General features: G+C 34.4%; 9 protein-coding genes and 1 long non-coding RNA gene across 17 annotated transcripts in view; 3 read left to right on the top strand and 7 right to left on the bottom strand.

The window, feature by feature from the left end:
- GSL8 (glucan synthase-like 8) overlaps positions 1 to 16,672 on the bottom strand; it is a 94,119-nt gene extending 77,447 nt beyond the window's left edge. For 3 of the 4 annotated variants that reach the window (XM_088211462.1, XM_088211465.1, XM_088211464.1), the window contains exons 1-9: positions 16,067 to 16,672; positions 15,821 to 15,918; positions 14,858 to 15,021; positions 11,832 to 11,943; positions 11,262 to 11,372; positions 11,014 to 11,139; positions 10,836 to 10,925; positions 10,498 to 10,595; positions 10,291 to 10,408 (exon numbers count right to left, since the gene is read on the bottom strand). In XM_088211462.1, the coding sequence (XP_088067588.1) occupies positions 10,291 to 10,408; positions 10,498 to 10,595; positions 10,836 to 10,925; positions 11,014 to 11,139; positions 11,262 to 11,372; positions 11,832 to 11,943; positions 14,858 to 15,021; positions 15,821 to 15,918; positions 16,067 to 16,271 (1,122 nt within the window). In that variant the 5' untranslated portion in view covers positions 16,272 to 16,672. The remainder of the gene's footprint in view (positions 1 to 10,290; positions 10,409 to 10,497; positions 10,596 to 10,835; positions 10,926 to 11,013; positions 11,140 to 11,261; positions 11,373 to 11,831; positions 11,944 to 14,857; positions 15,022 to 15,820; positions 15,919 to 16,066) is intronic. The other variant, XM_088211463.1, reaches the window with a different exon arrangement.
- A 12,715-nt stretch (positions 16,673 to 29,387) lies between these two features.
- On the top strand, positions 29,388 to 33,329 carry LOC110823003 (phosphopantothenoylcysteine decarboxylase HAL3a-like). Its single transcript, XM_022053259.2, has 3 exons — positions 29,388 to 29,632; positions 31,562 to 31,909; positions 32,780 to 33,329. The coding sequence occupies exons 2-3, from the start codon at positions 31,565 to 31,567 to the stop codon at positions 33,071 to 33,073; spliced, it is 639 nt and encodes a 212-aa protein (XP_021908951.2). The 5' UTR covers positions 29,388 to 29,632; positions 31,562 to 31,564; the 3' UTR covers positions 33,074 to 33,329.
- A 1,124-nt stretch (positions 33,330 to 34,453) lies between these two features.
- Positions 34,454 to 36,076, top strand: LOC110822993 (GDSL-like Lipase/Acylhydrolase superfamily protein). Its single transcript, XM_022053238.2, has 2 exons — positions 34,454 to 35,389; positions 35,472 to 36,076. Exons 1-2 carry the CDS (start codon positions 34,760 to 34,762, stop codon positions 35,976 to 35,978), a joined length of 1,137 nt encoding a protein of 378 aa, XP_021908930.2. The 5' UTR covers positions 34,454 to 34,759; the 3' UTR covers positions 35,979 to 36,076.
- Positions 36,077 to 37,152: 1,076 nt separating this feature from the next.
- LOC110822991 (E3 ubiquitin-protein ligase AIRP2-like) lies at positions 37,153 to 39,573 on the bottom strand. The gene is made up of 5 exons (XM_022053237.2): positions 39,240 to 39,573; positions 38,894 to 39,050; positions 38,749 to 38,815; positions 37,786 to 38,017; positions 37,153 to 37,681 (listed from the first exon to the last, which is right to left on the bottom strand). Exons 1-5 carry the CDS (start codon positions 39,323 to 39,325, stop codon positions 37,471 to 37,473), a joined length of 753 nt encoding a protein of 250 aa, XP_021908929.1. The 5' UTR covers positions 39,326 to 39,573; the 3' UTR covers positions 37,153 to 37,470.
- Positions 39,574 to 42,738: 3,165 nt separating this feature from the next.
- AZG2 (Xanthine/uracil permease family protein) lies at positions 42,739 to 44,856 on the bottom strand. The gene has a single exon (XM_022053159.2). The coding sequence runs from the start codon at positions 44,627 to 44,629 to the stop codon at positions 43,019 to 43,021; it is 1,611 nt and encodes a 536-aa protein (XP_021908851.2). The 5' UTR covers positions 44,630 to 44,856; the 3' UTR covers positions 42,739 to 43,018.
- Positions 44,857 to 48,459: 3,603 nt separating this feature from the next.
- Positions 48,460 to 49,735, top strand: LOC148239801 (uncharacterized). The gene has a single exon (XM_088212058.1). The coding sequence runs from the start codon at positions 48,460 to 48,462 to the stop codon at positions 49,432 to 49,434; it is 975 nt and encodes a 324-aa protein (XP_088068184.1). The 3' UTR covers positions 49,435 to 49,735.
- Positions 49,736 to 50,496: 761 nt separating this feature from the next.
- On the bottom strand, positions 50,497 to 51,128 carry LOC110823037 (uncharacterized). The gene is made up of 3 exons (XR_002541329.2): positions 50,916 to 51,128; positions 50,784 to 50,827; positions 50,497 to 50,673 (listed from the first exon to the last, which is right to left on the bottom strand). It is a non-coding gene; the product is annotated as an uncharacterized LOC110823037 (long non-coding RNA).
- Positions 51,129 to 51,658: 530 nt separating this feature from the next.
- On the bottom strand, positions 51,659 to 56,599 carry ELO3 (radical SAM domain-containing protein / GCN5-related N-acetyltransferase (GNAT) family protein). Its single transcript, XM_022053310.2, has 9 exons — positions 55,917 to 56,599; positions 54,983 to 55,052; positions 54,707 to 54,879; positions 54,270 to 54,444; positions 53,209 to 53,375; positions 52,827 to 53,046; positions 52,643 to 52,747; positions 52,234 to 52,386; positions 51,659 to 52,011 (listed from the first exon to the last, which is right to left on the bottom strand). Exons 1-9 carry the CDS (start codon positions 56,387 to 56,389, stop codon positions 51,853 to 51,855), a joined length of 1,695 nt encoding a protein of 564 aa, XP_021909002.1. The 5' UTR covers positions 56,390 to 56,599; the 3' UTR covers positions 51,659 to 51,852.
- Positions 56,600 to 60,815: 4,216 nt separating this feature from the next.
- Positions 60,816 to 65,132, bottom strand: LOC110823045 (C2H2-like zinc finger protein). Its single transcript, XM_022053312.2, has 11 exons — positions 64,739 to 65,132; positions 64,364 to 64,478; positions 64,020 to 64,045; positions 63,750 to 63,834; positions 63,443 to 63,652; positions 62,619 to 62,741; positions 62,473 to 62,530; positions 62,256 to 62,329; positions 61,778 to 61,866; positions 61,626 to 61,695; positions 60,816 to 61,432 (listed from the first exon to the last, which is right to left on the bottom strand). Exons 2-10 carry the CDS (start codon positions 64,433 to 64,435, stop codon positions 61,626 to 61,628), a joined length of 807 nt encoding a protein of 268 aa, XP_021909004.1. The 5' UTR covers positions 64,436 to 64,478; positions 64,739 to 65,132; the 3' UTR covers positions 60,816 to 61,432.
- A 5,197-nt stretch (positions 65,133 to 70,329) lies between these two features.
- Positions 70,330 to 70,778, bottom strand: part of LOC110822964 (Cysteine proteinases superfamily protein) — a 10,744-nt gene continuing 10,295 nt past the window's right edge. For all 5 annotated transcript variants that reach the window (XM_022053191.2, XM_022053189.2, XM_022053190.2 and 2 more), the window contains one exon: positions 70,330 to 70,681. In XM_022053191.2, the coding sequence (XP_021908883.1) occupies positions 70,601 to 70,681 (81 nt within the window). In that variant the 3' untranslated portion in view covers positions 70,330 to 70,600. The remainder of the gene's footprint in view (positions 70,682 to 70,778) is intronic.

Genomic DNA, 70,778 nt, shown 5'->3' with positions numbered 1-70,778 from the left:
CCAAGTCCACCTGCTTCAATTGGGCGTTTCACATCATCTCATTTAACGAGGTGAAATCACCTTCCATCTTCATCCCCCCCAAAGGAATCTACACTGAATCATTTCTACTTTCTTGGTCACCTTAGCTGGACCGGTAAGCACAAATAAATAATATATCGGGAGGTTAGACAGGGTGCTTTTAATGAGTGTCAATCTGCCTCCTTTTGAAAGGAATTTCCTCTTCCCGACAGTCAATCTTCTCTTAAACATATCAATTACTGAATCCCAGCTTCTTCCATCTTTGTGTTTCGCACCAAGGAGAATACCTAAATATTTAATACGTAGTTGGGTGGCTTTACAACCCATTACCCTTGCAAGAGAGGACCCCAAACAATTAGCCCCAATCTCAACAAACTCAAATTTGTTCAAATTAAATTTAAGACCCGAAACAGCCTAAAAACAAAGTAGGATACATTGCAGATTAAGAAGCATGCCTACCTCGGGTTGACAGAAAATCAATGTGTCATCGGTAAAAAGATGTGTGATTTCAAGTTGCTTTCTATCCTTTCCCACCACAATACCCCTCAAAAGCTTCAATTCTTTGGCTTGCTCAATTAATCTATTAAAAGTTTCCATGACAATAATAAACAATAGTGGAGAGAGAAGATCACCTTACCTCAAACCCTTGGATGCCATGAAAAAAGAAGATGGCCCCCCCATTGACCATAACAGCGAAACTAGTAGTAGAAATGTAAGTTCGGATCCACTTCCTCCATTTTAAACCAAAGTCAAACTTCTCTAACATTTAATCAACAAAGTCCCAACAAACATAGTCAAAAGCCTTTACCATATCCAGTTTACAAAGGATCCTGCTCCCCTTGCTTCTAACCAAGTCGTCCAGCACTTCATTTGCTATCATAATGGCATCTGTGATTTGTCTCCCTTCCATAAAAACTTGTTGGCAATCCCCAATAATTCTCTTTAACGCCTTTGATAACTTTTTAGATGGGACTTTAGAGAGAAGCATGTAAACACAACCCACCAAATTAACAGGCCTAAAATCACTGATACTTTTGACGCATTCCTTTTGGGAATCATCAATAAGAAGATGGAGTTAATTGATTTCAACAAAGGAGTCATACATATGGAAACTTTTGAAGAAATCAAGTACATCATCTCTAATCACAAACCAAAAATCCTGAAGAAATCTCATATTATATCCCCATCAGGGCCCAGGACTTTGTCCCAATTGCATTCTTTGATATAGGCCATGATCTCTTCCTCAGTAAATTCTGTTTCTAAATGTGCACTCTCCGTCTCCCAATACTATTGAAATGAAAGTTGTCAAGTCTGGGTCTTTGAGTGAATTCTTCTTTATAAAGATTTTGAAAGTGAGTTCTAGCTCCTTCCCTCGTAGCCTCATTACCATTTATACAGCCACCGTAATGAACAATTCCCCCACATAATTGCATATTCTTCTGTGGTTTGCCAAGCAATGAAAATATTTGGAATTTTTATCACTATCTTTGAGCCATTTTTCTATTCCTTTTTTTGTTTCCAAGAAATTGCTTCCATGTGTAATCTGTTGGCTAAGTCAGTTTTCAAATCGTTCCTTTTGTCTGTCCCCCAAATCCAGACCTAAGTCTCCATCCTGTTTATCAAGATCTGTCAGTTCATTCATGATATCAGTAATGCGCACCTCTTCTTTTAAACCCACCTCCTTGGTCCATTTTTTAATCTAACATTTCAACAATTTGAGCTTCGTAGCAATTCTGAAGCTAGCGGTGCCACTAACGAAAGAGTTATTCCACACACCTTTCACCAAAGATCTAAAACTGTCAACTTTATGTCATTTGTTGTCCAGGTGAAAAGGGATGTCCCCCCATCAAATGTCATCTGAAATTAAATAAATAGGACAACGATCGGAGACAGGACAGGATAGTACCTTTTGGCTTAAATTCAGGAGAGCAAGGAGTAGATCTGTAGAGATCAAGAACCTGTGAATTCTAGAAAAAGAAGGGATGTCTCTCTGGTTGCTCCAAGTCCATCTGCCTCCTGTCAAGGGTAGATCCACCAAATTCTATCTAATGGGGATTATCGGTTATTCAATAACGAGATCCTCTAAGATTTTCTCCCAAATTCTATCCTTATCTTACCAATTAAGGACAAAAAGTTAAGGTTTCTTGGTTTAATGCTTCTCCTATATATTGCTGTATTGTTTTTCATCATAAAACAATAAAATAATTCCGAGAAGTAATTCTCAAAAAAAATTTGCATGGTATCAGAGCAGGGCACTCCAGAAAATTGCCTTCTCTGAAACCTGAACCAAATTTCATGACCAAGTACAGGCATAAACACCTCTTCTTCCGAGGTTACCTCCAATCCTAGAAGAGTAACGATCGAGAATGCACATGGAAGACCAGAAGGATAATCTATCCTTCTCACTAGCCACAAACTTAATGGCCAAAACTACCTTCAATAGCCTCAATCCGTGATTATGTATATCTGCAAAAAATGAAAAGACGGGCACCTTACAAGCGAAGTAACAATCGTAAAAAAAATCATCCCAACTTCAGGGTCTGGAAAACGGAAAATCACATGGTCATGTCATGGCTAACCGACTCTATGAACGATGAGATAGGAGAAAACTTTCTCCTGTTTCAGACAGCCAAGGAAATATGGAATGTTGTTAAAGATACTTACTCAAGTTCTGAAAATATTTCATGAGTATTTTGAAACGAAAGTGACTTGTGTCAAGCCTACCTCGCTGTTACTCAATGCCTCAATGTTCTTACCAGGTATTGGCAACAACTGAACATGTTCGAGACTCACACCTGAAAGTGTCCTAAAGACACAAACTTGTACGAGAAGATAGAGGAGAAAAAGCGGAACTTCAACTTCTTACTTGGTCTCAATGAGAACTTAGATGAAGTGAGAGGAAGAGCAATGGGAACCAAGCCTCTTCCCAATCTTGGAGAAACATTCATCAAAGTGCGTCGAGAAGAGAGCAAGAAAAAGTTAATGATGGGAACTCAAGATCTCGCACCCGTAGGAAGGATCAGCCTTGATGACCTAAGGATCCCAAAGAAAACATATGAAAATCGAAAGAAGGGAAATTGTCTTTGGTGTGATCACTGCAAAAAACCAAGACACTCGAAAACTGCTAGAAAATTCAAGGTAAACCCATTGATTGGAAGCATACACACGCGACAAAGACAACCAGACCTATCCTACTTCTGTGGAAGAAAAAAAAAACCTGAACAAAGTCACTTCAGTAAAGAGCAGCTATAGGCACTCCAAAAACTCCTCAGAGAAAACACCCTCCATCAGTCTCCTGCTCTCTCTCTCGGGATTGGATTGATAGCCAGAAAGGTAACAATTCAACTACCTTATTTGCTAACACAAAACATTCTCATACTTGGATTATAGACTCCAGTGCTTAAGATCACATGACTAAAATTGTCAAACTATTCTATAAATATAATCCCCCTAACAAGGAAAACTACAATGTTAGAATTGCTTATGGTTCCCTCTCCAAGGTTGAAGGCTCGGGAACAGTTAAAATTGCCAAGGATTTGACTCTAAACTTGGTTTTATATGCTCCTAATTTGGATAACAATCTTCTATCCATTAGTAAGTTGACCAATGACCACAACTGTGAAGCAAAATTCTTTCCTTTCGTGTGTGAATTTCAAGAATTGGAATCGAGAAAGAAAAATGGCTATGCTGAAATGTGTTTTGGACTCTACCTCTTCAAAGAAGATCCTTCTCTCATAAACCAAACCCAAAATACTAGTATGTCCTGTAAAGCTAGTTAGACTTATCTTCCAATAAGGATAGTAAGGTTATGTTGGAACTACATACTAGGTCATCTGAATTCTACATACCTAGAAAAACTATATCCATACTTACTCATCAATAAAAATTCAAAGTTTTTCAATTGTAAAATATGCCAACTCTCCAAACACACACGTACCAATTATCCTAATCTCCAATACAAACCTTCTCACTCCTTTGCCTTAATTCATAGTCATTTGTGGGGTCCCTCAAGAGTAAAAAAATAACATGTGCAAGAAAGTTTGTCATTATTGACGATCATACTAGGTTAACTTTGGCTAGTTCTTATAAAAGAAAACCTGAGGTTGGCCAAATCTTCCAAAACTTCAATACTATAATATAAATTCAATTCCAAACCAAGATTTAAGCCCTCAAAACTAATAATACCAAATAATAACAGCAACAAAACCGAGTTGCTAAAAGAAAAGCACCTCTTAGAAGTAGTCCAATTTCTCATTTTCACCTCTTTTGTTCCGAAACATTTTCAGGGAGAGGCCGTTCTTGCAATCAAAGATCTCATCAATAGAATGTCTTCAAGAACTTTACAATTCCAAACACATCTCAGCATATTTCTAGATTACTCTCTAAACCAAAAGGCTACAACTATTATTCTCCAACCACCAGAAAATTCTACGCTTCAATATAAATGACATTCTTTGAAAATCAGACATATTACCCCAAACCTCAAATTACGGGGAAAAACATGAGGGGACATCAGCTTTGGGAGAATGACCAACATTCAAGAGACTCTACATGGTTGTCTTTATTTTAATCAAGCTCAATAAAGACTTCTAATCACCTCCATGCCAACCACAACCCGAAAGCATTGGTCTACAAAAACTTACAGCAAACACAACCTCTTAATGATCAACCTACTCCCAACCTACCAAAGAGTAACATGCAAACAAACATACTTAAACATTCAAAGATTGCACACGTAAGAAAATTTTTTGTCTTCCCACCATACCTAGAATAGATAACTTAAACATTCTAATTTCTCTAAGAAAAAGAGTAAGAACTTGTACAAACTATCCCATCAACAAATACATTTCTTATAACCTATTTTTCCATCCAACTAAGCTTTTATATCCACCCTTGACAATGTGCAGATTCCTAATTCTATCTAGGAGACACCCAAGGATCCTGAACGGAAACAAGCAATTAGAGATGAAATTAGAGCACTTAAGAAGAATGGCACATAGGTGATTTCCACTCTTTCCCCTGGACAGAAATCTATTGGTTGTAAATGAATTTTTTACAATAAAGCAAAAGGCGGATGGAAGCACTGAGACACTAAAAGTCAAACTAGTTGCAAATGGATTAACTCAGTCATATGGAATAAATTATCAAGAAACTTTTGCTCCACTGGCCAAGCTCAATACTTTTTTTTAAAACAAAAAGTATGGTGTAATTAACTAATTCACAAGTACTAACGGGTTGCTACCCATATACAAAAATATTTACATGTCAATTAGGATATTAATAAGATCCCTAAAATCCTCTACAAAATAAAGAGGGTGACTCAACCAAAAAACTCAAGGTCTAAAATCATCTGTCTCTAACTCCAATAAAAACATCTTCCATCCCCTTAAAAGCCCTCTTTTTTCTCTCTCTACACACCACCCAGAATATAACAAGAGGAATAAAACCCACCTATTTTTTCCCACTACTAATAACCTTCCAGGCCTAAATCTCATCCCTTACCAAGCCAGCTATTACCCGATTAATCTCGAATAACTCATAAACCATAATCCATAACTTATACAAGAACATGCACCAAAATAGGATATGATTACAAGACTCCACCTATCTTTTGGATAGAAAACAATCATTCACCTTCTTTTCCCTTCTCATCTATTTATCAATAGGCAAGACACACTCAAACCCAAACCTTCCATGCAAAAAGGCAACCTTAGATAGAGCATTCACCTTCCATATTTGTTGAAACAAGAACAAGGTTATGTGGTATCATTCTTAACCGAATAATTATAATACGACTTGACCGTGGAGGACTTAGTGGCATTGACATCCCATAATGGTTAGTCATTGCTCCCATAATCATTCTTAACCAAATTCAATATTTACAACCCAACTTGAGAGGGAATGTAGAATCCTATATTAGGAAAGTGATGATGATATGGGATTTTATATAATCCTAAATTTAGTCAACTCCTATATAATGGAGATTCTCAGTTATTTAATAACCAGATCCTCCAAGATTTCCTCCCAAATTCTATCCTTATCTTGTCGAATTAATTTTTTTTTTTTTTTGAAATATTATCTTACACAAATTAATGATAGAAAGTTAGGATTTCTTGGTGTAATCCTCCTCCTATACATTGTTGTCTTATTCTTCGTTATAATATAATAGAATAGTTCTAAAAAATAATCTCAGAACATTTACAAAAGCCATTACTACAACTCCTCTTCTTAAATAGATTTCTCTTTCTATCCCAAAAAGATACAAAAAAAATCATTATAACAATTGTAGTTCAACCACAACCACTGAGAAAAAAATATTGCAGCTATTGGGAGTGTTGCATTTGCCCCTCCATTGTTAGAGGCTTTTTCCCTGAACAAAGGGGAGTATAGGGCTTTACAGAGAGATTCACTCTTTTATATGTGTTTGGTTTCATGGTTAAAACATAGTGTCAAGATCTCTAACCATAGGTCGGGGATTTCTGTTAACTCTATCAACTCAACTTTTTAGTGCTTATTCCAAAGTTGGTTGGTGCTAAAGAAATAAAAGATTTTAAACCAATTAGCTTGGTAAGAAGTATTTATAAACTGATTTCCAATATGCTTACAAAAAGATTATATAGAGTTCTTGGGGAAGTGATTGGCGAAAATCAAAATATTTTTGTTGAAGGGAGACAAATCTCAATGAGGTGATAATTGCCAATGAAGTGGTGGATGATTTGGTGGACAGAAAAAACAGGACCTTATATGCAAATTTGATATGGAGAAGACATATGATCATGTTTGTTGGAATTTTATGGAGTATATGCTTGGTAAGATGGGATTTGGGTGTGAATAGAGAAAGTGGATTAGAAAATGTATTTCTTCTACTTCCTTTGCGGTCATAGTTAATGGGGGACCATCAACTTTTTTCAAGGATCCTAGAGGTCTTCGTCAAGAGGATCCTTTATCACCATTACTTTTCCTTACCATTATGGTGGCTTTTAGTAGATTGATGGAGAGGGCGGGGAAATTGAACTTGTTGAAGGGAGTGGATATTGGGAGAGGGAAGGAAAGAGTAAGAGTTTCTCACTTATTTTCCGCAGATGATGCTTTAATCTTTTGTGACCCGAATGTTAATGTCATTTTACACTTGAGATGTATCCTACTTTGCTTTTAAATGGTATCCGGTCTTAGAATCAACTTGAGAAAGACAGAAATGATACGGATTGGGGGGATAAAAGAGATGAAGCTAGCTTGGTCATGGTATCGGGTTGCAAACTTACTACTCTACCTATAAAGTACCTTGGTCTTCCACTTGGCCAAATATAAAGATGTGAAAACTTGGGAGTCTATTATTGAAATGTTTGAAAATAGGTTGGCGGGGTGGAAGAGAAATTTCCTATCTAAAAGGGGTAAATTTACTTTGATTAAGAGTACACTTGTTAATTTACCGATATACTATCTTTCCATTTTAACAATTCCGGCCAGCATTGCAAAAAGACTTGAAAATATTCAATATAAATTCCTTTGGGGTGATGAAAAAGGTAATAGGAAATACCATTTGATTAAGTTGGAGTAGGTAAAAAAACGGGTTATGGAAGGGGGGCTCGGTTTAAAATCAATAGTGGAGTTAAATCGTGTCTTCCATGGGAAATGGTTGTGGAGGTCTGTTGGGGAGGAAGAGAAATTGTGGTGGAAGGTGATGCATGCTAGATGGGGTGATTGGGAAAGAGAGAGTGGAAGAAAGGTAAATTCAAGTCTCATGGGTTGAGCCTTTTGGAGGAAAATTCGGGATGACAGCCATTTTATTAGGGGTTGTGTGGGTTGGCTGGTCAGTATAGGTGACGGTGCTAGTTTTTGGCTTGAAGAATGGATGGGAAACTTCAGCTTAAAGGAAAGATTTAAAAGAATTTTTGATATTACTAGCACTAAGGATGCCAAAGTGGAGGAGATGTATGAGAATGTGGGGGAAGGAAGGGTGTGGAATGTGAAGGTGAAGAGAAATCTATAAGATTGGGAAATAAATGAGTATAGCATTCTGCTTTTGTGCCTTAATGAAATGAAATTGAATAATGATGGTTATAAAAGGCTTTGGAAGCTTGATGAGAAGAAAGGTTTCTCAGTGAAATCTTTGTATAGCTTTCTCACTAAGAGTGACAACAGTAGCAGCAAGTCAGCTTATAAGCAGATTTGAAAGTCTAAAGCCTCTCCTAAAAAGGTTTTTTTTCTTGGGAAGCGGTCAACGAATGTATTTTGACTATTGACATGCTAAAAAGGAAGAGGGATTTTCTGGTTAACAAATGTTATTTATGTCATGCTGATGAGAAAACATGCAACCATTTATTATTATTTTGTCCAGTGACATACAGCATATGGATCTCTGTTTTTGAGTTGTTAGGGTTAAATTGGATTATGCCTGGTAGTGTGAGAAATAAGCTATGGGCATAGGCAGGTTTTTGTAAAAAGAAAAATCATTTATTTTTTTATTTCACTCACTATTTTTTGGGTAGTGTAGAATGAAAAAAATTGGAGAGCTTTTGAGGTTATAGAGATTAACTTTACAAGAATTTGAGATAGATAGATTCACACTTCTGACTCTATTTTGTTGAGTCATGACACTAAAAATTGGGAAGACTTTAGTGTTGTCATGAGTCACTTGATTGGCATATAACTATTTTATATATGGGTGGTACTCTCTTGGTACCTTGTGCGTAATATTACTTTCTTTTTATTTCAAAAAAAAAAAATCTCTAACCATCTAGTTCAGCCTCAAATTTCATTGGACATCTGGATGGCTCATTGTAGGCCAAGTCACATGGTTTCATCCAAGGGTTTTATCATTCACAAATTTACATTGGTTTTTTCCCCCTTTTCTTTGCTCGTTTTGCTACTAGGAATGCTGGGTTGTGGCTCATTTTCAGAGAGATTATGGTTCAAAAAAAGTGTCGGGGCATAGGCATAATAGTAAATTACCATATAAGAATTACATTACTTAGGTTATACTTCTAAATTTGTTTATGTTTTGTTCTCCTATCTTTATCAGGAATAGTAATTTTAATCTCATTAAACTTTATATTTTTTATTCTAATACTATTCATGAAACAATTATTTTATATTTGACCATCTATAATTTTTTTTGAAATAAGAAGATCTATAAATACATTTACAATCTCACTTAAGATTATTATCCAATTATTCAATATAATACCTCTAGAATTTTTCAATATCTGATTGCGTCATTCAACCAAATTTTTAGCATGATATTAAAGAAACCTAGATATGATATCTAGGTTTTCCCTCATGTAAGCAAATTGATCTTAATTTGTCGTATATCAAAATCTCTAAGTAAAGGAGTTGGAGTTTGGCATGATATTTCTCAGACAAAGCAGTCCTTTCCACTTACAAGGGTAATCTTGTTTTCTCCTTCCACTATATGAAAAGGAAAAACGACAAAAACATAGAATTTGTAATATTCATATCCTCAATAGTCAAAACCTTTGCCACATCACTTCATGGAAAAGACATGTCATCATAACACGCTAGGATTCCACGAGTTCTCTTCTCACTTTCAGTCAAAAGTGTGTATTCGGGAATTTTCTTTACGAGAATACATTTAGTTTCTTTTAATTTCTTTCTTAACACAATCTTTTCTTATCAAAGAAAAATTTTAAAAAAAAATCTCATAGAGGCAAAGATATAATCAAGGGCAAGAAAAGATATAAAACAGTTCTAACAAAAAATTGCCTACAAAAAAAATTAAAAAAAAGGTAGATGATGAACCAAAGTGAAAGCATTAGGACAAAATCATAGTCATGCACAGTAAGACCAAATATTCAGATCATGACATTTTCTTACGAAACTTTGAATTCCTGAGTCATGGATTATGATGTGTAGAACCAAGAAACAAATAGCTTGCATACCCTTGGCTCAAGTGGTAGATCAAATGTAAAAGGAAATTTGTAATCTAATGTTAAGGGTATCAGTCATCGATCCTCTCCAGTTATCAAATGTTACAAGAGTAAAACCTTTGGCTTTACACGTGCCCCCATATAATCACAGCTAAAGGATGTTAGAAATTGGCCAGAGCCAAAATGACTTAATGGCAACCCCCTAATCTTTAAAATGTGGGTGAGATTCAGATAATCCAACATTATGAAGGAGCTGTATCTCCTAGGAAAAGAAAAAAGATGGAGAGAGAGAGGGACAGGATCCATCAAAAATTATAATTGAACAATGAGCATAAAGAAAAGAATGATGATGAATGGAAAAGCAAAATTAAGATTTTAATCTTACATGGTGAAATATATAGCAGATACACTCAGGAAGAAACCGGACGTTAGCAGCTTCACCCCATATTAGAAAGTACAACGAAATCAAAAAGAGCTTCCTATCCCTAGTAATTGCTTCTAAACTGCAACAAGCAAATTCAAATATAAGATTCAAAGGAGAGCGTAAAAGGTACCATGATTGTTGAAAATAAATGCAAGTTCCAGAATTTACCTATTCCATACAAGGCGTATCCGCAAGTACTTGCACCACCTAATGTAGTTATCCAGCACCTTGAGGAAAACCTCATTGATTGCTTTCTCATCTATCTTCTATCAAGTTAAATGAATCCCATCCATTCCCCCATAATAAATAGAAAGGGAAACGAAAAGGTGACAGAGATTAGTTTATCAACCAAGTGTAGATCCACATTCACAATTATCATATAAGTAAACATCTTATGCAAAACCAAAATTTCCAATTACTTTCAACTCCAATCAGAAACCATAAAAAATCAAAACCTGAGATTACTTTATGTGAAAGTAGCATGTTATACTGTCAGCAGCACTTACTGGGTCATCATGGCCAGGTATACTAAGCCGAGATTGTGCATTTGCTACTGTAAGAACAACATTCTCTCGCTGATTCCTTACGTTATCTTTCTGCAACAATGAGATAGAAGTAAGTGAAAAAAGAAAAGAAACTTAGGGTAAGAAACCATATGTAAGTTGTCAAGAAATATATGCAAACCTGAAAACCAAACACATACTCCAGAAGATCAAACATATCTGCATCCCGTTGTCCAGAAATCTCAAAGTCAGCAGGAAGTCTAGGAAAATGTTCAGTATATCTAATTGCCAATATTGCAGCCCGCACCTGATCAAGTATTCCACAACCATGTTGTGAGTCATAAATGCAATTAACCAAACAGAACAAGAGAAACATACTGCAAGCAGACACTGCAAAACTTCAATGTTATTTTTCAAGGTTTGAATTACCTCCGGAAAAACTCCAATAGCATTGGTCACTGATTGTGCTTCAAGAGGGACAATGTTATAAGGTGTAAGCTCCCCTGACAATGTCACATCAGCCTTCTTAATCCTTCGCAACTGAAGGTAGACAAAATAGACATTGCATCAAACACTCACGGATGAGAAGTCAATAGCATAGTTTTCCATCAAAAATGTGGGGAAAAAAGAACTATTCCTGTTCTTCCATTCAAAAATAAATAAATAAATAAGAAGCATGACAGACACTTTGAATGCAGCTAGCATCCACTATAAAGAAGAAAAGCTTAATAATGAATTTTCAGAAACCAACGCCCTTCACTGCCACTACTTATCATCCAAGGTCTACTTGAAGTGAACAGCGATTAAAGTTCATTTTTAGCACCCTTTAATAAAAAGTTCATTTTTTTTAGGAGAAACAGCTTTAGAGTGCCACAATTTGAATAGCGCAATTTCTAAAAAATCAAACTACGAACTGCTAATACAGATATCTAAATATATGTAGAAGCACCAAAGTTGCTCCTTAAAAGTCTTATGCAATAATAGAGACAAGACTAATACCTCCTCTTTAATAAGCCTTCCAACTCGATCAGGATCTGCATCTTTACTAAGGGCCTCCATGACCTCAACTAAGGCCCTCAAAGTAGTGAATACCTTCCTCATCTCTAAGATCCTATAACAGAACAAACATAAAATTTTCACAACAAAGGAACTATACCGAAAATATTGGCAAAACATGAATAGAGAAGCTGACATCTCTCTCATATTTTGCCCTTATCATCACATCTAATGCTGAAATTTTTAAAGAAGGGAAGGTATGATTACATAGACGAAGAATAAGACTCCTCCTAGAGTCTTATAATAGAAAACTCAAAACACTCAATAGTGACAAAAAAAACCCACTAAAAATCAAGATTACTATTATTATTTTCAGTATTAATATTTATTTTAGACTGCATTCCTATGTAGGTTAGTAATTTAATATTATTTGATTACATTCCTAATTAGTTAAGATTTTGATTCTTGATTGGTTAAGATTGTAACCATGTTTTGCTTTAATGTTCGGTGGTGAATCAGCTTTTGGCTATTGTTAGGCATCATTTGGGTGATGGCAGGATTGGTGAGAGACGAGATTTGGGCATGGAGGGCATTAAGTGATGTGGAACCCAGGACCAACACATGCAATCCAAAATCCCACATACAACATTAGTATGTAAAAACTTAAATCTCTAAATAAACTCTCCCTACTTAACCCACAAATAACTTGTGATTAAGAATTAAGGTAATTAGGATAAATGAATTGATTAGAAAGCCACAATAAATATCTTGATAAGTTCAAATTAATTCAAAAAAAGAAATTAATGAAAATACCACAAATTACCTAATAAGTAGATATCAATTCTCCATTCAACAAGAAGATTGAAGAAACCTCCTTAAGAATCAACTTAGTCAACACTAACCAAAACTAAAAGTTTAATTTTATTTATTTCAAATTTTAATGTCTTTACAACCAAAGGAGTAAGGCCTTTATATAGGTATAAGCCTTGATAATTGTACTAGAACTCAAAGGCTAAATTCTACAAAAATTTTAATTACATTCTTATCTAGGAATATAATAAAAATATTAACTTAAAGAAGAAAAAACATAATGAAAAGAGAAGTCTTCTCTCTTAAAGAAAGGTAGTGTTGCAGCCGAATTCTCCATGTTTTATTTGACTTAGATTTGGTCTTCAATATTTAATTAATTTCTGTGGTAAAAGTTGAATTGAATATGCTTTAAAAGCTTCCAAATTGAGGTAGAAACATGAGAAAATCAAGGAGAAAATTTTAGGAGAAAATCTAAGAAAATATAGGAAGAATCCAAGATTGTCTACCATGAAATAAAAAAAAGTAGAATCCGACCAAAACTAGTAATAATAGGATTCTTCCTCTCTTATCTTGATAAGGACTCTGAATTGATGGAGACTCTTAGTTTTGATGATGTAGGACTCTTGAAACCATACTTGATAGAATAAGGATTCTTGAATCCTTATAAGATTTAATTGTAGTTGAAAACCATTCATGAGAAGAGTTGTGTTTGATTGTGGAAGAATGAATAATTAAGTGTCCAAAATCTTAAGAACTCGTATTATTCATATGATTAATGTGCCATAAAGGAGATCAGTGTCCAGTTATGACTCTCCCAACAAGAGTAGACAAGTCCCTCATGTGAAATAATTGAGAGTTCATGATTGGGAGAACTTTTTTAACCATTTTCTCGTAATCATCTTTGTCATGGGATCTTAGTGTGAGTTGTCCTCCCTTTGCTCGCATCATCAAGGATAGGAAAAAGCAAGCAGACTTAATACCGGTTACAATAATGTGGGTAGTGTGGAAGGAAAGAAATAAAACAGTTTTTGAACGGGTGGATGATGTGAATGGATTTAAAATACTTAAACAACTATTCAAACATGACGGACATGGTATGAGATTCCAAGATAGGCACTTTTGGAAGGTAAAAGTGTCTCCTCATGTACCATTTTTTGCGCGAGAGGCAAACAAAGAATGTATCTTAACTATTCATAACATAAAGAAAATTGACAATGCTTGCTATTTTTGTAAGAGGGCATAGGAGAATTGTAACCATGTTTTGTTTTCGTATCCAGTGGTGTATCAACTTTAGGCAATGGCTTACGAGCTGTTAGGCATTAGTTGGGTGATGGCAGGATCAGTGAGAGATGAGATTTAGGCGTGAGGAGGCATCAGGGGTAGGAGAAAGCAAGTGGATTTAATACCTCTTACAATAATGTAGGTGGTGTGGAAGGAAAGTAACAAAAGGGTTTTGAAGGGCTGAATGATGTGAATGAATTTTAACATACTTAAGAACAGATGGTTCCACACCCTTGATTTTTTGTTATTAGGTCATTCTCCATACCCGATGGAGGATTTAAGGAACCTAGTTAACAAATTGATTGACTTGTAAATATTTTCATACATGGGTTGGCACCCCATTGGTGCTCATATTAATATCACAATTTACACTTTCATTTCAAAAAGTAAAAGTAACTTCATAAATAACATAGTTGCTGCTATGCACCATCAGAATGATTGAGGAATTTTAATATTTTGCTCAAAGGCAAACCCATTAGAGATGGGATTGATATTGTAACTTTTTGTATTTTGACTGTATCATCTTGGTGCTTCATCAATATGTCTTTTCTTCTCTCAAAACTAGTCTTTAGATGTTATATTTCTCTTTCCCTATATGAAAGTGTTCCAATACGGTCCCAATACATCATCATTTATAATTCCAAAATATCTACCCAAATTCCTTATGATTTTAAGCTGCAAAAGTTGAGTTACATGTCATGGTCCTAAAGCCCTTTATACAAAATAAGTCATTAAGACCCACCCAGAGCTTCAAACAGTGCATATCAAGAAGTTTCAAGGGAGAAAGACAACATCTCAGCAACCAATAATATTGCCTCTAATTTGCCATCAAATAAAGCGGAAAGAAAGTTGGGTCACAAATAAATAAGCAGATAACGAGTTCTTTAAAAACAAGTGTATATCAAGTAAAACTCCGATGTTAGCATCACTGCACATACTGTTCAATATTTGCAGAAAAGGCTCCAGATTCCCTTAATCTCTGCTCGTATTGTTGGATATCATCCACTTTATGGCGTTTTTTATAAGCTAGATAGAAGTCCCAAAGACGTTCAATATCACGATTGCGATCTATCGGGGCCCCATCTCTTTTAGCAAGTTTTTGCTGCAGCAAATAATCAACACCAGAAAAAAACACTTCAATAGCTTTGATTTTTGGTACATCAGTGGCATCCTCTTGAAAAGAAATTAACCTTTTAATGTAATATACAACATGTACACAAAAATTGTACATATATATATATAGAGAGATAGAGAGACCAAGAAATGATCACTATAACAACATTATTTTAAATAAATAAAGAAAAAGATAATTTGGTTGATAAAATCTGCATATTCTTATTGAAATGCTCTAAAGATAAGATGCATAACGAAAAATTAAATAAGCTACCAATTGCGCGAGTTGCTAACTAAATAAGAAAAATTGATAAACTATCACTAATTTCAAATGCCAATGACAATTATTAGAAGATGTTAGAACACTTTAAGCTTTTACAAGAATAAGACAGGTAACTAATGGCAGATGAAATATATGAAGTGCAAGTTTAGTGAGAGATCGAAACACCAAAACCATCCAGAAGAAAATAACACAATTTTGAGACTAAACAATGTTCCTGGAACTATATGATATGTTGTCACCACCAAACTCATTTTAAGGATACAATACCAATAACATGACAATATTTCCAATCTATCATCAGAGTATAAGTGTCAGTATTGTATCAATATCATGAGGCATCACTCTGGTATATCATTGAGATTGAAAATTTGATACGTCAACTGAAATATCACCAACTGTGATAGCAGCAAGGAGAATGACAATGCCACACTTTAATCAATAACCACTCAATATTCTTTGTGATCGAAAATTCGATAACCAGCCAATACTAAAAGTGAAGTAATACCTTAATTACAGACATCAAACCAGTCTTGAACTGAAGGACTCCTCTGCCATCACTATTTGGATCCAAATCTTGTGCCATGCTATACGCCTGCTCACATACTAAAATGGATTGGAGAAATAACTATCAATACCGGCATGCTCAATTTCTACCTTAAATAATTATTTTCAAATTATAAAAACTATTAGAGATGCATGAATAAAGAGCTGATTTGTAAAAGAAATAACTTATAAAAAGTAGAAAACTTACATATCCGTGCAACATTTGGATTTTCGTCTTGAATCTCATCAGCAGCCTGAAGGATGGCGTTGATATTGGCCCGACCAAGTGAGGGCGGGACCGCACCGGCAAGGCCGCTCGACACGCGCTCGTGCCCTTGACCAGCATTTCGTATCTGTTCTCTCTTCAAGGTGGCTCGCACCAGCCTCTCCCAGTTGTCGTAAACCCTCGCCATCTGATCTCAGCAATCAGCGCTCAATTTGAAAAAACGAAACCCTAGATATTTCAATCAAAAGGAAGGAAGAAAAGGCCCTGAATCGGGCCAGTGGAACTATAATGGTTCAACTCGGTAGTGGGGAGCACCACCTATGACCGATTCATAGAGGAAGTTCTTCTCAAGTTTAGAAATGAGGTTTAGAATCAAACAAAGGTGATGAGTCGCAGAAACACGGACAAAGCGGGAAGAGGGAAGAGGTGATGACAATTTATATGTCGAACTACAATTTTGGCTTCAAATACGAACCATGCGATCAGGTTCAGACATTTGGCTCCATAGTTGGACTAATTTATCTGCGTGTTAATCTTTCAAGAAAGCCGACTTTTCTTATGCGCGTTAAGTTTCTTCTGTGACAAAATGAATGCTTTTTTGCGCATGAAGTAACATTTATTGACCATCCAAATTTTAAAATCTTTAAAAGAAAATTTTGACTAAATTTTAGGCAAAATACTAAAATTCCTGTTCCACTATTGAACAAATTTTTCTTCCAACTTTTCCTTTTTTAAAATTTTTAAATGAATAAAAAATAATAATAATCTATGTTAAAACTCAAAAATTCATTTGTGTTCTAGTTGATTTACGATGATATATTCATAAACTATAATTTTCAATCTAATAAAGTATATATGAATGGTGTACTTGGTGCTAGTTCAACAATCATTTTTAGAATCACCATAAGCACTTAATATTCTCCCATCATCTTCTTCCTGTTATAAAACCAAAATATTCTTTTCCTTCTTACAACAATCTTCTTAGCATTATTTTCTTTTTGCCTTAATTGATGTCGTCATCCTCTTTTTACTGTTGCCTCCTTCTATATTTGATCTTATAAGCTTCAATAATTGTTGTTCTATGATCATTTCTTCTTTATTATATTGATAATGCACATCTTCAATTGTAACTATATAATTACTTGTCATATAATTTTATATTTTTTAAATTAAGAAAAATAAAGAGATGATATTGAGTGTGAAGGTGAAATTATTTCTGAACTAAGTCATTTATATGTATATATATATATATAGAGAGAGAGAGAGAGAGAGAGATGCTAAAGTAGTGAAAAAATTGTTCACATGAATAAGCAAGTAATGCAACTGTGTATGATGAGTCGGCTGGATTTAAAGTTCATTACACACATATATATTGGTATGTATTTATGACATTATATAAATGTACTAATTTATTTTGTTGTTCTTTTTGTATTTAAATATATATATATATTATGTATACAGTGTAAATAAGTGCAAATAATACATTTGTATGCTAACAATATTATGTTGATAGTTGATACCTCCAATTATTTTTATTACACTTTTGAACTGCATAAATTTATATGGGACCATTAAACTTGAAAATTTACACTGTAAAATGACTGAGAAAGAAATATGACAAGTATTTTGTACAAGACATGTATTAATAAGGCTAAAAAAAATTAATAAAAAAGGGGTATTGAGTGCGCGTGATAATTTTTTAAAAAATAATGACGCGACTAACATCATATTGATGTAGCTTTTATATATAATTTTTTTAATTAAAGACTAAAATATTTGGTCACGTTGGTATGAAATTAATTAGGTACCAACAATAATAGTTATGAGTTTTAAAAATATAAAAAAATAATAATAATTTAACAAAAATTTAAATACTTTCCAATAATAAAAGGAGGTTTTGGTATTATGACATTAAATTTTATTATAAAAATTATAAATTGAATTTAAAGTAAATTCGATCCGAAACCAAACAAACTAAACTTATTTAGTTAATTTGATTTCGAATCAAAAAATGAAACATAAAAATTTATCGCTCCAAACCTTTTTTTTTTCAAAGTTCAATCTCATTAAGTTTCTAACTAGTTTATTCATTTTCTCTTCCTCTTAATTCGTCCTAAAAGATTCTTATAAGTTCATTTATTTATTTTGTAAATTAACATCTCTAAAGTAATAAAGTACCCTCCTTGTAAATTTTTACTTCACTGTCGAACTTGTATAGTCATGGTATTAGGTTGACTATGCACCCCTTCTAACAACCCTTTGATTGGAATAAAATTTGAGAGAGAATGATAGAGGCTTAGATGATATGGGCTTCAAGTTTGGAATAAATCAATTTGAGGCCCACTTTAAACTCTAGGAGGCATGGGAATGCTGTTTGGACTTTTCAATTACATCAGGTTGGGCCATCCCATCTCTTTTTCTAAATTTTCCTTTTTTTTTTCTTTTGTTTGTGTAATACCTAAACTCGAAATTTGGTCCGGAATTAATTTAAAAATAAAAAATAATAATAAATATATAAAAATATAATTTTTAAATTTATAAATTTTATTTAATGTAAAATTAAGAAAAAAATAGGGAGATGATAAAATTGAAATTTTTTTTGAAAAAAATAGGTGAAAATTTTGGTTTAGTAGATATTTTTGAAAGAAAATTCGAAAACTGGGAGTCAAAACGTAATTAAAAAAATTGTGTCATGTAGGACCGTCCAGTTAATAGCCCCAACGAACTAGAGCGCGTCGTGTGGCAATGCACACTGACTCGGTGCCACGCTGTCAATCCGTGTGCCCACGATCGGACAGCCCAGATGTGTTCCAACGCTCGTGGACAGTCCAGATCATTTTCCTCATGAGGCATAATCAGACGGTTGCGATTAAACGGGATAAACAGCACAGATTCGTTTTCTCTTTAAACGCGATCATACGGTCCAAATCAAATCGCGATAAATAGTCTAGATTCATTTTTTTCTTTAAACGCGATTAGACGGTCGAGATCAAATGTGATGAACGACCTATATTTAAGAGAGATTGATATAAATATCTCACTTCACATCGAAACCAAACCTTAGCTGCCAGCCCCCCGCCGGAAAAGAAAAACTAGTCACTGGAGAAGGGAGCCGATCGCCGCCCACTGCCGTGCCAAAACCACCTCTGACTGCCAAAAAAGGTAAAAATTTTCATATTCGCTCGAAAATTGATTTTGAACACTCCATGGTAAAATCAAAGCAAAAGAAATTAGTGGATGAGTCAGAAACTGTGGGTATTATCCAATACCACCACAGGGTCATCCGGTCCATCCACAGCACAATCCAGTCCCTTTTTCATGGGACCCAATTCCTCTCATGATGGATCCAACCTACATTGAGAGGTATAAAAGACTAAACTTATCTATTTTTGTAGGGGCATTTTCCTTTGAAGAGGCTGAGCACTGGTTAGCTGAGATAGAGAAAGCTTTTACGACTCTTGGGGTGATTTTCGAACAGAGAGTCATACTTACTACCTACATGCTAGTGGAAAAGGCACGCCGCTGGTGGGAAAGACACGCCGCTGGTGGTATATAACGACCCCTTGGGTGTTAGATGGTAACTCAAGCAGCCCACCCTGCCCGTTCCAGTTATTTGGGAACAATTCTTGATGACATTCAATGCATAATACCTCCTAGAGTATCTCCGACATCTGAAGAAAATGGAGTTTGCACACTTGGTTCAGGGTGATATGACTGTATCAGAATATGCCCGAAAGTTTCTAAAATTATGCCGGTATTCCCCTGAGAGCATGATAGATGTAGGTAAAAAGGCAAGAAAGTTCGAGTGGGGCCTCCGTCCTAAGATTAGACAACAGTTGTATGTGTTCGAGCTCAGTACTTACTCAGTCGTTCTGGCTAATACACAGTTAGTGAAGAGAAACCTTCGCATTTTTCCTCCAACAGTAGGGAACCTCAAGCCCTCGATTTCACACCGCAGACCAGCACCCACTGCACCTATTCAGCAGAACAAGAGACTTAGACTAGTGACTCAAGTTCCTCCTCAGATTCCGACAACAGGACATGATAAGATTTGTCAACACTGCAATAAGGATCATAGGGACCGACCTTATTATCACCTCAACAATACTTGCCGTATATGTGGGAGTGTCCAGCATTACGCGAGAGAATGTATGAGGAATTAGAATCAGGACAGACCTCCTATGCAGGATAGAGCTTACAACCTCACTCAGCAAGATGCAAAAACCAACCCAGACATGTTACAAGGTACGTACACTATCTGTAATCATCTTGCACATATTTTAATTTATACTGGTGCCTCATATTTATTTGTTTCACATGCTTTTACACAAATTTTGAATGTACTACTTGAAAGTCTTGATTCTGTGTTGTTTGTGTCTACTCTTGGGAGTATGACACTACTGGGGGGATGTTATATACAGACCCTGTATTATAGATATAACAGATAGAAAATTGAGTATGGACCTTATAGAGATTGACATGGGGGATCGAAGTAATCCTAGGAATAACGTAGGTAGCAATGTATCACGCCACCGTAGAATGTTTTCACAAAAAATTTGTATTTAACCCTTTCAATGAAAAGCCATTTATAAATTAATAAAATTATTTAAATGTTATTCCCTTATGGCAACTTTTCGATTACTAAGTGCTTTAACTCGACTGGTTTTTCTAATTAGGTAAACTTAAGAAAGAAATTTGTATTTGAGAGATTCTAGGAGTCTGAGATTTCTCGGACGTGTTCCCGGATGAACTATCCAGACTGCCAGTGGACAGAGAAATTGAATTCAAAATAGATCTTCAGTCACCCAGCCTATTTCGGTTGTCCGTTACTACATGAGTCGTGTTGAGGTGGAGTAGCTGAGAAAACAGATCAATGAATTGCAAGATAATGGATTCATCCGACATAGTGTACCCCATTGGGATGCTGGACTTACATTTTATAAGGAAAAGGGATGGGACCTTAAAGTTATGTATTAACTACAGAGGACTTAACATGGTCACGATCAAGAATAAGTACCTCATCCCCATAATCGATGACATTTTTGATCAGTTGTAGGGTGTTCAAGTTTTCTCTAAAATATACCTACGTTCAGGTTACCATCAGGTAAAGATCAAGGCAGAAGACATTCCCAAAAAAGCTTTTCGAACTAGGTACAAACACTATGAGTTCTTGGTCATGCCATTTAGACTAACCAACGCACCAGCCATCTTCATGGATTTAATGAATAGAGTTTTCAAAGAATTCCTGAATTAATTTGTCATTATATTTATCGATGATATCTTGTTCTATTCAAAAAGTAGAGAGGAACACGTTCACCATCTAACTCAGGTTTTGCAGGTTCTCAGAGAAAAAAAGTTGTATGTAAAGTTGAGTAAGTATGGGTTTTAGCTCGAGTAAACTACCTTCCTATGGCACATCATATCAAGGGATGGAGTGTTAATGAACTCTGAAAAAATTGAAGTAGTGTTTGACTAGGAAAAATTGACCTCGGTCAAGGATATTCGTAGTTTTCTTGGGATTATAGGTTATTACCGTCAGTTTTTGGAAGGATTTTCTACCCTGGCTGCTCCTTTGACTCAACTCATAAAGAAGAACGTAAAGTTTGAGTGGAATGAGGACTGTGAAAGGAGTTTTTCAATACTAAAGAAGCAGTTTACTACTGCACTTATGTTGGTCTTGCCGAACGGGACAAGTGGATAAACAGTTTATTGTGATGCCTCATATCTAGGGTTGAGTTGTGTTCTAATGTAGTATGGGAATGTCTTAGCCTATGGGTCCAGGAAATTGAAAAGTCATGAGAAAAACTACTCGAACATGACTTGGAACTTGCTGTGATTACCCACGCCTTAAAGACTTGGCGCCATTACTTGTATGGGGAGACTTTTTAGATCTATATCAACCATAAGAGCTTGAAACACATATTCACTTAAAAGAATCTCAACATGCAGTAGAGAAGATTGATAGAATTCCTCAAAACTATTATTGCAATATCTTGTATCACTCGGGTAAGGGCAACGTGGTAGCTGACGCACTCAGTAGAAAAAGTATAGGTATATTAGCTCATCTGATGGTTTCAGAATGCAGGGTAATATGGGCCGCACAATAGGTACAACTTCAAGACCTAAAGAGAGTTAAATATTTGGATCACCTCACTGTTCAACCTGAGTTGATCCAGAGAATAAAGGAAGCTTAATCCGCCAATTTCACCCTAACAGCCCTCAAGAAGGATGCAGAACACGGAGTAAATTTAGAATTTCGAGTCTCTAGCGATAGGTTGCTTAGATTTCAGGATAGAGTGTATGTCACATGTGATAGTGAGCTGAAAAAGGACATCATAAGAGAGGCTCATAACTCAAAGTTTGTCATGCATCCTAGAAGCACTAAGATGTATCAAAGTATGTGACCTCGATTTTGGAGGAACATGATGAAAAAAGAGGTGGCTGACTTTATTTTCAAGTGTTTGGTATGTCAACAAGTCAAGACAGAGCATTAACGCCCAAGCGGGCTATTTAAGTCATTACCAATTCTAGAGTAGAAGTGGGAACACATCACAATAGATTTCGTGATAGGATTGCCTAGGGCACGATCGGGACATGATGTCATTTGGGTAATTGTTGACCGACTCACAAAGTCTTTCCACTTATTGGCCATCAAGATAACCGATCCCTTAGACAAGTTAACAAGAATGTATATTTGAGAGATAGTTAGGTTACATGGAGTGCAAGTGACAGTAGTATTCGACAATGATCCTAGGTCCACTTTTCAGTTTTGGTCGAGTTTTCAGCAAGTCATGGGAACAAAACTGTCCTTTAGTACCGCATTTCACCCTCGGACCGATGGACAATAAGAAAGAATGATCTGCACACTAGAGGATATGTTCTGAGCTTATGTTCTTGACTTCGGGGGCTATTGGAATGATCATTTGCCCTTAATAGAGTTCGCCTACAATAACAGCTACCAAATAAATATCAGCATGGCTCCGTAGAATGCGTTATATGACCGCCCATGCAGATCACCGATCTGTTAGAAAGAGGTGGATGATAGAAAATTATTCGACCCAGATCTTATGGAGGAGACTACAGCTAAAATAGTTAAGATCAGGAAGAACATCTAGATGATTCATAGTAGGCAGAAGAGTTATGCTGACACTTGGAGGAAAGATTTGAAATTTAAAAAAGGTGATCGAGTATTCCTTAAGGTCACTCATTTCAAGGGAATCAGTAGGTTTTGCAAGAGGGAAAAACTAAATCCCTATTTTATTGGGCTATTTGAAATCTTAAACAGAATTGACACTGCTGCCTACAGACTGCACTACCTCCAGAACTATACAGGGTCCATAATATGTTTCATGTGCCCATGCTACGCAAGTACAACTTGAACCTCTCTCACATCTTGGCCCACGAGCCCCTTTCACTTCAGGAGGATCTGTCCTATGAGAAGGTGTCGGTGGGTATTTTGAACCGAAAGAGCAGAGTACTTCGCAACCAGAAAATTCTCTTTGTTGAGGTCCTATGGTATAATCACACACAAAGAGAGGCCACATGGGAGCTAGAATAAGACTTTAGAGCTCAGTATGCCAACTGTTTAATTGAGTTAGAGAGAAACAAATTTGAGGGATCAAATTTCTTTCAAGAGGGGAGAGTTGTAATACCCGGGTAGAAAATTTGGCCCGGGATCAATTTTAGGATAATAAAAAATATAATAGCAATAAATATATAAAAATATAATTTTTAAATTCATAAATTTTTATTTAATATAAAATTAAGAAAAAAATAGATTGATAATGAAATTAAAAATAATTTTGAAAAAAATAGATAAAAATTTGGGTTCGAGAGGTATTTTTGAAAGAAAAATCGAAAACTAGAGGTCAAAATATAATTATAAAAAATTGTGCTACGTATGACCACCCAGTCAGTAGCCTCGACGAACTGGACCGCATCGCGTGGTAAGGCACACTGACTCGGTGCTACGCAGGAGGCCACGTTAGCAATCCGCATGCTAGTGATCGGATGGCTCGGATGCGTTCCTGCATGCTTGGACAGTTCGGATCCGTTCCCTCCTCAAGCACGATCAGACAGTTGCAATTAAACGCGATGAACCGTCCAGATTCGTTCATTCTTTAAACGCAATTGTACAGTTCAGATCAAATCGCGATTAATAATCCAGATTCATTTTATCTTTGAATGCCATCAGACAGTCAAGATCAAATGCGATGAATGACCCAGATTTAAGGGAGATGGGTATAAATATCTTACTTCACACTGAACTCAAACCCTAGTCATCAGCCCCTGCCGGAGAAGAAGAACCAGTCACTGGAGAAAGAAGTCGACCGCCACCTGCTGCCGTTTTGGAGCCACCTATGAATGCCAAAAAAGGTAAAAATTCTTTTATTCGTTAAAAATTTGATTTTGAACACCTTAACGGCCAAATCAGAACAAAAGGAACGATAGATGAGCTGAAAACAGCGAGTAAAGCCCGACAGCACTACCACGGGAAAAATAAAAAATCGCCTCCGATGAGCCCTTTCTCGTTTCCCATTTCGTGCAATTTTTTCATCATTGTGTTCACTATTCTATTTTCTAGAGGTTGACTAAAGAAAAACGCCCAGCCGTGAAGGTGAGTCAGCGAAGCCGCCGTATCGAACCACCAGTAAGTTTTTCTTTTTTAATTTTTTTCGAACAACTGAGGACTCTTAACGTGTTTTCTCGCATGGATGAGTATAAAATCGGCCAAGACTAGCCAAACCTGGACGAAAATAGCTAAGCCGAGACAAACAGCCGCCGAAGCATGGCGACAACACCATGCCAGAATTTCAAAATTGGTCGAAAATATTTTTAACATCGATTTCAGAATTTTTAGAGTGTTTTTAAGTACATAAAACATGTTTTAATCTCTGTAGAAAAATTCAGGAAACCCAGGGACCGCTAGTAGGTGCAGCTGAAAGTTTAGTGTTACGAACACTGATTCGGGTAAAAATCTATCACCTTATTTTTCTGTTATGGAATTGAAGTCTAATTATCAATAGTACGGTATTTTGCATAATTTAGAAAGTTTTGAGAGTTAATTACATATTACTAATGTAGTCAGAACTGATTATTTATTATTATTGTCTTGTTTAATCGATTGTTTGATTTTACAACTTTAAATGCATTATAATATATTAAAATTAGTAAAATAATTCAGTTGTGTTTCCTTGATGCATGTATTTTTTGTCTTATGTTGATTTACTGTTAAATTGTCAAACTGAAAATTAAGTGTAAGCAGAAAATTGATTGATTAAGTGAATAAATGAATGATACTCTTACTGGATATCCTAAGAGATTATGGACGGACCGGGTACATAAGGAATCCTACCGTAAACGTTACCTCATACCGGACGTGGTATCGAGAATTGGTATTTTTGGTACTCATACTAGGCGGAGTATGAGGATGGCCTGTTTCACCCTCATACTAGACGGAGTATTGAGGGATGGTATTTTTGGTACTCATACCGAATGGAGCATGGGACGACTAGTTAATTGACAAGGTTGGATGTTGGTTTACGCGGAGTAGGACATCCCTATGAACCCCAATGGATGCCAATAGGCAAATAAAAATAAAAAGTTGTTAGTCTTGTTTACTTGAACATGAGATTATAATATTGTTGAACTATTATATCTATAAGTCACTTTTGAAAATCTCGCAACGGTAAGTATGTAATAAATGGTTTTACTTATGATAAATGAATTTACTTAAATAAAGAGCTTTATTTGTTGTTTTTATGATTTTTACCAATATTTAGTTTCTATATCGGTGAGTAATATGATATTCTTACTGGGGTAGTGTAGTTAACCATTTCATTAACTATTTCAGATTAAGAGGACCAAGATCCAGATTTCGATTAACAAAGGGGTGGTGAATAGCTTACCACTTGAACTCCTTCAAAAGCTAGTGAAGGTCGTCATAAGATGCTCAGTTGTTTATTTTTCGTTTATTTCTATGATTTTAATTTGTTCTTTTAGAAGGGATATTCTTGTACCCTTATTGGGTATTTTAAACTATTGTGTAAGGAATGTAAACTCTAACTCTATTATTCTGCTTTCGCATTCAATTTTATGATTTTACATTCTTTTAAGTTCCGGACCATTACAGCTGGTCTTCTCCTTTAACATTTCTCTTCATTTTTCTTTTTTCATGTCTTTTTTTTTCAATTTACATTGTTTCTTTTGATTTCTAACTCTTGTTTCCTTTTAATTTTATTTTATTTTTCTTTCCTTTTTTCTTTTTCATTATGCATTCCCTTTTTGTTCGTTTGTTTTTAACATGATTATAACAATATTAATAAGAATAATAACAATGAGTGGATTAAATAAAATACTCTAGTTTAACCAAGTACATTTATTAATTTTATATATGATAGACAAATTTGAGATATGATAATATCATAAAATAATTATTTTTTTGTCGATTCAGTTATAAATTTTATAATTGAAAATTAAAACAAGAAACTAAAATATTTTTTACTCAAAACCTTGTAAATTGAACAAATTATTTCGAGATGTTTTAATTAATCAACTCAGTTATTTAGATTTGTTTGATTTATAATGAATTTTGTACATCTTAATTTTTATTTTATTTAACTATACTATAATATAATGTTTTTTCTCTCTCTAATATAACATTTATAATTTTATCTTATTTAACCATACTATAATATAACGTTTATTCACTCTCTCCCCCCTCCCTCGTAATCGAACATTTTTGCCATTTTTTCCCCTTCCTCCCTTTATTATAATAAAAGACACTACCTTTAAGAATAATTTCAACGAATAGTTTAACAAAATAAATAATTTATAAAGTAAATATAGAATAATGAATTGAGATGTGTGGTAAAATTGTCTATAGCACATCAAAAGGTTAGAGAACTGACCTCAAATGTTAAAAAAAACCTCTTAACACATTTTTCAAATATAAATCTTATGAGATTTCTCACTTGACTGTATTTTCTAAGAAAAAATAATAAAAGAGAATTGAAAAAAGGAGTTGATGTAAGAAAGGGATATTAGAGAGAGACATGGTGAAAATACAAGTAAACAAACACTCCTAAAAGAGTGTACAACTATATATTAACATATTTACATCAGTTGCTCTATTTTTTTAATTATATCTATAATTAGTATATAAATAAATTTTTTATCTGAAACACTGATACACAATATTAATGCTGAGCACCTATGCTTTAAGTAAACAAGAGAGATACTAATTCCTGAGAGAATTGATTATTCATGGGCTATTTTCTAAAATAAGTAGAAAAATAGTAAAATAAGAAAACAAACTATTATAAAATAAAGTGACAAAATATAATAATAAATAGTGAATAAAATTAAATATAAAAATAAGATAGTTCATAAAATAGTTTACCTCTTACAATCGTATATTATCTCTTGTTAATAATAAAAAATATTTCTTTGAAGAGAGTTCAAAATTACCTAAAAATTTGTTAATGGATTGTTTTAAAAAAGATTTACATACTTTAACTCTTAAAATTTATAAAACTATAGTTTAAATTAACTAAAAAAATATAATATAAATAAAAAAATTTCAGTAAACTATCAATATCTTAAGAATGTCTCTACTTAAAAGATATCAAGGTATAACAAATAATTAATTTATCGTTTAAAATTATAGATAAATTTATCATTCATTATGCTAATGAGAACAAATTTCTAACGTTGACTGTATACTTTTTGAAAATATTTATTTAAAAATATTTTAAATTTCAATCATTAACGAATATGACATTATCTTACAGAGTTATTTTGGTATATTAAATATCATATTATACATATTATTAACTGGGGAATTCATGTAAAAAAATAGTTCTAAATACCATAAACAACTTATAATAAATGTGAGTGACACCACGATATTTGGCAATTGCTAGCATGCAATCCCATACAATAAAAAGACTCTTATTAACTAGCTACCCGTGCTTGTCACATGGCTTGGTATGTCACATGCCTTTTGTTAGATGTCCCAAGCTTATTTGAGCTTGAAATTAGGTATACCCAATCTCATTAGAGTAATATATTATAAGCTAACATATTTGTAGGTTTCTCTAAACAAATTGAACATATATGTAAAGTCAAATTTCGTGATAAAAAGAGTTTGAGGAGAACAAATGATATAATAAAAGAATATCAATTTAGAATTTACTAGTGATAGGGACACACCTATTTAGTATGCATGCATCTATCACCTAATAAACATATACTGGATACACCTCTAACAATTATAGTTAATTTTAGATTACCCAAGTAAAATTTTTGAAAGTTAAATTTAGTGGTTCATATGAAAAGATGCCTATAAGAAATTTCAATAATTAAAGACAAATCATAAATGACTAAGACAATCATTATTATAAGAGCAACATAAGAAATAAAGATCTAGAATCAATGAATAGATAAAACACTAACACAATCATACAAATATAAGCAAAAAACCGACAACACATGAAGTAGAAGCCAACATAATATTAAACTAAAGAAAATATCTAACTAATAATAGATCGTCAAATAGTCAAATGCACAGAGAAGAATGGTGATAATATTAATGACAATGTGGACAAAGAAAACCAACAATATTGAACACATGAACTTGTTGAAAATTATGTTAGTTAAGATTGTTGATGATTGAACAAACAAAAACGTGTGTCATAATGTCAAAATTTTACTTTGACATAAAGCTAAAGTAAATAAAACAAAATATGAAAACTCTATAATTAATCTCCAAATGTTCATTTGCATGTTTTTTTCGTTCTATAAATATCATTATGTTACATGAAGCCAATGGTCGAAGATGTCAATCATCCTAATTATAATATTTTTATATTTTACTTGAGAGTTGAACCTGCTGTCATTTTCAGAAAGGATCAAATTAGAATTCTCAAAATTGTGTAATAAAGTAAAATTAAAAAATAAAGAAAAAATGAGAAAGGAGGCTGATGCTTATTTATTTTTTTTATTTATTACTTACCCATTAATTTCATGTAATCTCCTCATTTATTTAAAATTATTACATACGAAATAGTATAAAATAAACCTAATCTTTTAAATTAAATGAGTTATTTGGTAACTCGATCATATTACATTATCTAAATTTTTACAGTTAGAAATATACAGTGTAGTTTGAAGGTAAATGCGAATTTAAGCGAAGTTCTAAATGTTAGGCTTTAATTACAAGAGAATTAAAAAAACAAAAATATCATGACCCAAAAATAAATTTAAGCCCATTATTCCCGCTCCAAGAAGTTACCAATACCAGGGATAAAAAAAGACGGAAACGTTACATTTTATCGTGAAGAAGACGGCGGGACTTTGGGGGGAACTGAACAGACCATCAAATCTGGATGCAGCGCTGCTCTTCACAAGTTTTCGAGAGAGAGGAACGAGGAAGATGAACCATTTCTTGGGTTCCATCCTCCCTTCCTGCATCTAACCACTATCTTCTCCCAAAAGCAGAGCCCTAAGACGATTCAAATCATTTGCACGCGCTCCATCACGAAAGAAGTAAGTGTCCGATAACTTTCTCTCTTTACTGCAACTTCTAGGTTTTTTTGTTATGGTTATTAAAACGTAAGGCTACAAGATGTCATGACGTAGAAATATGAAGTGCATTGTTGTTGTGTATACGAAAATTGACTTTTTCGGGCCGTTTGGTTGTGGAGAACAAGCGAATAGTTATGGGAAATGGAAGCAGAAAATTGAGGTTTTATGTCCTCGGTCCACTGAGTTTTCCAGGGCTGAAAAGTTCAAGGAAGGCATCCTTTTTCAGACTTGAATCGTACAAAAACACATATGTACCTCCATGTACACGTCGATGCATACCTAATGTATGGCTTGAGATGGAGTCTTCTTATTATTTTTGTTCTTTCTCTCCGAATTTTCTGGACTAGCAGAGGAAATGTTGAAGCATGATTCTTGATTCGGGGCTTCTTTTGTCTAGATATGGCAAATCTTAGCAATATCGTATAATATGTATTCATACATACATATATACACACATATATAATCTTTTGACAAAACCAACTTATTCTCACCTTAACAAGATTTTGTAGCAGGTTTTGATGTAAAAAATTGTGATTAGCGCTGCTATTGTATTCCTGAAACTTGGTCTTGTAGTAATTGGGCTATATGGCTGACATTTGTGCATGGTTCTGCTTATTCTAATGAGAATTAGGAATTTTTGATAGGATATTATTAGAGATAATATTGATCCTCTGGGCTAATACTTGTTGGTGATTGTGTTTCTCTCCTAAATTTGTCATTTTAAAATGGTTATTTTGTAATGAATGATACTGCAAGCCCCTATATTCTCTTCCTTTTCTTACGGTTATGCTAGGACTTGAAAAATGATATATGCATTTTCTTCATCATGGATTATATGATGAGTCGGAAATATCCAAGTTTTTTTTGTGTGTTTAGAGTATGTTTCTTTCATGGAATTATCACAGTCATCTTATGTATTTTTGTGCAGTAACTGGATTAAATATTCAGCGCACTTTAAATAATATGTTTATTTAATGATGTTCAGCGTGCATTTTTTTTTGGGTGCTTAAAGTATGTTTTTTACATGGATTTATCACATCTTACATGCATTTTTTTGTCTCAGTTGATCTTGAAGATGCTCAGCATGCTTTATGAGTATTATTTATTCCTTTTCATTTTTTAAGAAGCTTAGTTGAGACCTTAAATATCTTATGAGATGTCTAGATGACATGGATAAATGTTTTCCCATAAAACGGAAAGTAACAACTCCTCAGCAGTTAGCTTGGTGTGTTAAAGAAGTTAATTTCATCTCAAATGAACTGAATTATGAGTACAACTGTACATCTTGTTCAACAAAATAAGCCATTAGAATAGAGTTTCTAGTTTGGATTGGTATATAACTTCTGAGACAATAAATAGGTGGATCTTGTATCGACACAGAACTGTGGTTTGTGACGTCATTTTGATATTTTTTTGAGATATCAAACCAGTTTAATGCTGAATTGCTTAAAGTATACCCAAAGCAGTCAAATATGTAAACTAGTTCAAGAAAAGGAGCGAGGTTTAATGAACATGGTGATGTCAATAATATCTGAACGTATTGATAGTGGACCACTAAGATAACTCCTGAGACCTGACGGAGGCTTATGCGCATCACACATATTTCAAAGATGTGGAGGAAAGAAAATCCTGTAGTAAAGAGTGCACAAGTTGTGCAGATAATTTTCATTTAGGCTTTTATTATTGTAAGTATTTTTCCTTGTTGACATAAATGGCCTTTTTATGTCTGTCACTACTTAAAAGAGTGTAATCACTCTTAACTGCTGTTTCAAGAATTGTTAACGTGCATTAGATGATCTTTACATATTTTTTTCTGCTTGCGGAACAATTTTTCATACCTTTGTGTCCAAGTTTCAATGACACTGATGGCATTGCTGTAATCTTGAATAGGTTATGGCTTATTCAGAGTCGATGAGTGCAGAGAGAGAACTAATACAAGTCAACACCGCTCCCAGGAAACCTCGGATTTTACTTGGTGCTTGTGGAAGTGTGGCTGCAATGAAGTTTGGAAATCTTTGTCGTTGTTTCTTTGGATGGGCAGAAGTAAGGGCAGTTGCCACAAAAGCCTCCTTGCAGTTTATTGATAGAGCATCTCTACCAAAAGAAGTAATTCTTTATACTGATGAGGATGAATGGTCCAGCTGGAGAAAAATAAGTGATCCTGTACTTCATATTGAACTCCGCAAATGGGCTGATATTATGGTTATTGCTCCTTTGTCAGCAAATACACTTGGCAAGGTAATATATCAGGAAAGCTCCCTATATATTTTCCTTATATCTTGTACCTAGTTTAACGTATATACTTATTGGGATGTGATGTGAGACAGAGAGCTTGAAGGAAAACTGAAGAAAATTAAATAAGAAACAGAACCTGAAATATCGGATCTCAATAATAATTCTAGATTCTCAAATAGTATTAACTATAGAACCCCATCTTGAAACTAAATTAGAGATACCCATTATATGAGCAACAAACCTGATAAAAACAGGAAAAATTTGAACCTACTTAGAAAAACAATCAGAATGGGAAGAAATAATCATTAAAGAAAAATCTATTACGGCAAATACTAAAGAAACAAACTATAGAAAAGCCTCCTATTTCTGTTTAATACACTTTCTTGTATCCAAACTTTTCCTTTATTGGTTCCCCACTGGGATGCTTCTCTTTGGACTTTGGAGCGCATGTCACTAAGATGGTATGGTTCTCACTAGTTTTATTTTAGGATTCTTTTTATACTTGGTAAGACAACCTGTGGCTTCTGGACTTAGAATTGAGTGGTGCAGTATCTTTTGTCTTTCCAGAGCAGTTGGTGAAGTCACATTACAATACAGGTGCATGGAGATCTATTTGATGAATTGTATATCAATTTGTAGTTCTTCATGCAGATACTTTTTACAAAGCTTTCGTGAAATATTGTCTTTATTTCTTTCTATAGGGGGAAGAAAACATGTCCATTAAGAACTAATCTTGTTTGAGTTTCCTTCGTTAAGATTCTCCCTTTTGAGAGTGTCATTATCTATTTGTCGTTCCTTGAGCATGATGTCAAATCCACATGTAGAATAATTGCATTTGTTAGTCATTTATTTTCATTTAATGCCTTATTATAGATTGCTTGTGGCCTCTGTGACAATCTGCTGACAAGCATTGTGCGAGCCTGGGACTTCAGCAAACAACTCTTTGTTGCACCTGCTATGAACAGTTTTTCGTGGACCAATTCTTTCACTGAACGACATATTGTGTTGATTGATGACCTTGGAATTTCTCTCATCCCACCTGTCACAAAGAGGCTGGCTGGTGGTGAGTATGCGAATGGAGCAATGGCTGAAGTTGATCTAATCTACTCGACTGTAAGACTCTTTTGGGAGTCACGAATTCGACAAGGTGAACTAAGGGTTGGTTGACATGATATGGATAGAATTACAATTTGTTTGCCGTAATTCTTTAACAATGGTATTGTTGTCCTGCCTGTCTTAGTCTTTATACAAAGTTCACTGTACATCTTGACATGTCTGTTAAAAATATGTCATAAATCATTCTTATCAAATGTAATTGTCATTGTTTGTGGAACTTGCACCAGTCGACTAGCTTGGTGAATGCTCTATGGTTTTGTACTTATTCATACATTACTTTCAAATCTTGTGGGTCTTTTATGCTTAACAGGGGGGTGACGGATGTGATTGGCATAGAAGTTTTGGGTGAACGGGTAATGGGAATAGGTTCAGTTGGGAATTATGTGGATTTGGTTGGGGTAGCAGGTTCCATAATTACTTCTTCAGTTGATAATATCTCAACAGTGATTCGTAGCATGCAATTGAATGTCCCGTACACATTTCATGTTTGAACTTGAGGAATGAACCTCGGAAAATGTTATAAAGGAGGGATATCTCTCTCTCTCTCTCTCTCTCTCTCACTGTCTCTCTATCCCTCTTTTGGTAGGAGGGTAAAGTTTCCCCTTAATATGTAGTGTACTAATTTGAGGAAGCTCTTTACCGGGCATATTTTGGGTAAGGTTTGAGGGCAATGCTGATGAGAACTTCATCATAATCACGTCAAAACAAAAAAGTTACCAGCTAAAATAAAGAATCTTTCAAAATAATAATAATTGCAACGAAATGAAGAAGAAAAAACCTTGGAGCATTGAGCATTTCTTGAAGCTTTCGGTTCATGTACCAGACCAATAAGCCCAAAAGCTGGATCAGCTAGGCAAGTACTTTAATGCAAAATTTTACTTATTGGTTTTTCCCTCTCGTCCTCACGATTTGTTTGAAGACTCCATGTGGCAACAACATTTTAGGTTTATAATAACTCCTAACAGATGGGTTTCAAGTTTAGATCCCAAAAAAGGAAAGACAACTGCATTCTGAATAAGTAGGTGTACATAAAATACAATATTGCCAGCGTTCAACTTCCAATTCAATCCTTCTCACATATAGATTCAACGTGTAAACATATAGGTGAAGGAAAGCAAGCAATAATGCAGTGGATTAAATGGAAGAGTAATTTTGTGTGGTGTGGTCCCAACTGGGGAAATGCATCTATAATCCCCCATTCCTTAGTGGTGTCATCGGATTGGTAGTTGTGGCACTTAAAAGCACGAACAAAGACACTGTTAATTGACGAAAGATACATGAAAGAATTAACTTATAAAAAATAATTTCCTTTGTCAAATCAAAGCCTGTTTTTGTTCGCTAAAATCACCAAAAGGAAAACAAGTGGTGAGTTTTGGTAAGTCTCATTTAAGGCTCAACTAATTTCCATTACTACTGCTGAATCATTCTTTCTACCCGTCAATTTCACATCATCAGCGGTCCCCTTTGTTTTCTCCTCTATTTCGTATATGAAGGTTTTGTTTTCTCTCAATAGAATTGTACGGTTTCATCATGAAAAGGAAGGGTTAGAAGCAATAAGTCATTAATTATGATTTTGTTTTGTACAATAAGTCATTAGTTATAATTATTAAGTCACTCTGAAAGCAAGGCGCTCGAGCATACATTTATCACTGGAGAAAGCAGTTTAAATGAATATATACAGAGTTTTACATTTTGTATAGCTGCAAAGCTTGAAGCCTGCAGATCTTGGGGGGAAAAATGTCTTCTTTTTTTACTTGTTCTTCCCTCCAACTCACCCTCATCATCATCACCATCATGGTCTCTATTTTCTCGCCTTATGCTGAGACCGAGCAGCGTCTCTTCAAGAAGATCTATGCCTTTGGTGATTCATTCACCGACACCGGCAACACCAGGTCTATGAGTGGTCCAAAGGGTTTTGCTCATGTCTCAAATCCACCATATGGCATCACATTCTTTCACAGACCCACCAACAGGTACTCAGATGGGCGTCTGGTGATTGACTTCGTAGCTCAAGCACTGTCTTTATCCTTCTTGCCACCTTATCTTAACATCAAGGCAACTAATGGTTCTTCTTATGGTGTCAACTTTGCTGTTGCTGGCTCCACAGCAATCAACCATGCTTTCTTTGTCAAGAACAATCTCACTCTTGACATCACTCCTCAATCTATCCAGACTCAGCTTATTTGGTTCAATAAGTACCTTGAGAGGCAAGGCTGTGGGACTGAATGTAAATCAGAATTTGATGATGCTTTGATCTGGGTTGGCGAAATTGGTGTCAATGACTATGCTTACACTAGCTTTGAATCTTCTGTCTCAAGCGACACCATAAGGAAACTTTCCATCTACAGCTTTACTCACTTTATGCAGGTAAATTTTAATCTCTGTCGCTCTATTACAGGGCTAAGTTTTCATCGTACAAAACCATGAGTTGATAGAGAATGGTCTGCAGGGATTGCTGGATAAGGGTGCAAAGTATGTTGTAGTGCAAGGACTGCCAGCAACTGGGTGTTTGACACTGGCATTGGCAATGTCTCCTGACTATGACAGAGACGAGATAGGCTGCGTCAAGAGTGTGAACAACCAGAGCTACACTCATAATGTTGCTCTCCAATCTGCTTTGGATGATCTGAGAAGACAATATCCTCAGGCTGTCATCGTTTACGCAGACTACTGGAACGCGTACCGGATGGTGGTGGAGAATCCAGACAAGTACGGATTCAAGGAGGTATTCAAGGTTTGCTGTGGAACCGGGGAGCAGCCTTACAACTTTAATGTGTTTGATACATGTGGAACTCCTTCTTCAAGTTCTTGCCAAAATCCATTTCAGTATATAAACTGGGATGGAGTTCATCTAACAGAGGCAATGTATAAGGTTGTTGCTGACATGTTCCTTAATGGAAATCTCAGTCATCCTCCATTCAATTACTTGTTAGAAAGAAAACAGCATCAGGGTTGATCATCAGTATCAGATGTTTTCAGTAACAGCATATCTGTTATAATTATCTTGTTCAGATAAATATAATAAAACTTGAGCTAGTAGCTCTGTTAAAGCAATATCGATATGTTTTCTCCATCCCCCCGGCCCACCGCAAATGTAGCTTTGATGGTTGAGAAATCATGTGTGACTTTCCTTGTAGACCTTCAATAGTTATAATACAATTTCATACTGACGATACACAGAAACACAGAGCTCGATTCGAATCTACAACTTCATCCCTCAGCCCTAAATGCTTCTGTGCTTAATTTTGCCGTGACTCTCTTTCAACATGTTGAACATGAATAAGAAAAGTTAACTGAAAGTTTCAAGAGAATGTAATTCCTTCTTGGTGTGATGATAAAGTTTCCAGTTTTAGGTGAAGTATGGATCAATTACTGAACAACATATGTAGCTTTGGACTCTCCTTTTCCAGCTTCCCTCCAAAAACAAGAAACTTGTACCTCTGTCTAGCACGTGTAAGTATTTCCTAACTTTGTATTTTTCAAATTCATATATTTCTTGCTATCTTGTTATAGACTAATTTAATTGTCGGGTGACTTTTTATGTAACAAGAAAATTAATAAAAATAATTAATTTACTTGCAAAAAAGTTCTTTAGAAAATAAATAAACGGTAGGAATTAGCACAATATAGCTTACCTCACTGGCAATACAAAAAGTTCATTATGAACTGGAGAACATTAATCAAAATATTCAAATCCCATAATAATTATGTGTAAATATAGTTTGAGAAGATAATATTCAAATACCAACACAATTATATATGGTCGCACCAAACAAAAAATTTTAAGAATATAAGCTGCTTCCCATTTTCCTTATTGATCTCTCAAACCCTATTCATTCAACCCATTAGTTAGCGGCGTCTATACATTCACAACCATACATTCAATCCCCAATTTCTTAATGACCAAGTATTCTTGAGTTTAGAAACAAGCTTGCACTTTATATGTGGAACAAGTCCAAAATTTGTTTAGAAATCTTTTGTTAACTTATTATAATAAGAAAATACAAATTTTATGAAGAGATAATAACACTGTGCTTGTCTTGGTGACTAATCTTCAACATATATGTTTACAGATAAAATGATTGTTAGAGTTGACAATTAAAATAGTTTTTAATAGAAGACACTCAAGATAAACAGATGTAGTTACTCAAAACTTTTATTCTCTAGATGCCCCACAATCCAAAAGCAGCAGGATGTAAGAGGCATATAATATAAGCCATACATTCTGCAATGAAAAATATATATATATATATATATATATATATATATATAAGCTATACATTCATTTTCAATCTCCTATGTGTATTGGTCTCTAACTACATTGAGAATACACGTTCTTTGGGAAACGTAAAGACAATGAAACATGTAAACTGAATCTAGGTAGATGCTTTTACACGTGATGATGATTAGCCGATTCCACTCTGATTCTCTCTCCTTATTGGTCAGAGTTAGACAACGTATTCACAATTTATCAAGGAAAGAGCATCTGGGGTATCCTTCGGCAGTGCATTTATGTAAAGATAGAGCCGCAACACATCCTCCTTCAACACTGTCTGTGTTTCAACCACATCGCTACTGCAGGTGAGCACCCACAAATCCTCGGAGTTCACTCTTCTTAAACTTCCTCTGCAGAACGGGCAAGATTCTGACTTGTTGTTCCTGTAGACATACATAAGAAAATAAAAGAACAAAATTTTCATCATGTTAATCAACCGTGGAAAACCAAAATTTGGAAAAAGTTAGAACGATCCGAGCTCACATACCAGTCATGGAAGCATTTAATGCACATTTCATGACAACAGTTTGGCAGAACCATTTTGGTGCCAGGCTCCAAGCAAATCCCACATTCATCTTCACTTTCCAAATCTATATCTGGGAATCTTCGTTTATCATCTACTCTTTCCCCACCCATCCTACTTGTATTGTAACCTTCTCTGGCAATGTCAATGTCTGACAAATCAGCGTGAAGATGCTGAAGGGACGGTAATATAACAGCTGCAGTTTCACGTTTCATCAATGGGACTTTTAAGATAGGAATAGTACCATAAAGAAACCATATAAGCATGATATTGTTCCATAAAAAAGCTCCAGAATATATAAACAATATTATGTCTTTTAGTACAACGTGTTCATATGTTAAATCATGTATAGGATGGCCAATCAATCGTTGAAACACCAAGCAATATTACAGATTAACCTTGGATCTTAAGTGAACAAACAAAGGCAATGCTTACATTTATGTTCGGTATCCAACTATTAACAACAAAAACTTGAACTTTAGCCCACCTGCCTCTACTATTTATTTCTATTATGGTCCTTTGCACCAAATTCTACAGGGGTAAATGTAAGGATAAAGAACAAAACTGCCATTCCTTGTGCGAAATTAATCTTAATAGGAAGAAGCAGCTAGTGCGTAAAGAGTTAAGAATTTGATACCATATAAAAATACCAAAAGATGAGCTAGTAGAAAAGAATACAATCTATTATTTTTTTTTGGAGTCTAAATTCACTTATTTCATTAATTAGTTAATAATAGGCATATCATTATAGTATAATCTTCTAATAAAAATAATACAGAAAAAATGCATAATCCAAGTCGAACCTCACAAGCTCGTTAAGGACAAAAAGCATCAACCATCCACTTACGAAATGACTAGTACAATCTGTTATTTATAGTAGCAACAACCCAGAGGAACAACAAAAGAGCAGAAAGAGTATCTACATACAGTAGAATTCTCTAATGGTTGCCTTCCTTGCACACGTAGATACGCTTGGCCTCCCATCCGGGTGCACCTAATCAGCCAAGACATCAAATTTTAGTATGTAAACAAATTTACTCTGAAAAGAAGAAACTAAAAAAATGACCTTTACCTTGTGAACAACAATGTGGAAAAGATTTAAATAAGTTGTGAATAGACATGAACATGAGGTATCAACCCAATGGAGCAAAAAGAGGAAGACGGATGCTAAGTGACTGTAAGCCAGCTTCATGTGAAGACTACTCTTGCCTCTTGGAAGAGAAGACGCCCTAAAAAGAGAATTCCAAAAACTTGATTAACCCAATTCAGTGAAAAAGACAGAAGTAAAGGTAGAATTTGAAAGCCTAACAGCTCAATCATGCATTGGAAGGCCTCACGGGGCAAGGCACGTCAGAAACTAAACAACAAAATTTTAAGAAGAAATCCTGGAAAGGAATGAGTAGAGAGAGAGAACTGACAGTGCATTGGCATACTGAACATGAGCCTCAAGAATCTTTAGGGAGTCGTGGAAAGAGGATTTTGCAATAAGTTCATAGTAATCCATATTTCCCTTTTTAAAACTCTAAACTGGTAGCTCTTGTACCTTCTTTTTGCTAGTACCAAAAACCCTAAACTAAATTCTAGAAAGAAAGAAAGAGCAGAACTGAAGAGATTATTTTTTTCAGTGGCCTCAACTGTAGTGCGCGTATTGAGAAGAAGTTTTTGTTGAAGATGAAGACAAAGAAGAGAAATGTATTTGCAGTGAAGAATGTGCGCTGGGAAAGGGGAAACACGTATCGTTGCCTGTTCAATTTTTCTTTTTTCAAATTTATTAATTTGCATTTCTTTTAATGAGATTAGAAAAGTCGCAACGACGTATATCTCACAAATGTTTTATTTATTTATTTTTTTATTAGAAAATTAATAAGTTTATTGAAACTGAATTTAATTTTGTTATTGCAGTCAAATTAATATATTATTAAATTAAAATTTAATTTATAAAGTGATAAATTTAATATTTTAAATAATAAATTTAATTTCTCTGGGGATCTTATTTTAATTCATCACTTTTTTTTTTTTATTTTGCTTTGTAGTAATCCCATTAAAGAGTTTGATTGAATTATTTGACTTTTCTAACTTTGTCTTTTGACCGCCTTAATTGCTTTGGTGGAGCAGTTGAATTTACTTTAAGAATGAAATGTTTTTTTTTTTTTAAATTTTCAATTAAATATGTACTTTCTATATTTGTCTCAATGTATATAAGATTACTTTTTAGTAATATTTATAAAGAATCTAATCTAAATTATTATTTACAACTGTTTTTGTGACACAGAGAATACAAAATCATCTTTGACCAAAATGATCACAACCAGTTGCCTAATTAATTTTTATAAGTCAAAGTGGTAATTAGATTGGACTTGAATGGGGCAACTCCACCCATGACTTTCTTCTCTTTTTTTTTAAAAAAAAATTCATTTTGATTATTTCAAATTATAAAAATTTCATTACAATAAAATGTTTGTTGAAATTCATCTTAACTTTCCAAAGTGATGGAATATTATGGGTTAAGGTGTATGAACACTTTTCCACTAACAGTGATACTGGCCTCCATCAAAATTAAGAAACTTTTATCTCTAATAGCTAGAGTTTTATTTGTTTGTATTTCTTCATTTATGGTTATTTTGAGGCGAATACTTTATTCTCCTTAACTGTATTTTTCATTCTTCATTATCTCTCTACTAAAACTTCTTCTTTTATCAAAAAATTTAGATTTAAAAATGAATTTTTTAAAAATTTATGAAAATTTTTTATTAATGCAATTTCATTTAGAATAAAGTTGAAATAGATATAACTTTCTAAATAAATAAATGTAACTTTAAAATTAATTTATTCCAAATACATGTATAACATTAATAGTGAAGTTATAAACAAAAAAAAAAAAAAAAGTTTGACAAACAATACAGCAGTTTAATAGTCGAAATTTTTATCTTATATTTGAAAATCACAAACTTAAATATTATTATTGAAAATGTAGAGGTCATCACTTTGTGGGTGTGTTATGGGTGAGTGGTAGCCGGCCAATAATATTTAATTTAATTAGATTGATAATTTAATTTATTAATGTATTAGTGATACTATTGTAATTATTATTGAAACAAACCAAACGTTCCATAACCCAACAAAAGGTACTCTCTTTTTACGAGTTTAGCCTCAATAGCCACTCCCTCATCCTTATGGTAACAACTCATGAAACTCTTCTTCGTAGAGGCACCAAATACATACCAAACATTGTTATCAATTTCACCTTAAACCTTTAGGATGTATGACAATATAAGAATAAATATGAGTGTCTCTTTCTTTACAAAACACATAACACATAAATCTAGAGACAACTCGATAAGGTTAGTGGGCTTGGAGCATCTCGTTTGTGTTAAGCTTCTAATGAATGACAGTTCATGAGAAACCTTGACTTTTGAAGGAATAAAAGATTTTAATACATATTGGCCTTGTAAGACAGGTTACTGTTTGCTTTCAAAATGAGGTATTCAAAAAGAGATTTATATATATATATATATATCTATGTCTGAAAATTTTAAGATTCATAATTTGGTATAAAGTTAGATAGACAGTTGAATAGGTTTTAAGAGATGTAAAAAGTTAATTATTTTAAAAGTATCCCTATATAAAAGATTAAGGTTGAGGTAAAAATTTCAGTTTATATTATCCTCTGTGTTTAAAATGAAATTGAGATTGTGGTGTCATATTCTATAGATAAGTTAAATAGATGAGAATTTAGTGACTAACGGTTGATCCTCACCCAAATATCCTCCCAAAATTCGACTCTACTACTATCTCCCAATCAGATGTGGATAAGGTGGACATACGAGGTATAAGCTTGGGATATGGTTTTTCAATGAATTCAGTAAGAGTTAGTTATACAAATAATAACATTCTACCCATTCCTTAAATGCTCATAGATGCTCTTGATCCTTTTGTGCCACAAAGAGTTTGGTTATTAAGGAAGGTACTATGGCCACTTAATCAATAATTATAGGTTTTTGGATATGAGATTTCCCAAGCCTAATGCCTTAAAGCTACTTGTTAAGCAATATGTCTTCCAATTCACCAAGTGATCCCCCTTACCTTCCCTTACCTTGATCTATAAAATTTTTTTTATGTAGTTTTTTATTCTCCCAGCCATGCCTACTAGAATTCTAAAAAGAATGATAAAAAATAAAAGAAAGTACTAGAAAGACATTCCTAAATTAGGGTTGCCTTCCCCCCCCCCCCCCCCCCCCCCCCCAAGTGAAAAGAGTTTCTCCTTCTAACTCTCTATATACCTAACCACTTTTAATTCATCTATTTTTTAAAATACACGATTGTTAGGTTTTCTCATAAAGGAACTCCAAAATAAGTAATGGGTCAATCTAGTCTATTAGGCGAAACATCTTATATAATCGCTAAATTTATATTTTTAAATATATTTTCTTTTTTCTATCGATATCTATGAGGGATTTAACCCCTACGAAATCTATTTTTATTTTAGGTATTAGCTTACTTTTCTTTATAATTCTAACTCTGCGGAAACATCAGCACATGTCCTGGGGGCTTGATAAGTCTAAATTTATATTTCCAAGTATCATTTCTACCTTCATTACCATCCAACTTTGGTGGACTTGATAAGTAACAATAGATGTCTGTTTTATGGTATCTATTTTAAATACTTAAGAGTATTTATTGCAAACATATTTTAAGTAATTTTTTTAGTTTAATCACTAAAAAATGTTAACATTTTTTTTTCTTTACAGCCCCATTTTGTTTTTGTTTTCTCTTTTCTTTCCCATCCATACACTTGTCAAACTAATTTTATAAAAACATAGTGTTAAATGATGAGGAGAGGCAGAAAAGCATAATTGTTGATTAGTTGGTTTTCTCTTGTTGAAAATGAAAAATAGTAGCAAGCTTTACGTGTCTTAAGAACAAGATCTATAAGAAGCCTCATCTTCCAAATGAACTAAAATTGCAACTAAATTAAAAAAAATTAAAAAAAAAAAAAACAATGCATGCAAAAGCAGCCTTGAAAGTGCTAGCTGATGATGATCAGAGCCTCTTTCATGTCCTTTCATGGCAGCTTAAGCATCCAGTGTCTTACATGCTAAAAAGACAAACATACATATCATATATATATATATATATAACATATCTAACTCCTATCCTAGTCTTAGCTAACTATCATGAACCATGCATCAAATACATATCATATAATTTCTACAGCGCTCGTGGCAGCAGACACTTGATTTTGCTCTTTGGCCACCATTTTTCTCGTCTTGTTTACCCATTTCATGAACCCCACTGCATATCCATATAAGCTCAGAGCAATATAAAGCCCAATCCCACCAATTATCCCATTTGCTATGGAGTATGTAAGTGGCATAAGAAGCATTGTAACAAAAGCAGGCACTGCCTCTTTAATGTTTTCCCACTTAATATCCTTCACCACTCTCATCATCATCACCCCAACCATCACCAGTGAAGGACCAATCGCCCATGGAGGTACACTGCTAAACAGAGGTGTCAAGAACAGAGATATGAAGAAGTATAAACCAATAATCACAGCCGTTAATCCTGTTCTCCCACCTTCTCTGATCCCAGCAGATGATTCCACAAAAGTTGCTATTGGAGAAACTCCCAATGCTGACCCCACTATTGTGGACCCAGCATCTACCATGTAAGCCAAGTACTCTCCTTCGAAGCAACCTTGATCATCCACGAACCCTCCAATCTCTGCCATGGTGTAAAGCGTTCCTGTGGTTGCAAGCACATCTACATATAAAAGTGTGGCTAAAGCAATCCAGACTTCACCTGTGTTGAAATGGGTAAAGCTGATGGCTCCTGCTGTGGATCCAATCTTGTGGAAATCCACCACCTTTTTGAAATACTTGTAGTTAGTGTCACCCACTGGTGTGTTGGGAAAATATGTGACTGGTGTGCCTCTAATCCATGAAATTAAAGTGACAAACACAATGCCGTATATCATGCTACCCTTGATCTCCTTCATGAGCCCAAAACATGTGATCAGAAAACCCACTAAGCCCAGCCAGAATGTTGGGCTTCTCATTTTGCCGCTCAGGCACTCGCCAGTGACCGGGTTGGTCTCAGCGCAAGCCGTGACAGTCAACAATGTCGATGGGTCTGGCCCGATAAGACCAAGTCCCTGGTGAATTTGCAGGCCAACAAATGCAATGAACAAACCTATGCCGGCGGCGCAAGCGAGTCTTACAGGTTGGGGAATAAGTCTAGCTAACTTTGCGCGGAGCCCAAAAGCAGCTATTGCAAGAAAAGCACAGCCCTGAACCAAGACTACAGCCATGGCGGTTTTGAAGGACATGGGTCCAGACCCATGAAAACCCACTAAGTTGTAGGCTAAGTAAGCGTTGGGACCCATACCCGGAGCCAGTCCCAAAGGCAGGTTGGCTAAAATCCCCATGGCAAATGACCCGATCATGGCTGATAAAACAGTACCCACAATGAGATCACTCTTGGTTTTTGCAAGGCAACTCTCGTAACCGGCATTAGGCTTCAAAATGCAATCTGGGTTGGCCGGCTCGGAGCAGTCGCGAACAGAGCAGGTACCACCGGAGTCGGCGAGGATGGTAGCATTGACGGTGATGATATAGGCCATGGTGAGGAAAGTTGCAGTAGCAGCGCGTAATTCTCGAGTGAAACAGGTCTTCCTTTCATCTAACTTGAAGTATCTACCAAGTAGGCTCTTTGAAATGGCGTCGTTAAGGGCTTTCGCCATGGTTGAGCATGAAGTTGATAGCTTTTTACAGAACCCAGTTCCCACACAAAGTTCCCCCGCTCCCATATCTGGTTTTGATCTCTCTATAACGTTCGATAAGTTTGTATTCAATGTATGGAGGAGTTGAATTAGAGTAGCCAGGTGGATTTGAGAGAATAAATGCGAATCGTGAGGAGAGATTTAAGGGAACGCCAAACGGGTTTGTTTTGCTCGGTGAGGAAGGTTGATTAATATGTGCTGCACTACTGGCTTGGCATTATAACTGCACGTTCTTGCCTTTTTGTTAGTATATAATACCAATTTGACTTTTTTGCTAGTTAAATAGTAAAAATAAAAAATAAAGTTACATTAATTTACAGGAAGGTAATAATTCACTTTTAAAACTTTTTATTAAAGAATACTTACTTGGACAATGTATGTGTCAGCTTGAGAATAAATGAAAAATATATATACATATATGAAGATAGAGGGGACATATACATACACACACACACACACACACACACACATACATAGCATATATCAATCTTAAAATGGATTAATTAAATCTGATCTGATCCGTAGTATCTAATTGGATCCACTGGATATATTCAAGCTTATTATAATTACAACACACAACCATAAATGTTTATATATATATATATATCATGAATAGTATATTTTATTATAATTTTAATTAATTTCAGTTAAAAGAATCTCACAGTAATAAAATATATTTTTTTATTTCATTAAAATTTATTTAATTTATAGTTTTTACTAATATATTAATAAAAGACAATAAATTAGTAAGCTTAAAAGAAGATGTTGGCTGTTCCTTAAAATTTTGAACACATAAAAAAGTGAACCCCACCCACCCACCCACATATATTGCCAAACTCAATATATATAGATTGAAAGTTCCAAATTCAAAATAAATTATTTATCTGGTGGAATTGATATTAGACTGTAGTGGGGTCCTTATAGATTATGATCAACCAACAAATTATACGGGACCAATATAAAATCTCTCTAAAACGAAATATTAGTTGTTGAGTTAATTTCTAAATTTATGTAAAAATTTGTTTGCCTAAACAATTCTTACTCAAATCAAATTGATAAAAATTAAACTTATATGAAATTTTATGTATTATTTTTTTAATAAATTATATATATATATATATATGAATTCAAATTTTATACTTTGCAAATAAAATTAACACAAATTTCACCATCATGTATTAAAATAATAATAATATTTTTCCCAAAAAAAAAAAGAGAGAGAGATATATATATAATAATGATGCAAGGAATTATAGGCTCACATGCGTTTTGATCCGTTCAAAAACTTTTAATTTCCTCGTTCCTTGCAATATTCCATCTTCGCAATTTCTTTTTATTTCTCATTAGGTATCAGCTCTGACTCCCTCGTAGCAAAGGCTTTATAAACTATATATTTCTCAATTTTTAATTTATATATTATAGTACTTTTAATTTTTATTTTATTTTGTGGGAACTAAACAATACTGTATTACAACATGGTACATAATGAGAAATACATTTTAATCTAATTCCAAGGAAAAACAAAAGTTGACGAGTCTCTGTTAATAATAAGCAAATCAATACTTTTTTTTTTTTTTATTTTATTTAGGTGTATCACGTTTGAAAACAACATACAGAAATATTATAAAAGATCTTAGGAGTTGCATGCGGAAGGTGTTTGTAATATTTTTATGCATGTTGAGACCCTAAACAAAATGTCAATAAAATAAACAGCTTTTGATTGTTTTTGGTGAAGAAGCAGACGTTTGATTTTGGCATCACTGAAGACTCGCAGAGCGCATTGGTAATAACTTACTGCGTCTATCCATATATATATATATATATATATATATATGTATGATAAGGTAGGTGTCAATTTTGAGGTGGCCTACCCCAAATATTAAAAATGAACCATGTTTTAGTTACAAATTAACAGAAATTAATAAAATCAAATAAAAAATCAATATAACTCATCTAATTTGTAAATTTAGTTTCTCCGTTTTTCAGACCACTCAAACGAAAATCAATTTTTAATTTTTGAATCACTATAGATATATATATATATATCTCTCTCTCTCTCTTTCTTAAGAACAAATTACTGTTCTTTTGTACATGTAAATTATTATTTTTCAAAACTCAAACTTTAGCCCTTAACTTTTTATTTATTTATTTATTTTGTAAATCACTACTATTATAATAATTTAAATCATATATTATTTTAGTATGACATAAACAATATCAATTATACAATTTTTTAAATATTTTAAACTCACGAACGAATATGTATTGCAAGGTCGGAATTCAATAGAACGCTGTGTGGGAATAAAATGTTAAAAGTTAAAAGGACCGTTTCATATAAACATTAATACTATTCTTAGAAGTAACAATTTTATCGACTTAATCCTTAACATTATTTATTTAAATTAATTATTTATTACCTACAAAAATTCTGTTAGATTAATTAATTAATTTATCACATAAATTTGATTTAGAAAAAAAATTATCACTGAAAAAACTACAACATTATTCTAACACAGCTAAAATTTGTTCTTTAACAAGTGGTAGTACCTATTTCTATTCTCATGATCCGACAGCCAAAAAAAAAAAAAACAAAGATTCTCTACAGTTACAGTATTAGTATATGCATGTGTTATTTTAAAAAAGATTGTTAATAAAAACATTTTAAATATAAAAACTGCAACCGTACAAACAAAAAATAATTTCATTTTATAATTAGATAAACAAATACGTGAACTACCGGCACCGAATTTTATAGTTAGTTTCTAATTCACTTTGGGTCCAAGTTCAAGTTTTGGACCAATCTTACATCAAGCCCAGAAAAATAAAAAAGAGAAATGAGAAAGAGTGTTGCCTAGGCAATTTGACAAATACTACACGAGGCAATTTTTATGGTACGGTCGTAAGCTGCACTTTGCTCACACCTTAATCTGTAATGGCCTGTGAGAGTACAAACAAATTGTTTGACCTATTACGGATCTATTAACACGGGTAATGGTCGGATCAAGAACCATTAACACTATTATGTTTATATAAATTTTAATAATAATTTATTAATGTATAATAATGACAGTGACATATTATTTATATATTAAAAACAAACTATTGTAATTAAAATTATTTTAACAAATAAAAAATTAAATTGTATTTAAAATAATCACATGAGTTAATTTATTAATTAATATTATTTAAAAAATTAATCATCAATAAAATTTTATTTGTGAGAATAAAAATAAAAATAAAATTAAATATATTACTTGAGAGCATAAAAGATCACATATCACCGATTCGGTGATTTTAAAATTTATCTTTCTAATATCGTTTGTTATTATTAAAAATTAAAACAAATATAATTTTTTCACACCTATAAAATATCATACATTAATTATCTATCTTTTACTGCAATTCTAAAGGGTGCGGTTTATTGATCCACTGTTTGTATCCCACCTTTTGATTGATCAACTTTCCAGTGTTGTCCTCAAACAATATATAGGAACACAGCTCCTTTAAACCAAAACGCACCGTATTGAAGTTCTGTTAGAATTAATTGCGTACATCCGGCGCTAGGGGTACCTAAAAAGTTACCGTTAGAGCGCGCTCCCTCTCTGTATTCGTTTTCCTATCCAGGAAGGTGAGATCGGATCGATTGGTTTGCACGAAACAGGTCATCTCCGAGTAGGAATAGGAAATATTCAGTATATATCACATTATAACTCACTTCATGTCAGGTCATTATTGAAGGATACTCTTCTCCTTGCTCATCATAAGGAGACTCTCTCTCTCTGTTGTTACTCATCATCCAAAAAGAAAAAGAAAAAAAAAAAAACTCAATTCAAGTCCTTGTTCAAAGAGAAACAACGATGACCAATCGGCTTACTCGCAAAGATCTGGACAGATTGGACAATGGTTCGCTCCAGAGAAAGAAGGCAGAAATTGAGGGTTTCGTGGAAAAGGAAGAAAAAGAGTTGGTGAACGACTTGCTCACTGAACGAATTGTCCAGGAATTCATCACGATAATAAACAAGAAGCCCGTTGCAGTGACAGTAGATGATCCATCTCCAGCCGTGAAGACTAATTTTTCTTTCTTTGAAAATATACCAAAGAAAAAGCGAGGCAGCAGAGTACACAACTCGGTTGCCGTTGCCGTTTCCTTCCCAGTCCTCGATACAGAGTCTGAAACAAACATCAATAAGATCGAAGAATCGGGTCGAAAACTAGAGAAGGAAAAAAATGAGGCTGAACTGAAAGTTTCCTGTCGGAAACGGCGTTTTGAGTCAGATGAAGGAGATGGAAAAAGGGCTAAGATCCGCAAGAATCCTAAACCGGACTCATCGGAGATACCAACGGAATTGCCTGAACCATTTAAGAGTCGTGTACTGGAGATGGGTGGTAGAGATATCAAATTTGTTATGCGGAAGACGATCTTCAAGTCGGATTTGCTAAGGTCGCAGAATCGGCTTTTGATACCAGCGGGTGAAGTGAAGAGCCAGTTCCTTTTTCCAGAGGAGGAGATGAAGTTGGCTTCCAAAGAAAGCATAGAAGTTACTCTAATAGAGCCTTGTGTTGACGCCACTTGTACATTGCCTTTGAAGAGGTGGCATATGAATAACATGCCCTATGCACTGATAGGCAACTGGTTTAGCGTAACCCAAAGGAACAGTGAATCACTGGGAGTTGGTAATGAAGTACAACTATGGGCATTCAGACACCAGCATTCAAGTCTTGGTATGGTTTTGGTCCCTGTTCCACAACAAGGACAAGTTACAAATCAATCTTCTGATGGGGCCTCATCTTCTCGTGCTCATTCTACTTTCAACCAATCACAAGAGCATTAGGATTCTCTACAATCTAGGCTTTCTTTTTTCTTTTTCTTTTTTTTTTTTTTTCAGTTCATCCCATTTAGGTTAATACCTACCAATCGTTGACCATTTATGTAATATATCTTTTGGTCAACAAATATCTTGATCTTGACTTCCACTGCAATGGATGGTTAGCATATTCCCTTTTTGTAACAATGATCTCAAATAATGGGAAAAATCAGTTAGCATATTTCGAAGTTATAATGTCTATTTTTTCCAATCTTTTTAATTGTCTATTAACCTTGCATAAATCAAATGGCTCAAATCCAACCGCAAAAACCCACTCCAAATTTAGGCATGTAAAAGATAGCTGAATGACACTTGTCTATTCCAATATTTGTGGAAGCTGACAGAGAATGCATTAAAGAAAATAGAACGGCTGGACTAACTCTGTTTCTGCCCTTATCTTGGTACCTAAAAGTGCCCGCAAAGGATTCAGACAACTAGAATCATATATGTTTTCCAATTCAATTTAAACTCCTTGTACAAGTATGATTTCCTGACATATATTGTATGATATTCGTACCTACAAAACACCACGTATTCTCTCATGTATAGTAGCCAAATAAACTCACCAAAAAATATTTCCCAAAATTAATTCTCTTACACATCTAGATTTCAGTCTACCCTTCATCCATTTTACCTCTGTGTTTAGATTTTGAATTCTTACATTGTATGAAAGCGGAGGAAGTAGACTTGGACAAGGAAGATTATTTGGTAGGCACCTATCAAATTTTGGCATTTGGATCATTAGTCTAGATGTAGTTAAATTGTTCGTGCTCTCATATATTTGCATGCATTTAGGCACACAACATCAAGTCATTCTCGGAAACTTTTCATCAAAATTTTTAATGTGGCTGGCTCTTTGCCAAGAATCAATAATGTTTTAAGTTGTTCATAAACAGTAACCAAATGTGCGGTAGACCAATTAGATAATGAGCAATGAAATGCAGTATTCATTTTTTCTATTCATTATAAAACTTATCATACTAAATGAAAATTTTAAATAATCAACCGGTGAAATTTTGAATGCTCGTGTTAAATTTAAAAGTCCCATTTAATTAAAATTCATAACTTGAATCAACACTTACAAAGCAAATTCCAGCCCCTATAGGCTAAAATGAAGGATGCAGAAGCAGCAGCAACGGCAGATTGAGAAGGCCACTCACAATTTATTCTGAAATCGACCACCACCGAAAGACTTTCCAGTGAAACCTGAAATCCAGCACCAAGAAATATTTCAGAATGCACAGAACACCTCAATAATAAACTATTTGGCGGAAACTTTGATCTTCTTATTCTGTTCGTAACCTCGTAAAATTTACCTTCAGATCCCCGATTTCTCACATCATCATCTCTAGATCCTGCACTAAATCTCAGGCATCCATGAAAAACTTCAGTTGCAGAATTGGAAGGAAGTGGAAATAATAGTTAAAAGAATGGATGAATCTTCTAACCTTGTCTTCCACGTTGGTAGTGGCTTTAAGGTGATGATTTTTGCTTCAGATGTAAAGTCAGTAGCCCTGCTTTATCACAAACAGTTACCATTCGTGATATGGTTTCGCTTTCCACATGCTCCATTTTCGTCTCTCTGAAATCAGTACCGCTGCTTTTTGAATTCTAGCGAAAAGAAGAGGGAAAGAAACCTAAGTAACCGACTCCTAATGAAAAAATTAGTGGATGTGTGGACAACCTATTGAATGTTGACACGTGGATATTTACACCAAGTCAACACTGCCGGGTAGAGCCATCCGTGAGGTCGCCAAATTTGATTTTTTTTTTTTTACTTTAATTTATGTCTGCATATTTTCTATTTCTTGGTATCATTTTTCTAAGAAATAAAGCTGATAATTATTCTAACGTGTGAATTTTTATAATTAATAAAGTAGATAAAAAGTAATAAATCTGAAATAAATATAAAATTTGTGCAACTTCATTGATATATTTAACCAAGTTTACTTTTCTCTTTTTAAAATAATATATACTTATAAGAGAGTAAATGCAAATAAAGATACAATAATAATATCTAAAGGGGAAAATATTTTATAACATGTATCTTAAAAACATTATTCTTTTTTCTCTTTTGCTAAAATTTAAAATGTGTAGGAAAAACATTAGTAAGGTCTTTGTATGAAAAAGATTCATATGATATTTTTGGGGGTCAGGTCTGATCAGTAGAAAAGTAAAATCACACCAGACATACAAAACTTGGAAATCAATAGATGTTGTTCTACAAAATTCCAAAATAGAAATACATGACAATGAGGGCAATGGCAAGAATAACAAATGCAAGCTCACTCCAATAAATTACTTATCAGTAGTTAGAAAATTTTTACACTAATCCCACTAGATAAGATTACAAAATTGTGTTGCACCACCAGATGAGTCCCTATATCACACAAGATATTTAACCATGTACGGCCCTTCAAGCCCATAACCCAATTTCCTATAGTAATGCCGAGTTCCGACACCAGAAATAACAGCTATCTTTTCAGATCTATGCTCTCTGCAAGCAATCCGCTCTGCTTCCTCCATCAAAAGTGTACCATAGCCCTGTGAAATTGTCAAGAAAGGACACAAAAAAAGTGTTGTATGTCAATTCCGATTCCTCGGTGCTCACCCTAAGAGGAAGTTCACAGAGATTTCCATGTTCAAAAATTTGAAGCCATCAATCTTATATTCTAAAGGGCATTCACCATAATATAGTAATATAAAGAGTTGGCTCTGGTTCCCTCTGGGTAACCACATTTACTGTTAGAAGTATCATTATATTACCTGGTGCTGTAATTTGTCGGCATCTCGGCCATGAACAGGAACTGCAGTTCCGTACACGTGGAGTTCACGGACAATTGAACACTTCCCCATAAGTTCTGGGCAAGTAACATTTCGGCCACATTTCCGCAAGCGCAGCAAACCAACCAGAATATCCTGCATCCAAATAATTTAAGTACTGTGAATTTTATGTTCGGTTACAACATGAACTTTTCAGACGAAATTAAAAAACCATTTAATAATGTACTTCTGGATATATATTTGCAAACGGCTACAGAAAGGCCTACTAAATATACACGTGGAAAAAGTGGTGTAAAATTCGTAACTTACGACAGGTTAAAACATATAGACACCTGTACTGTACATAACATGACCCAGGAACACACAAAAAGATAAAACATTCCAAAAATACCTGGCGTATGTCTTCATATGAAAGAAATGTCTCCCAGCCCTCGTTTGCTGTATAATCACGACGTATAAGCTCAACTTCTTCCGGCTTAATTTTGTGATGAATGTCCTGCACCAAGAAGAGACATGCTGCTAGAACTTCAAAGTATTTCAATCACAGCATGAGACTCGATAAGCATTTTCCTTACCTGAATTCCAGCTTCCCGTGTTCGAACATCACGGCATTTCAAACCCAAATCGTCCATCCGTGCCAAAGCTAGCTCACGAAGGTTTCCTTTCTCAACTCCTGAAGTAACCAGAGGCATGGGAATATCCCGTTGAACTCTATAAACACGTGTCCAAGGAGGTACCATGGCTAAGATCCTTGCCACAATGTCCACAAGTTGCTCAGGTGGGTAATTTCTATATCTGCAAATGGAACTAAGAATGAATGCAAATTTCTTTCCAAACATGCAATGCTGGATTATGCAAAGTTACAAGCAGTTACTGGTCTCAAATCTATGCTATCTAATTTTAATTAAAATTATATTAATTACAATACATTTTCTTTAAAAGGAAATTAAAAAATACCTGCCAGTTTTCCAAAGCTCATAAAGCCCAGTTCCGCGGATGACAAGTGTGGGATAAATTTTAAGTCCATCTGCTCTGAATAATGGGCTCTCAAAAAATTCTTGAAAACTTTCCAAGTCCCTTTCGACCCCAACATTAGGAAGATCAGGCATCATATGAGCAACAACCTACACAAAAACCATTAGAATTATTAAACTGCGTGTACAAGAAGCAAGCCTGATCTCACAATAAAATGAGAGAGAATATTTGATGGATGCAACTACTCTTAATAAAAATTGCAGTTGGGTAGAAACATTGTCAGGAAGCATATAATATATAAGTGTCTTCAACTAATATTTTATCAGGGAAGTTATACAGCAAACACCAAGTAGAGTTCAAACAAATTTGTACAAAATTGAGAGAAACAGTGCATCATCCCAGAAAAAGCTTCTTACTTCTCTAAAGTTTTCTCAAGTATTTCCTTTACAAAATATGGATGTTTGTATTATTTGGCAAAGAGAAGGGTTATGGGCAATGATTTTCCTTTCAGGCAAATTTGGAGGGTTATCGCGTCACCCTTGGGATGCAGTTAGAGGATGCATTCTTACACCGGACAAGCTGACTAGGAGGGGGAGGATTTTGGTGAATGGCTGTTTTTTATACAAAAAGGATGTGGAATCATGAAACCACATTCTCTTGTGGTGCCCCTCTATTGACTTTGGACTGTCTCTTATAGCCTCTTGGGTATCAATTCGGTGATAGTCGGCTTGGTAAAGGAGGAGATCTCGGTGTGGAAGGAGATCAGTGGACCGAAAAAGCATGTTGGCCTCATTCCCCTTGCTATTTTCTGGTGGCGTGGAAAGAAAGAAACATGAGAGCTTTTGAAGGCACTGAAGTTTAACTTTCGTAGAGTTCAAGATAGTTTTTAATTAAAGGTCATCCTCGTTATACTTTCAAGGATCTTAAGGATCTTATTGATATTTTGATTAACATGTTAATATATTTTATACATAAATTTGCACTCCCCTGTTCTGGAATTCCCAGGTGGATATTCAACAAGTCCAAGTATTCCCTTGGATTACCTTGAAGCCAGCATCCTTTGCCAAACAAAAACAGTCAGCCACAGCAGCAACTGTGTGCCCTCTATTTGTGTCACGTGCAACATCCTCATATGTGCTTTGGACTCCAATCTCCAGCCGTGTACAACCATAAGAAAGCATTTGCCGCAAATGAGGTCCAAGGCAATAATCTGGCCTCCTGGTAACAGAAGATATATATTTGTTAATAAAGACATTTTAGACTGCCAACTAGCAGGGGAAAAAAACTGATAGAAAAAAATGTGCAAACTATAAAAATAACCCAAGCTTTCCATTTTGATGATTGAGAAACATGAACACACAACAAGAGAGAAGTTTCAGTTCACATTTTAACACAACCTGGAAAATGATTTTTTTCTTAAAAACAATAGCATGGTTATGGTAAAAACTGCCAGAGCAAACAAATGAAGAAAGTAACTCACGTTTCAATAGTCATGCCAATACACTTTGTTGCACTATGCTCAGAATATGCAACTGCCTCTTCAACATTGGCAGAGGTGTGGCCTGACAAAGCATCATGGAGATTCCTTATGAAGTAATCACGATAATCTGCTGGCAGTGACATAAAGGTACCACCCATCAAAATGAACTCAACCTGAAAAAGTTAAGCAATATCGATTAGAAGAACTGCGATTAGGCTTAAGGAACTTCATGCAGCAAAACAGAATGTTTGAACCCTAATGGAGATGGAACCAAACCTTGTCTACACTATGACCCAAGCGCTTTAGCTGATCTATCCTGCTCCTGGCTTGGACATATGGGTTATACCTGGAACCATAAGCATATTGTGTGAATCTCAAAACATTTTTACAGTGTAACCCAAAGACTTTCAAGGACTTGCCTATAGTAAAGGTGATAACAATCAGTTCATCATTACATCAAGTCCTAAGCCCTGCTAAACCAACATAAAACCTGGCACCAGTTATAAAGCCATGTTAAAGCCTACAAAGTATAGTTCCCAGTTAAACCCTACCAAAGTGATAGTTCCAAGTTGAAGATAACCTATACAAACTCCTTACCATCACCATAATCCCTATCATTCTCAGAATCCACCAATTATAAATTAGCAAGTCCTCTAGAACACTATTACTGGAGGAAAAAAAACCCATAAAGACCCAGCACCAGCTGTAAAGGTCATGTTAAACCCTACCATGTATAGTTCCCAGTTAAATCCTACCAAAGTGATAGTTCCCAGTTGACGATGACCTATACAAGCTCCTTACCATCACCATAGTCCCTATGATTCTCAGAATCCACCAATTACAAACTAGCAACTCCTATAGTTTGTGATTTTTCAATGATGAATATTACCCCTAATACAGGAGAAAAAGAAACCCATTAAAACTCGGCACCAGTAGTCAAGGCCACGTTAAACCCTACCATATATAGTTCCCAGTTAAACCCTACCAAAGTCACAGTTCCCCGTTCAAGATAACCTATACAAGCTCCTTTACATCATCCTAATCCCTATCATTCCCAGAATTCACCGATTACAAATTAGCAAGTCCTCTAGTTTGTGATTCTATAATGAAGAATATTACCACTTAACTACGAACAAAATTATTGAAAAGAAAGTTTGTAAAGCCCTAATTCTCCAACAAAGCACGTATAACAGCGACGCAAAAACCATACCTTGCTCGAATTGCCCGCATACTGGTTGGCTCATAACCGGTATAAGATTGAGTACTATACTCAAAATCGGAGTCTGGTCCACCAGGACAGTAAACGCAAATATTACCCGTCGTGGCTATGTGGGGGCACCGATGCGGCTTTGACATGACGGCCACGACGGCAATCCCAGATGCCGTTCGAACCGGCTTAGCCCGCAGCTTAGGAAGCAACGAGTCGCGGTCCGACTCGGGCAGCGCCGCTATCATTTCCACGAGCTTTGGAGCACGAGCAAGCCCATACTTGCGACACGCGGCGGATTTGAGGGCGTTCAAGTCCACGGTCTCGTTCTTGCGAGAAAGCTCCACCATGGAGTTCACGATCTCCGCTATGGCTCGTACCCGAGCTTCCTCCTCGGTTAGCCCGTGTGCCTGGTATCCGCCCCGGCCAGGCCGAGGCTGTTTCTTCAACTGGGATACCACTGCGACAGTCGCCATTGTACCGAGAAAATTGTGATGAAACCCGGAGCGAAGAAAATCACACCTTGCGGGACGCACGAAGCCTTATTGGTATGCAAAGCTGAAAACTTTGAGTCCAGACTCCAGAGTATCAGGATTCCCTGCCGCTACGAGAATTTCTTTGTTGAAGAAACTATTTCCAACGAAGCTTTTCTTGTTCCCCTTAAAATTTGATGCTGTTGCAATTCCTGAACTTTTTAATGATAAGAAATTATAGGAGTATCTAATTTTTATAGAATTTAAAAATTAAATAAAATATATTTTAATAAAATTAATTAGAACTAATTAATTGCTTTTATTTAAATGATACAACTGAATATAATAAAAATATAATTTATAATAATTGCTATTTGGTATTTTAATTTACGTTAAATTAAATTATACAAATGTATTTCATTATATATATATATATATGTATTATATTAATTATTATTATATTTTCATAATTTAAAACAAATTTATTGAGAATATTAACTGCAATTTATCACTAAATTAAGGGACACCGTATTGAGTTCTCAAATTTAAAACTAAATTCCATGCCAAACTTAACAGTTTAAAAGTATCCAAAGGTATGTATATTATGACTAAATCAGAAGTTTTATAATGTACCTAAACTTTTTCTACATCCTCCCCATAATATATTTATAATATTACTAAGTATTATTATATTTTTATTATGCATGTCTATTAATATAATTCATAGAATTAATATAATTTAGTTATTATATTAATTTATAATATTTTGTATTTTTATAAATAAAAATTATAAACAATTTAAAAGATACTAGAGAAATGAAAGAAAATAATTCTTATTTTGGCCCATACTCATCTTTTGTTAATTTCATGGTTGTTATTGTTATCATATTTCTTTTTAAAAAAATTTATAACATATTATCAGTATGATTCAATTCTAATATTTTTTTTATATATGGTTTTAATTCTTTTTCTATTCGAATATACTTTACTCATTTAATGATTTTAGTATATATATATATATAAATGTTATTTTTTTAATTAAATTTTTGTTTTATTTTTTAATTAGATTACGAATATATTTATTTTAATTAATTTCTTATCTTCATAATTTTATTTTGGGTTAATATATTTGGTGATATTTTGTAATAACTTTATCATGACAGACTTTACAAAGTTTGAATTTTTTGCCATTGGCGTTATGGGTAAGAATTATTATTATGGATATTTGATGTTAAAATTTATTTTAGATATTATGAGTTTTATAGATACAATAAAAAAAAAAAAAAAGAAAGAGAGAATAATGCATCAATCCAAAATCATGCCAAAGATAATGATTCCCTTCATCACCCTCTTCAAAAAGGATTGAAAAAATTGAATATTTTATACTAAAATATCAAATTGAACTTACAGAAACTTAAAGAGAATATCATGACTATAAAAAAAATATTAATTCTTTCAAAACTACATTATGCTTTGATGCATTTAAGATTGCAAGAATTTAAAATTATGGGTACATAATTTTGCAATAATATACATAAGTTCTCAATTAAAGTCGTGCGAGAAAATATTACTGATAAAGATATGTTAAAATATTTTTTTCTATTTTTCATGTCTCAAATATAATTTGTAGCAGTAATATCAGAGAAAAAGTTATAAAAAATATTTCGAACTAATTTCATATATTCTTTTGGCTAGATTAAATAATAAGTTACTAATAAACAACTATAGATCTCATCTAATTTGTTCTATTCCATTCTTTGAAAGTAAGTATGATAACTATTAATAATTTTGAAGGTGGATGGTATCATGGTCTGCATAGTTATGGGCGTAAATAAATATTATAAAAGTGATCATAATAGTAATTCTCTTTAAAATATCATATCCAACGTAAGTAAAAAAAAAACTATAAAAGAAAGAAAAAAATGAATATTATAGTAATCAAAATAATATATAAAAAAATATATTATCAAGATGGCATGAAAAAACATTTATCTTGTATTCATTGTGTGTCAAAATATTTAGTTAATCTTTATCAAACTTAATTAAAAAAAATGAGAGGATATAGGGATAATTTTTATTTTCTCAAAATAATATTTTCGATCAAAGATTTTATCAATATGACACATTTTGATATAGATGACTTTTTTAAAAATATATAAACAATCATTAATGACTAATTTAGAAATATAAATGCCACAAAAATAATTAGCTATCTCTCATATTATTTTGTTATTTTTTCTTAAATTATTTGTTATTCAGATTAAAATATTAATGTATGTTGGACAATCTTTTAATCTTCAATTTAACTTGTGAACGCTTCTTAACATTTAATTGGGTTAAATAAAAGAACAAAATTACATGTTTGATTGATAGTGCACTAATACATGTCATATTAAAAGATTAAAAAATATTTTCTCACTTAATACCAGACGAAGCCAATGTTAGTACAATATGTAATAGTAAGAAATTGTTAATGGCTCAGGAATCGCTAATATATTATCATTTGGAGAACAAATATATTTATAAATAATGCATTATTATCTTGTAAATATAAAAAGAATTATTAAGTTTTAAGAATATTTGTTGAAATGGATATCATATTAAGATATATAATAAAAAAAAAAATAGTTCATACTTTCGTATTACGAGTATTTTGTTCGATCAAAAACATTTATAAAATCCAAATCTTTTTTAGAGTTTATTATGATCGATTATGACATTCTATTTTAATAATAATTCATAGAATAATTAAGAATTCATATAAATTTATGTAAAAGAATCAGAAAATTTTTAAATCAAATGCGTTTTTATGTGCTAGTTGTTTTTAGAAAAAATTAATTATTAAGTTGTAATAAGCCAAAATTGGGATTAATCCCCTACATTACATTTGTGGAAAGAATACAAGGAGATATATGCGGGCCAATAATCCACCATGTGGACAATTTAGGTATCTTATGTTTTTAATAGTCACATGTGTATTTATTATCAACTCACAACTTACAATTTGGGAAGTTACTCAAATAACATTGTTAATATTTATACCATGTATCAACAAAGATAACACGTGATCTTTTTTATTGTACATATTTTTTTACGGTTAGTTGCCACGTGTAGTTTGACATGACAACTAATGTGACGATTATTTTATTTTGGATTAATTTAAAATGGTCTAAGATTATTAAAAAAATCAAATCTTAATTCCCTAAATCCTCAAACATGAAGCCTTCTTCTTCTTCCCATCTTTGTCGTTGGGACACATTCTTCGCTTCCAATGAACGGTGGTCACCTCCACAATCGTAAAAGCTTATTCATTTCTCTTTCCGAACCTCAAAAAAACCACACTTCGTGAAGTTTTCTCATTTTTTTCTAAAACATGAACACCAAAACTAGAAGACATTTTCCTCTCTTCCTCCTCCCTTTTATAATATGCAAGAGGGATTTTTTCAAAAATCTAAAGCTTAAGAAGTTGAAAAACTCAAAGCTTATTTATTCATCAGCAAATCCGATGCATATTTTTATTCATTTGCAAACCTGAAATTTCTTCATTTTCCTTATTTTTTTTTAAACCACACACAATACTACAAAGAGTTTATTTGGCAAAAACTCAAAACTTAAGAAGTGAAGAACTCAGAAGCTTCAAACAAGCCCCATCTTCTAATAAGTAATCTTCTCTCCACCATATGCATAAAAAAGGTAATAAAATGGTGCATTATTTTTTCAAAGGATGTATTGGTTCTTTCAAGTCAACAAAAAATAACAAGGAAGGCTTATAGAAATAAAGGTGACCATGGACGATAGAGATTGTAGGGAGCGTGGGAGGAAGAAGAAGAAGAAGGAGAGGGATTTTTTAATCTTATATCAGTTCAGATCAATATAAAGTAAAATAAGTGTTCTATTAGCTACCATATCATGTCACACGTTGCACTTAATTTGGAGAAGTCATCTTGTAGAGAATTATCACATGTCAATTTTGGTGATATGAAACACAAATCTTAATAGTGTTAAGTATGGAAGATGGAGAATGTTTAAATTGAATATTTTTTGAAAGACAAATATTAATAATATTAAATACCTATTAAATGTTTTTGAAAAGTAGGGAGACAAAATTAACACAAAGACAGAAACTAAATTGAACCAAAATAAATAATAAAATTACCATAAATTTGTTTTAGCTGAAATTTATATATATTACAACAAAACCAGAAATTTATAATTTATCTAAAAATTTTTACATTGTTTTTTCCAAAATTTTTAATTGGAAAAAAATTTATTTTCAACAAATAATTGCTTACTTACTAAATACATGCATTTTTTTTATAAAAATTAATATAAAATATATAAGTATATTTCAACTTCTAAAAATATAATTTTTTTTCTCCTCAAATACAATATGACTATATAAATTGTATTTCAATACTACCATTGCTAGTGAACACAAATGTTTTGTATAATATTTTATTAAAAAAATATCTATTGAATACTAGCCACATGGAGTCTTAAGTCTAAAATTGTATTCACCAACCAAAATCTCCTGAAAGAGGAAAGCCAGCACAACTTCAAAAATCTCATGTGCAAACTGGTATGGCGGAAAATCATCTCCACACTTTTGCACTTGAGACTACATGGAAATTTTGCCAATACAAGAATTATTTGCAAGGTATCATATCAATTTGCCACTTAGAATGGCCTACTGCAAGCAGAGAAGGATTTTAAAAAATTATCACTATAGTCAGCATCCTCATAAAGGTTATTGACTGCAATTATGAGCACTCTTGTGTAGCGGCCAACTTATAAAGAACATTCTGCCAGGAATATAGCATCGATATGAACAAGGACCCAGCAATATCATATCATCCTTGTGCTGTTCAGGTCTATTTAGCAGGGTCATAGGCCAGGACAACACATAGGATATGCCCAAAAGATAAAAGCTAGCCTGCTCAAACCCCCTCCTCCTTGCTAAACAGACAGAGTACATGCTAACTCTCCCAAAGGAGGATGATAGGTCATCCTTACCACTTAAGCATTCATGCCTCTTGGAAACAAGACCTACTTTCAAATGCAACATAAGTTAGAATCGTCCGTTCAACTAGAAAGATTTCTTGAAGCCTATACTGACTTTGTCCAGAACCTTATGAAACTGTATACCATTTTGAGGTCAAGATCTTAAAAGTGACTCATCTATACAAACTCAAATATCAACCTCAATACTCAGTAGTTTATTGTTGAATATAAACATCACCTATGAAGGCTTTGTTTTCCGTCCAATGTGCGATATTCGCTGGAGCTCTTGAGTTCCCTTCCTCATCTCTCTGCAAAATGTAATGAAAAATATTTCAGAACTGTTGCAAAAGCTTGACCAAGAAGAAAAACTTCTTAGACCACAAATAATACCTTTGATGCAAACAGACCACCAGATAGAAAACAGGGAGCAGCATCATACTCAGTATTGCAATAGCAAGGTACAAAACACTTGATTGCTTCTGCACAGATGAAATATGGACTTACGTGCTAGAAAAGAATGAAAACATAAATTGAAAATCGTTATAAGTTATGTTCACAATGGATCCCACCAGAGAGACAACTGATAACTTTTTAGAATATTAGAAACCAAAGAAAACTTCTAGCCAATTTAGTGTGATAACTTGCCAGTGCACTGTCAATCTCTTAAATTTGGGAATTCTTCCTCGAAAACCAAAATAAAGAAGTTAGGTAGAAAGGTCACATTTAACAGAAGAACATTTTCTTGATTAGCTATGCTGATGCACGCAATAGCATGAAAACTGACAGTAGGTTTACGTGGATAATTTAGCTATGATCTGACCTCTAACCCAGAATGCAAACTACAACAACGAAACTCCCCGTATATTACCTTGCCACCTCTAGGAAAAAGTTTTCTCTTCCCCGAGCAAGTGTGAGCATCACAAAATTGGCGCAAAAACAATTCTTCAAGTACATGAGGAAAAACCATGAGCAGAAGAAATTAACTTCAATATGAGATTATTTTTTAGCATGCTAATATCAGGCTATGACCATAATAAAAGGAAAAATAAGATGATTGCAATTCTTCTTTTAGATCTAAAAAGTACCATGAAGACGACTTGCTGAGAGACCCTGATTAATTGGAAAGCAGCTATCTGCAAGACTCTGCATGTAAAGCAGTCTGCATATTAAACATGGAAACACACTTGTATCAACTTTCCAAGCAAAGTAGTATATTAGAATCCAAACTAACCTCACAAAGGTGGCGATTTTTTGCAATAGCTGCAGGGTTGCACTTGGTCTTTGGTGTCTTTGATTTTAAAACAAAATCGCAATGCAGTGCACCACATAAGTCGGCCAAGCACTTGGAATGAGTCTGAATTCATTAACTTTTGTTATACATCAACACAAGCCTCTTTTTAACCAAAAGAAAAGAGGATGGATCAAGTTGTTATCGAGATAATAATATCTTGTAAGGAGTTTGTAAAGAACTGCAGTCCTTCTATTGGGCGTTTTCTACTCAAATTAAGGATAAAAGTATGCCATCACGAAATTGAGAAACAAACTAAGTTTAAAAGAATTGAAAAAAGAAAACAAGAACAAGCAACATTAGCTCAACAAGTGATCTTGTGATTTAGATATATATATATATACATATAGATATTTACCATAACTATTTTAACTTGCTAACCAAGACTTCAGTAAATAAAAGGAAAAACACAAAATAGATGGTGATGCTCAATCTTAATTCACATTTTGAAAGGATATCCTTATTCAACCAAATTGTGCAGTGGTAAAGTAATATGAGAAAATCACTAAAAAGAAACTACAGATACCTGTCCAAAAAATCCAAATAAGTGCTACTTCAGTTAATTTTTATTTTAACACAGGTAGTATATAAAGAAAATGCCTAAAAATCCAAGACAGAAGACAAAATTTCAAATTGGTACCAAAAGACATGGTTTTGAATGAAGCAAACCACCATATGCCCAAAAAAAATTCAAGTTTTTCATGCTACAATGAAAGAACAGGAAGCTTCAAATTTCAAACCGAGACAAGGAACCAGAGTCCACATACAATGTTCAGAAGATTGTAGTGTCTGTTGTCAAAATGCTGATCAAGGAATTTTTCAGCACGGAAGCTTTTTTTACAGTATCCACACCGCCATTCATTTATATCCACATGAATCTTGTGTTCCTCCTGATCTCTAAACATATCATTGTTGCGATGAAGTCTACATTTTCTTGAAAGTTCATATTTTTCTCTTTCCATGAATGGCACCAAATGCTGGACAAAAGGCTCAGCCAAACAGTCATTAACACATTCATAGTCAATGAAATCACAATGAATTTTTCATAAGCCTAAAATATAAGTCTCCCCTTACATCCTCTATAATCTGCCACGCTGCCCTACTTCTTTCCCTGGAACAATGTAGTTCATGAATGTGCTCCTCTTCTTGCTTGAGAGTTCTAAACATAAGCAAAGTTCTAAGATAAGTAGAATTATATTTTCCGTAACCCCAAAAGTATGTTCTTCATAATAAAAGAGACTTTAACAAATCAAAACATAATAACGCTTAAAGTTAATTAATGCATTTATGAATTAACCTTCGAATTTCATTTCAAAATCCCATGACATGCTTTATTATAGTTACCTTACAGCTCCAGATTCCCCAATATCCTGTGCACAAAGTGAAAAGACAGAAGGAAAAATACAGAGTGAGATCCTGAGACCCAGCAGTGAACATGTCAACAACTTATATCCTAATTTCATCCAACAAATCAAACATAAAAATGAAATATATAAGATATTTCCTCCTAGAATATATAATATTAGCTCCATGCTTTATTATATATGATATGGTACTTCCGTTTAGAATATATAATATTATTTCATGGAAGTAGCTCCACGAGCTATATATATGATATGATATTTAAGTAACGAAATTTATGTGCATGTATACCTATAATTGAGGAGAATGAGAAGTGAAATTAATACCTGGGATACTGTTTGTTGAAAGAAGACAGATATCAACAGAAGAATCCAGGTAACTGCTTTTCCTCCTTCCATCCTGTTTCTAATCAAATTGTATAAAGAAAATTGGGGGGTTTCCCTGCAAAAGAATTTATTGGGACTCTAAATCACTATCTAGGAAGAACAGATGCAATCCTGATATGCAATTTAAAACACATCCCTTTAACTGAAACTTCACCAAACTCTAAAAAAGCATAAAAGTAAACCAACCATGAATTTGATCAAAGTTCAAGAAATTTCCGTGAATGAAAAACAAAACACAATACCGTGTATCAAACACTCCTATTTTCCATGAATCGGCCCCCAACGGGTTTAGAATATAAAAGTATGAGAGATTACCCGTTCGAACAGAAAAGGAGCTGATACGAAACTTGCAGCTATACTGATCTGAAGAGGCGCCAAACTGAACCTCTGATGAAAAGAGCAGCAAGGAAGGGTTGGGAGGCCGTGTTTGACTCCTGAAGGCAAATGTTCAGGATGATGGCCTGCGAGACCCGAGGGAACACCTACGAGACCACGCGGATGAAGAAGGTCCGGCCCCGGTCTCAGCTCTTTCTCGTGGAAGGAAGGAAGGAAGGCCTTTTGATTTGCCAGAGAGAAGATGCAAGGGAGAGATATTCAGAGAGAAGCGAGCATGACAGCGGGTGGGAGTAGAGATTAGAGAGCGCGGTGCTCAAAGTTAGGCAAGATTGAGAACTAAAGATAATGAACCCAGAAAAAACAGATTTAGTGACAAAAAATTAACATGAGAGTGAATTGTTACCTAAAATTATAGGGATGAAATTTTCTTTTTGCAGTATCAAAGTCTGTTTATTTTTTATAAAAATTATAGTTTTAAACCAACCAAATTTATTTTTTAATTGCGTTAATTTCATAAATTTTAAATTATATTATTTTTTATATTTTCTAGTTAAACAATATAAATCTTAAAAATATTTTTTTTTTCAAACCTTATGACCAAAATAATAATAGCAAAAAATAACCCACAAATTATTTTTTGATGGGATAAGGATAATTAATAAAAAAAATCCAAATTCCTATTAAGAATTTCGAGCGTGAAACTCAATAACAACTAAATAAATAATACTTAAATTTATAATTTAATAGAAATAAATTAAATTTAGGATTACATTCCTTATACGATTATTTAAAATATCTAATAGAGTTACAGAAATACTCTTAAAACTTAAATAGAAAAAACATAAGAAAAATAAATATGATTAATTTCTACTCGAAACTGACGAAGTAAAAAAGACAATCTCTTAACTAATTTTTTACTGTTCAAGATCCGAATCTTGGTCGTACTTATCTGAAATAGTTAATAATAAAGGGGGTGAGTTATACTAACTCAGTAAGAATATCAACGTTTTACTACTGATACGAAAAATCAAAGGGTTATAAAACCCATTAAACAACAAATGGAGCTCATTCTTAATAAAACTCGAATTATAGTACATTCATTATTCGTTTAATTGAAAACGTTATTATTTTTTCGACTCACCTGTAAATCCTCCAATGTCATTTATTAAGATAAGAATCAAAATAGCAATTTAATAGTATATATTCTAAAGACATATTGTTATTAACCCTTTACTATTTCATAAAATTGAATTCTTTATCATATTCATTTATATCATTTTACCTTTTTTATACCAGTGTCGCTGGGGATCCATAGGGATCCCCATTGCACGTGGACATTAACCATTTCTCTATAATCAAACGGTCGTTTCCATACCATGTTTGGTAATGGGCGTCACAACACACAACCGTCTCAATACCCATTTCGGTATGAGTGTAATTAAAATAATTTCCAACCCCATCTGGTATGAGACTTCTCAGTCTCGTACGAGTGAGGGTAATGTCTATGATAGTGTTCACCCTCTTCACCAAGTCCGGACGCTCTTTTTCAAAACACTTAGTAAGTCTCTTTTATTCAACACTATTAATTTACGCATATTTTTTTTTATTTACTATTTAATCTTAAAGACACGTATATCTGCATCTCAAGCAACACATGAGTACGAAATTTATATTTCAGAGTATATAAGTGAAATAAACATGTATTATCCCGACATAAATGTATTAAGCATACAATAGAACGACAAGACAATATAGATTAAAGAACTTTATCATGTTAGCTATAGATTTAAAGCGAATAAATTAAATAAACAGAATAGTGAATAGATAAGCATAACAAACGATTGAAGAAATAACTAAAATAATTAAAACTCAAAACAGATATAAACTGACAGGTTACTTATTCCATTGACAACCTGTACTTAATTAGTTAAAGAGCCGCCATTAAAATTTTCATTTATTATTAATTGGCTTCAATTTACTCGTAACAAAAAAAAAATGTTGATGGTTTCTTTCCCTGAATTGGTGTCCAAAACATGGCATTTTTCACTACGGTTTCTAATTCTTAGATTTCTTGAGTTTTCCTACTAAGATCGAAACGTACGTCAAAATAGCGTAAAAATACGCGAGAAACGACAAAAAAGGACAAAAATCTCATCAGATGGTCGGGTTGGGGTTCCGACGCAGTGGTATCGTTGTGCTCTGCTGTCGTGTTCTCCTTCTTCGATGGCTCCTCCTCTCAGTCAGGCCGTTTTTAGCCGGTTCTTGGTAAAAATCTATTTAAATCATGGTTAGGAGGTGTCTCTCGACGAAAAAAGGGAAAAAATCGAAACTTACCGGTAGTTTTGGCCTTTCGGTGCGTCGGCTCAACCAAGCTCCGTCGTTTCTTCCTCGCGGGTTGTAGTTGCTTCAGTTATTTTGCATCGAAAATGTGTTAAGCGGCTAAAAGATGGAGAAACAGAAAGAACGAGAAGAAAAATCCTGTTCACCGGTGCGTTTTAAGTCTCCGGTGCGGCGGCCCCGACGTCCTCCGGTGGCTGGGCTTCTCCTTTAGTCGCCCTACTTTTTCTTCTTTGGCGATGTGCATTCAACTAGGGTTAGGGTTTCGGTTGGAAGAGATGTTTAAATGTCCCTCTCTCTCGATCTGGGCCGTCTATCCAAGCCCGCGTGGATCCTCCTCAGTCATCCGATCGCATTTATTAAGAAAACAAATCTAGACCGTTCGATCGAAAACGTGTGGGTCGTCCAATTGGGCTTATCCAGAAAATCAATATGAACTGTTCGTGAGCACAAGAGTGAACATGGGCCGTTGGATCGCCTTAGCACGCAAATCACCTGCATGGTTCCTGCGTGGAGTCTGTACCAACATGTCCACCACACGATGGATTCTGACTCATCGTGCTACTGACGTGACCATCTTACTTGGTCCGTACTTTTTTTTTTTACGATTTGACATCTGTTTTTAATTTTTTCTTTCAAATACACTCTCTTTATTTACAGTTACACTCTATTTTTTAAAATTATTTTCAAATTCGTCCAAAATTCATAAATCTAACAAACAACAATTAAAATTAAACTCTACAATTTTTATTATTATTTTAAAGATTAAATTACACTATTTCGAATCTAAATCTCGAGTTCGAGATGTTACAATTAATACTTCATATGTGTTGTTTATGCAATTGAGGTAAGTTGTAGCGCCCGGAAAAGGGGCCAAAAAAAAAAAGGCCACGTCGGCAGCCACGTCAGCAGTCTCGGCCAACCGGGACCTGCCACGTGGCAAGACCACGTCGTTCCGAAACGGGCCACGTTGGCGATCCGCGTAGGCACGATCGGACGGTCCAGATTTAATCGCACGGACGGTCCAGATTTAATAAAAAACGGACAACTCAGATTAAAACAAAATGGACGGCTGAGATCAAAAGGGTAAAGGGTTATAAATAGAACCCCCACACCAGACCACAAACCCTAGCCGCCTGCCGCTCGCCGGAGAAGACGAACCAGAAGCCGGCCGCCGCCACCCGCCGCCGCACCGGAGGGATTTCCGACTGCCGATCGAGGTAAATTTCATACCCCCGACTCGTTTTTCCACGCTGATTTCCCCAGTGGCCAAATCGGAGCCAAAATCCCGGCCAAACGGTCGGAAAACACGGCCGAAAGTCAGCGGCGCCGCCGCGCCCCTTCTCCATTTTTGCCTCCGATGAGGCCCTTCCCGGCCTCCGTTTAATGCAATTTTTATATCACCGTGATCACCATTCTTTTCTCTACAGGTTGATCGAAGCCGAATCACTAAAACACGAACTTCACCGGAGAGCCGCCGCACCCGAGAGCACTGCCGCCGGTAAGCTTCGGTTTTCCGTAAATTTTCGGCCCCCGAGGGCCGTAGGGTTGTTTTATCGCAGGAACCAATGCGAGTGTGGCCGAATTCGGCCGGAAACGGCTGAAAACGGCCAACCCGAGGCAAACCGCCGCCGCAAGCGGCGGCGCCGTCGCCGGAGTTGCGATTTGGGCCAAAAGGGGCCCTGGGCCTAATTTGGGATTTTTTTAGAACACGTGCAGGTACCAGTGGTGTATTTCAGTTCTCCGAGAAAAATTTAGGGAAAATTAAGGACAGCCTGTAGGCGCACTGTGAAGCCGTGTTCGGACCCCGAAACGAGTAAGGACCCCTCACCCTATTTTCTATCACGGTATTAAAGCTTAATAAATAATTAAACAGTATTTTGAGACTTTATAGATGTATAATTGATTGAGATTGCCAATGGAGCCCGAGTTTGATACAATGTTGGTCTGTTATTGTTTGATCTAATTTTCAGTATTAAATGCAGTATGAGGTTTGATGTTTTCATTTTATAGTTTCGTGTGCATATTTTACTGTTTTATTGATTATTGGTTGAATAACTGAATTACCGATACTGTATGTTGTCTGTTTGGCATGAATTACTGTTTTGCTTATCTAAATGCGAATTGATGATGCTAATTGAGGGAAAGAAGAATGGAAGATTGTATAAATATATAATTGTGTAATGGGGTCAGCCTGACTAGATATCCTGAGAGATGGTGGACGGACCGGGTCCGTAGGGGACCCTACCGGGATTGTGGTCTCTCATACCGGACGGGGTATGGAGATCTTATGTGTTTTGGCGCCCATACCGGACGAGGTATGGGGACGGCCTGTTTCACCCTCATACCGGACGGGGTATTGAGGTTTACAGTTTTGGCGCCCATACCGGACGGGGTATGGGGACGGCCCGTTTCACCCTCATACCGGACGGGGTATTGAGGTTTACAGTTTTGGCGCCCATACCGGACAGGGTATGGGGACGGCCTTGGAATCTGATTACAAGTATTAAGGGTAACGGGTAGCGGGACCCCTATGGATCCCCATGGATACTAGTAGGCTGGTGAATGAGGAAAAATAATTGTGAAATGATTGAATTGCAAAGGCGTGATAAGTATTATGTTACACAGTTTATATGATTTCATTATGATGATAATGTTATTGCTTTCGTATATTGTTTTATGAATTTCACCGAGTTAAGTGAATGGTAAAAAGTTTCATTACTGATAAATGAGTTTATTGTAAATTATGCTCCATTGGTCTTTTTGTGTTTTCTACCCACCTTTATTCCCGTGACGGTGAGATATCGTGATGTCTTTACTGGGCTAGTGTAGCTCATTCCTTATTTAATCATTTCAGATCAGGAATACATTGTTCCCGAGCCCGTTCCGCAAGAAGACGACGAAGGGGACGCCTAAAGACTCCAAAGTCATATTCATAGTTTACTTTCGAATTTCTCTTTTAGTTAGTTTGATCTTTTATATTTTGAGCACGTTTTTTTGATTTTAGTGTAAGGGATGTTAATCGAATTTTGACTTCGTTTCCGCATTTGATATTTTTAATATACATTCCATTTTAAAATTTCCGGGGCCGCTACATAAGTTGTTCGTAGAGCTTGATTTGCTCAAAACTTGGATGTTTATGGAGTCGTTTACCTCTGCCTGTTATAGGAGATTGGGAGAGAAATTATCGATGTACTTACTCGGTCTTATGCTTAACAACAATAAAACAGATAGAAAGCTCAACAAATGTCTAAAATTTGATAGAGAGAAATGTTTGATAATAGGGTTTACAGTCATTACACTGATTGAGAATCTTCTTATCATCATTTCTAAACTAGTTTAGAAGATTAAGCAGCAGAATGACACTATTTTATGGCAAAAGCATGGGGGAATAAATTGACCTATATAATTTCCCCAGTTCCTAGATGCTTCCTTGCCACATGTTTATACAATTGTAAATACTAATGATTAGAAACTCGGAAATATACAAAGAGTTCATCCGAACTAACTGAAATCACTTGCAAGAGAATCCAGCATCTCGCAGAAGCCATCCAAGCCTTCAAGATCAAACCAGTCTCTTACCATCTATGGGGTAAAACAAAGCACAGCAATATGTCAAAAAACCATGGGATCCACCTCTGCCAGCAAAAAAAAAAAAACGAGATTAACATAAAAATCATAC

The sequence above is a fragment of the Carica papaya genome, chromosome 9, assembly GCF_054855325.1.
Source record: "Carica papaya isolate Zhongbai chromosome 9, ASM5485532v1, whole genome shotgun sequence".
NCBI lineage: Eukaryota > Viridiplantae > Streptophyta > Magnoliopsida > Brassicales > Caricaceae > Carica > Carica papaya.
Note: the sequence above shows the minus strand (reverse complement) of the source record. Positions and strands in the feature narration are given on the sequence as shown.

Bases quoted from the DNA above. Each gene is read 5' to 3' on its own strand.
- LOC110823003 (XM_022053259.2), top strand. From the start codon at position 31,565: ATGGCTTATTCAGAGTCGATGAGTGCAGAGAGAGAACTAATACAAGTC. The intron at 31,910-32,779 runs GTAATATATCAG...GCCTTATTATAG, and splicing joins CAGCAAATACACTTGGCAAG to ATTGCTTGTGGCCTCTGTGA.
- LOC110822993 (XM_022053238.2), top strand. From the start codon at position 34,760: ATGTCTTCTTTTTTTACTTGTTCTTCCCTCCAACTCACCCTCATCATC. The intron at 35,390-35,471 runs GTAAATTTTAAT...AATGGTCTGCAG, and splicing joins GCTTTACTCACTTTATGCAG to GGATTGCTGGATAAGGGTGC.
- LOC110822991 (XM_022053237.2), bottom strand. From the start codon at position 39,325: ATGGATTACTATGAACTTATTGCAAAATCCTCTTTCCACGACTCCCTA. The intron at 38,816-38,893 runs GTAAAGGTCATT...TTGGCTGATTAG, and splicing joins TCCACATTGTTGTTCACAAG to GTGCACCCGGATGGGAGGCC. The intron at 38,018-38,748 runs GTATGTAGATAC...GTGAAACTGCAG, and splicing joins AACCATTAGAGAATTCTACT to CTGTTATATTACCGTCCCTT.
- AZG2 (XM_022053159.2), bottom strand. From the start codon at position 44,629: ATGGGAGCGGGGGAACTTTGTGTGGGAACTGGGTTCTGTAAAAAGCTA.
- LOC148239801 (XM_088212058.1), top strand. From the start codon at position 48,460: ATGACCAATCGGCTTACTCGCAAAGATCTGGACAGATTGGACAATGGT.
- ELO3 (XM_022053310.2), bottom strand. From the start codon at position 56,389: ATGGCGACTGTCGCAGTGGTATCCCAGTTGAAGAAACAGCCTCGGCCT. The intron at 53,376-54,269 runs GTAATCCAAGGG...GTTTTTGTGTAG, and splicing joins CAAAGGATGCTGGCTTCAAG to GTTGTTGCTCATATGATGCC. The intron at 52,387-52,642 runs GTATTTTTGGAA...ATTTGGATGCAG, and splicing joins CATATGAAGACATACGCCAG to GATATTCTGGTTGGTTTGCT.
- LOC110823045 (XM_022053312.2), bottom strand. From the start codon at position 64,435: ATGGAAGGAGGAAAAGCAGTTACCTGGATTCTTCTGTTGATATCTGTC. The intron at 62,330-62,472 runs GTACTTTTTAGA...ATGTACTTGAAG, and splicing joins CTCAGCAAGTCGTCTTCATG to AATTGTTTTTGCGCCAATTT. The intron at 61,867-62,255 runs GTAATATACGGG...TCATCTGTGCAG, and splicing joins TTTTTCCTAGAGGTGGCAAG to AAGCAATCAAGTGTTTTGTA.